This window comes from Lathyrus oleraceus, chromosome 3 (assembly GCF_024323335.1).
Source record: "Lathyrus oleraceus cultivar Zhongwan6 chromosome 3, CAAS_Psat_ZW6_1.0, whole genome shotgun sequence".
In the NCBI taxonomy this organism is placed as follows: domain Eukaryota; kingdom Viridiplantae; phylum Streptophyta; class Magnoliopsida; order Fabales; family Fabaceae; genus Lathyrus; species Lathyrus oleraceus.
In genome coordinates, this window is record NC_066581.1 from 136198177 (window position 1) to 136270265 (window position 72089).

At 37.3% G+C, this 72089-nt stretch overlaps 1 protein-coding gene across 1 annotated transcript; it reads right to left on the reverse strand.

Annotated features, from left to right (window-relative positions):
• Nucleotides 1-28828: 28828 nt before the first annotated feature.
• Nucleotides 28829-31340, reverse strand: LOC127125805 (phenylalanine ammonia-lyase 2). Its single transcript, XM_051054630.1, has 2 exons — nt 30787-31340; nt 28829-30696 (listed from the first exon to the last, which is right to left on the reverse strand). The coding sequence occupies exons 1-2, from the start codon at nt 31212-31214 to the stop codon at nt 28947-28949; spliced, it is 2178 nt and encodes a 725-aa protein (XP_050910587.1). The 5' UTR covers nt 31215-31340; the 3' UTR covers nt 28829-28946.
• Nucleotides 31341-72089: the final 40749 nt, after the last annotated feature.

The following is a 72089-nucleotide window of genomic DNA, read 5'->3' on the forward strand; positions in this document are numbered from 1 at the left end:
ATCGTTCCGGTGGATTAAAAAAGAGGTATGCAACCTGTTTGATGGGTGTTTAGTTCCATTTATGAGTGTTTGTTTACCAGGATAGGTCTGCAACGACCTATGTCTGAATTTAAGGTTGCCATACTTAAGCCCTTAAAAGTTTCCCTCCTCTGAGATTCATCCGGGCTCCTAGGCCTTCATGAAGGTGTTCTAATTTTTGGTTGAGCATAGGTGTTCAAAACCTTCTCTACGACTGTACTTCAACTTGTTCTACATTGAGCACACCTCTCAAAATGACATCCATGATCGGTGGCTTATTGAGATTCGTCGAGACCTTGCTTGGTTTAACCTCTTCACTCATTATTGAGGCAATTTCCTAAGGCGCTTCATGATGGCGAGGCCTCTTACTATGGAGTCTCATAATTCCTTTTGCTCTAGCTCGATTGAGTCCCCTCATTACTACAGAGCGGGTTTATGAAGTACTGATCCTGGCCTCACTTCCGTTATGCATCTTATTCCTACAACATCAAGCTAGATTCTATCTCTCTTGAAAAGGTTGTCATGAGGGAGGATTTAAAATCCATGTATCAGAGACTTGGGTACAAAAAGGGATTCAGTCTTGGTGAAGTGTTTTCTTCCTTGCAGAGGAAGAAGCTAATCAACATCCACAATATTGTTAGTGAGGATGACCGTGTAGAAAGGAAACAGATCCTCGATAAGGGTAGTCTCCTACACTTTTTTTACATACATGAGTGTATTTTGAAGATAACATAAACAAGTTGTAAATGGTTTACGCTGTTGCATCCACTCAGGGTATCAAGTCTGGTTTTTCTAGCCGTGTTATTATACCTCCCTTTTCAACTTATGTACGCTCTTCTGCTATCAAGGTTACTGCAGTTTCCCCGATGTTAAGAAACTTGATACTGCTAGTGTCACCCTTTCTATGGAATATCGCCCACAACCATCTATTACTTCGATGAAGAGATGTTAGGATCATGACCAACATTCCCCTTCAGAGGTAATTCCCCCAAATGGGCCCGACTCTCTGAAGGTGTTGGTTTAGGATCAATTGCTCATTTCCTTCCGACTGACTAAGATTATTCTCCCTAGGATTCCTTGCACTCTCTAGGAAGCTACTAATGTTGTCTTTGCAGAGGATCTATACTTCTTCTAAAATCTTAATGAGGCAGATAATATAGAGCCCCTTTTTAAGGTTACATATCGTACTTACCGGGAAACTACTCTATTCTCTTTAGTTGTTGCTGGTCAAGGTGGCGTCTTGGCAGCGGGTAATCATTTCAAGGAGAGGGATACCTAGAAGGGAAAATACAAAGATATGGAGAAGAAATGCTCTAAATCCATAAGTATTTGGCTGATCTCTAATAGAAAAGTAAACTTGTTTAGACTTTGCAGAAGGAGGTTAAGTTCCATGGCACTCCTTCCATTTTGACTACTCGAATTGCTGAGATGGAATCCTCCCTCGAGGTAGAGAAGAAGCTGAATCAGGAAACATCTAACGTTGTTACTGAGGCGGACCTCCGTATAAAGGAGGCCCAGAAAGCTCTTCAGCAAGAAAAGGAGTCACGTGTTAAGGATCAGAGAGCTTCCACGCCTCGACAAGATAACAATATTTAAATATACGTTTACCTTAATGTTTGTAGTTTTTATTTAGCTTTGTGTACTTGACATATTTTTTCTCTTCTTTATGGTCGTCTAGCCCACCTTATTTGTTGTTAATCCTCGCCTTGGATTATTTAGCGAGTTCTTATTGTGCAAAGACTTGCTCTTTGTTCCTGAAATTTTAATTTTTTTCCATCATAGGCATTGTTGGTCTCAGGTGTGTTTGTTGAACTCCATAGTCCAAACGGGAGTGTCATTATTACTAGCTCCGACTGGGAAGAGTTAGTGCGGTTGTTCAACATCGCTAAAATACGTCCCTGTCCAAAGTTAAGGTTTTTGTCCCTGCCCCCAAGGTTGACTTAGTTGGGGTGGACATCTCCAGGCTCCAGCACCTACACTCTTGGAGTGACTAGTTCCTACAAAGGGGTGTGACAGCTATGTTATGAAGCGTGTTCACCAAGTGCGGAATCTATCTCAGAAGGACAACTTAGGCCATATTGCAAGGGATCACAAGAGACTTTGTTTTCGCAATGTCTCATAGTTAGTATATTAACTATTGAAATTACACGAAAGTTTATGAAATACTTAGCTTGTCGAGAGATTCATAAGGGTGTCATGTTATCCTTCTTCTTCACTTATTCCTCAACTAAATGTGTCGTCAGCTGATATGACCTTCCCTTTATCTTCTAGGTAGAGGCGTTCGACAACCAAAAAAAATTTCCGCTTACCTTTGACTAATATGTGTTATAAGGTGGTTAGAGTCTTCGTAGATGTTGCTTGTTAACAACCTTAGATACTCAACCATTTTTGGTAGTCGCTCTGAGTTGTACCTTTTTTGCATCTTTTTTGTCCCTATACTTTGAGGTAAATGTCATTCTCCATAATCCTTCAAAGTTCAGTCGACAGCGTACTTGCAGAGGATATAGAAGTTCACCCCCTGGAATCTAACTGGATTTTGCTTACTCTAAAGTCGTTGTTGAATGGAGATGAAGTTCTTTAAGGGCTTCTATACTACGTCATTTTCTTGCCAGTGTGGACTGAGACTAGTTTCCTTATCTACAATACTATATCACTACGTATAGGAAAATTCGGGTGTTAAGCTAGATAAGACTGCCATTCAGAGGCATCTTGGGTGGTGCTTCGCTTCGAGGTTATTATGAGCTTGGGGTGTCTTCCTCCCGCGCATTCTTCTTGTTGAGGGTTATTGAAAGTCAAAGGATCTCCTATATTGTGCACCCGGATCCAATCGACAAAGATTTAGTAGTTCGAATGTGTTGGATCGAAAGTTATCATGGGGAATCCATCTTCTGCGAGGTATCTTGTAAGCGCTTTCACCAAGGGTGGAGACTGTCAGAACCATAAGTAATTCCATACTCAAGATTATTCATATTTCCTCCTCTCTAGAATGTCCTCATGCACTTCGATCTTCATTTCTTAAATTTGTACCAATTTGTCACCCAGACTAGGGATCCTTATGACAAATCACCATTTGATATGATAATGTCATGGATCTCAATGGAAACGATCAAATACGGTAGAATGAAATCATAACATCTTAATAATTTGTGTCGTGATAACACATTTGTTATTCCAGATGGTAATCATTTCCATCGTTGATAACTCTGCTTTTAGGTAACTTTCACCTCATCGCGATCTAGAAATCATGATACCTAATCACGATTATTCGCCATACAAAAAAGGTACTCTGGTAGTAGATCTATGTTAGAAGTTGTTATGGTCTAGGTCTCATCAATGATAGATAATTAAGAAGATTTGAAATTGGAAGGTTGATAATGGATTATCTACGCAAAAGGATGAAATTTTATTTAAAAGCATATTACAAAATTAACTTAGATAATTAAAATACTCTCAAATAGTGATTTTCACACAATTTTTCAAAAGGTATGACTACATATGGTTATTGTGACTCCTTATGTTTATGAGCTTATCCTAGTAGCCAACATATAAAGTTAACAAATAGGAAGAGGAACACCATTCCACTGAATTTTTTTCCAAAATAACCAAGTTTTTCAAATAAAATACGAAAATAACCAATTTTTCAAAATAAATACCAAAATAACCAACTTTGTGAGAGGAGGTGCCAGATGCATTGGCGCACATGCATTGGGCCTCTTGAAGAGGCGCCAATGCTTGTGACGCCTGCATGGCCCTCCTAAAGGAGGCGCCCATGCATCTGGCGCCTCCATGGCCCTCCTAAAGGAGGCGCCATTGCCTTTGGCGCCTATGTTCTCTTGTTGTGGTGGGTGTATGCGCCACCACATCTGACGCATACACCCTCTTCTAGTATTTTTTTTAAATTTTTTTTAGTTATTTATTTTTTTAAAATATTTTTGGTTTTTAATATTTAATATTTATTATTTAATACATAAGAAATAAAAATGAAAATAAACATGATTCATTAAAGATGTAATAATTGGTTACATTGGAAATACCAAAAACCTAATGACCCACCCGATTATAATGTCCTCCAGTTCCACATCCCGGTGCGTTAGGTTGTCTCCGAGGTCTACCACGATTTTCTTGAGGTGTTTGTGGTCTTTGGGTGCTAACCTGGTCGAGCGATGGCTGGTTGGAAGGTTCGGCAGAAGTTCCAGCGGTATTTGACAGATGTGTCATCATTTGCTCCCAATATCCGGAGGGGCTCTGGCCAACGACGCTTCCGTAATGGAGTTCGGTGCCCATGTCATCGTAGTTAGGGAGTTTTGCCCAAATTGGCCCATTGAGTCGTTTTGAAACGAAGCAATGGTTCTTGAGGCGTACTATAGTTAAACAGTGGTTGGGTGTTAAATGGTGGGGGGCTACGATGACGTGACCCATATGAATCATCTAGGCTATAGACGGTTGTGGTTGCGGAGTTTGGTTCTTGGTTTTGTGTTTGGGTGGGTGGTATGAATGGATTGCGACGTTGAATGGTTCGTTGTTGGGTGGTTGGCATGAACGGGTTGCGATGTTGGATGTGTGGTTGTTTTGTGTATGTGGTCGGTTGATGACGAAATTATAAGAAGGAAGAAAAAGGGCCGCCCTACCAGCACCCGCATTCGAAATGGATACGGAGAACAAAATGGTTAGACTATGTAGTTCATGCCGTCAACCAGGTCACAATCGTAATAACTGTCCTAGTGTTGGAACGAGCACAACCAGATAAATTCAGATGTACCTCTGTTGCTATATATGGAAACTTAAATTTATTTCAAAGTACCTCTGTTGCAATATAGGGAAAATTAATTTTACTTCATAGTAGACGTCTATGACGAAAAGACAGTTGTTCATAAAAAATAACACAAACAATTAAAACAACTAGAATAAAAAACTATCCGATTACAACCATCAAAACAATTTTGAACATGTAATGCATCATCCTACGAGCATCTTGGTCGGTCTTAATATCCATCCATTCACGCACTTCTTCGTTTTGGTTGAACGTGGACACAAGACATTGTATTCTTCTAATCCGTTCACCCTCTCCAATTTCTCCCTCTAACCAACTATACAACGTCCGATTAAGACGTTCAAACGTATCTGTGTTCCAAAGTCGAACCTGTATCGGAGCCGCAACGGCAGAAAATATTACATTAGCATTTCGTTTCTGAATGTATGCAGACATTGTTGAAACAAAGAAAATTAAAATTGATGGTTGAACTAGACTAGGAGATGAATTTGAGTGAAAATAATTGTAAGCAAGAGAATGATATTTATAGAGACGGAAGGTGAATTGACACCCACATCACATACAGGCGCCACAAACAGCACACAGGCGCCACAAGCAGCACACACACAGGCGCCACAAACAGCACACAGGCGCCACAAGCAGCACACACACAGGCGCCACAAAAATTGACGCTTTGCACACACACACACAGGCGCCCTTGCCTCTGGCGCCTCCTTTTGGAGGGCCATGCAGGCGCCCTAGCCTCTGGCGCCTCCTTTTGGAGGGCCATGCAGGCGCCACAATACCGGTGCCTCTTCATTTATTTTTTTGGGTGTGCGCCAACTGTCCCGACGCATCCTCACCAAAGTTGATTATTTTGATATTTTTTTTAAAAAAATGGTTATTTTCATATTTAATTTGAAAATGTTGGTTATTTTGGAAAAAAATTCCCATTCCACTCGCCTAATCATTTAAGAAGAGGATCAATGATTTTTTAGGCTCTCTTCCAAATGCCTTAAGTCAATTGCTCGACAAAGTGCAATCAAGAATGTGGAAGACATGAGATTAAGAATTTCAATGGCTTCATTTGTTTTTCTAGCAGAAATCAAACCTAGAGAGTTCACATCTTGGGTTTGTGTGTTGGCCAGCACTTTGAACATGGCTTGTAACATGGCTTGTTTATCTTCGGTTTGAGAAAAAACGTCAACCAATATTTAGAAAAGAACTCTTAATAAAAAAGACTAAAAATATAATGTAAAAAACTTCTATTAAAGTAATTAAAAGAAACTTTATAATAATTTTTCAGAATATTTATTTGTACATAATTATATATATCTTCGAATTTCTATAAATACAATTTATATTATTAAATTATTATAAATTATTTTTCAATTCTTCACATCAGCCTACATTTTCATAATTCTTATGTTACTTAACTTAATTAAAAAAGAAGATTTATTCATTCATGTACCCATTGTGCAACATTAGAATGATAAAACTTATTAGTTTACTTTAAAACGTTAATTTTTTTATTTCATGATGTTAATTATTATTTTTAATTAATGATTTAATTACTTACACGCATATTTTTAAATATATACAAAAAAAACTAATTTAATTTTTTATGACATATTTCTTATCTTTTAGTAATATAGTAATATTTTATTTTATTTTGTATTCATTTTTGTGTAAAAAATTCTATACATATATGTAATATTTTATTATTTTTATAAATATGAATCAAAATCATTACTTTACTCGCAAATATTTTACATTTACATAAGTGCAATCATATATCAAATAAAATATTTTTATAGATATATATTAAATATTTTTTATTTAAAATTATTTTTAAAGTTGAAAAAATATAAATAATACTTTAACTTTATTTATAAAATGATTATTTTCAACTTTAACTTAAAAATAACTTTTACCATAAAAAAAAATCGGTTAAAGGATGCCTTAAATATTGTTGTGCCAAATGAATTTTCAACTATTGTAACCATAAAATAATAATCTTTAATTAAAACAATTTTTATTTGACTATTGGCCGATATAGATTGTAACTAAAGTTTAAACATAGGTAAAGTATGAAGAAGAAAAAGTTATGGGTGATTATATCTTTATATATTTTTTTAACGATAAAATAATAACATATAGTAAAATTCACCAAATAACAAATAAAATAATCACAAAGCACAAGAAAGAAATGTAAAAGGACTATCAACTTAATAATATTCAACTAAAGAAGGGTTGGATTTGTTGTTCCTTCTTATTTGGAGAAAAATTCTAATATATGATTAATTCATTTGTCTCATTTATTTAAATAAAGATGATCAATTTATTGTTGAGAGAGATAGAGAAAAAAAATAAGGATTCAAAAGAGAGAAAAGAGAAAAAAAAACATATTCTCATTTTTCTACAATCAGTCTCACTAAATCGACGATCCCGGATTCGTTAATCAGTCAGATCACGCTCAAATTTGGAGGACAGGTGTTAGCAACACCTGTATCTAACTTTTGACTGTTCATAATTTCAAAATCAGGTTTGAGCTGAGAGATATCTGTTTCGCACTAAAGTTGCAGATTTAGATAATTTTTCAGTTTTTTGATTCTTATTTGTAAGTTAGTTTGCTTTGTGATTTGTGGTTGTTAACACTAGTTTGTGAATCACTTTAAGACTCGCTTGTACCCTTAATTGATTATAGTGGAGTTACTTCTTTGGTCTAGACGACTCGTGATTTTTACTCTCATATTAAGAGATTTTCCAAGATAAAAATATTGGTTTTCTTTTGTGCCTTTATTTGTTCGATTTGTCATCTTATATTTATTGTTGAACCTCTAGATTCCTACAAGTGTGAGGAATTTTATATCCGCTTCGTATTGGTCTTGATTAAGGTTATTTTACTTGTTTGAATGATGGAGTCAATACAAAGATGAAGATGGTATTGTTGAATGGTTAATTACCATTTATGGAAGGGAAAGATGAAAGACTTACTATTTTGAAGAAATTATATTTACCGATTTTTAGTTTCGCAAAGCCGGACTTTGTGTCCGATGAAGAATGGGAGTTTGAAAATCAACATGTATGTGGGTTTATTCGACAATATGTAGAAGATGATTTTTATAATCATAATCACATGCAAAAACTTTATGTAAGAAGATAAAGCCCTTGTATGCCTCTAAATTAGGGAATAATAAAGTATTCTTGTTTAATAACTTCATAAGTTTGAAGTACAAGGAGCGGACTTCTATTTCATATCATTTAAGTGAATTTTAAGGACTCTTGATCAGATGTCAGGAATGAGTATCAAATTTGATGATGATGAACTTTTGAGACTATTTTTATTGTTATCTTTACTAGAGTCTTGGGAGACATTTCAGATTTCTATCAATAGTTATGCTTCTAGAGGCGTTGTTTCTGTGGAAACGACTAACGATGGTATTGTTAATGAGAAGATGAGAAGGAGGAACATGATTCTTCATCTCAATACAAGGTACTTGTCACTGAAAATAGGGGGAGAAGTCATAAAAAGGAATCGAAGGGTGGTAGAGAGAATAGCAGAAACAAGTCCAAACCATGATACAAGAATTTGAAGTGTCATTATTGTCACAAAACAAGACACACACTACAAAAAATCCCGCAAAAATTGTGGTGGTTTGATTACAGGAACACACTATTTTACGGTAGATTACGGCGGTTAGTTTAAATGACATGATTTATTATAATAAGTCGGTTTAAATCGCCACTATTCACTTGATAACTTTTTCTAAATTCACACCAGCACTTTTTTTTTACTTTCCCCCTTTCTTTCTAACAAATTCCCGCAACAAGTAAAAAACGTATATTTTTTTCTGATCCAATCTACACATTGTATATTTTATTTTGAATTTCTAATTTATTTGATTTTCCCTTTCCTTAGAGCACACATTCACATCATTCACATCCAATCAATGGAATCCTAACCATAGATGAAACCTTTATTTTCACTCATTTGTTGTAACAACATATCTTAATTGTCCACTCTCTCCTCTATTTCTTCACAATCTCATCCATTTTCCTCTGTTACTTCACTCTCACCATCGTTCTTTCACCTTATCATTCATTTTCCTCCGTTTTGTCTTTGTTGCGTAGTTCCATTACTCTTCATCTCAAGCCAACTTATGATGGTAAAATTAGGGCTTCTTTATGATGTTAATAGTTATTTTCTAGGCTCTTTTATGTCACGCGTTAAACTCAAATAAGCTTTTCCATATACTCCATTAACGTATTGTTATGGATTATTAGGTTGCTAATAAAAGATTTAGCCTCCTATTACATTCCTAGAGGTGTTAAGGTCTGTTTTGTTGGTGCAAAGGTAGAATATATGATGAATGGAAATATTCTTATTCAGAGAATGATGGCTACAAAAAGGATTAAAAGTTACAATGATTGACACCCTATTTATAAGCCTCTAACAAACTTAAATATGAATCAAATCTAATATTTAAATCTAATATCTAACAAACTTAAATATGAATTAAATCTAATAATTAAATCTAATACCATCCCTTAATTCATATTCCATCAAAACTTGTAACACCAATTCCATCCCTTAATCTGAGAAATTGATCAGTCTTGATAGCTTTCGTCAGAACATCTGCCAACTGCTTCTGAGTGCTGCAGTGTACAACTTCTAACACTCCCCTCTGAACTTGATGTCTCAGAAAATGATACTTGGTCTCAATGTGCTTGCTTCTCCCATGCAACACTGGGTTTCTGGCAAGATTGATTGCAGACTTGTTGTCAATCATCAGCTTCAGAGGTTTGTTTACTTTAATCTTCAGATCCTGCAATAGATTCAGAATCCACACAGCTTGGCATGCAGTAACAGCACCTGCAATATATTCAGCTTCACAAGTTGACAACGCCACAACAGGTTGCTTCTTGGAACACCAAGAAATGGGACCTCCCAGAAATTTGAATAAGTACCCAGACGTACTTCTTCTGTCAACTCTGTCTCCACACCAATCAGAATCTGAATAACTCTGAAGTTCTGACTCATCCTTTCTTCCAGAAGGAAATAATACTCCATACTTCAGAGTTCCCTTGATATACCTCAGAATCCTGACTGCAGCTTGGTAATGGGACCACTTAGGTTTACTCATGAACCTACTAACCATCCCAACTGAATAGCAAATATCAGGTCTGGTATTGCACAAATACCTCAGAGAACCAACCAACTGTTTGAAGGTTGTAGCGTCCACATCCTTTCCATCAGAGTCAGAATCCAGTTTCTGATTTGTATCAGAAGGTGTGACAGCAATCTTACAATTCTCCAGTTCAAATCTCTTCAGAAGTTCTAATTCATACTTGAGCTGATGCAAAATAATACCTTTCTCAGAGTATCTGAATTCCATCCCTAGAAAGTATGTCATTTTGCCTAGATCAGTCATTTCGAATTCATTCATCAGAACTTTCTTGAACTTGGCTATCTCCTGTTCAGAACTTCCAGTCAGCAGTATATCATCAACATATAAACATACCAGAGTCATATTTCCTTCAGAAGTATGCTGAACATAGACACCGTACTCCATCTCACATTTCTGAAAGCCTTGCTTCTTGAAAAATGAATCAATCTTCTTATTCCAAGCTCTGGGCGCTTGTTTCAATCCATATAGAGCTTTGTATAATCTGTACACCATCCCTTCCTGATTCTTTTTCACAAATCCAGGAGGTTGTGACACGTAAACTTCTTCTTCTAATGGACCGTTCAGAAATGCAGATTTTACATCTAAATGCATCAGAGGCCAATTCCTGTTAGCAGCTATTGCAATCACCATTCTGATTGTTTCATGTCTTGCTACAGGTGCAAACACTTCAGAGTAATCTAGCCCAGGTTTCTGTAGAAATCCTCTGGCTACCAACCTTGCTTTATGTTTGCCAATTGAACCATCTGGCTTTAATTTCTGCTTGAAAACCCATCTGACGCTGATGACTTTCTTGTCTTTTGGAAGTTCTGTCAGCTTCCAAGTCTTGTTCCTCTCTATAGCATCAAGTTCTTCTTTCATGGCCTTCAGCCAGAGCTTCTGCTTAAGAGCCTCTTCTGTACTTATGAGTTTAGAGTCTACTAACATGGCACACTGAATAACTTCTCCTTCAGAGTCTACTTCAGTGTCTTGCAGCATGTCAAATTCTGCATATCTTCTGGGGATGTTTCTGACTCTTTGTGGTCTCTGAACTTGTTCAGAGTCTTCAACTTCAGAGTTTCTACCTTCAGATGGTTGACTTCCTCCAGAACTTTGACCATCTGAAGGTTCTGGCATATTTCCAAAGTCTGAATTGCCACCAGAATCTGGATTACCATCAGAGTCTGGGTCATCAGAGTCAGGATCATCAGAGTCTGAAACATCAGAGTCTGCAACATCAGAGTCTGGAACATCAGAGTCTGGAACATCAGATTCTGGATCACTATCAGAGTCAGAATCAACGTCAGAATTTACTCCAACCTCAGAAATTCTGAACTCTGACCTTTCTTCAGAAGTTCTAACATCAGAATCAGATTGAGACTTATCCCAATTCCAAACTTCTGATTCCTTCACAATCACATCTCTGCTGAATTCAATTTTATTGGTTTCTGGACAATAGAGCTTGTATGCACCTGTACTGTGGTACCCTATCAGAATCATCACTTTGCTTCTATCATCCAGCTTCTGTCTTCTGGCTTCTGGAACATGTTTATAGCAAACAGAACCAAACACCTTCAGATGACTAACACTTTGCTTATCTCCAGTCCACTTCTGTATTGGAACTATTTCCTTCAACTTCTTCGTAGGACATCGGTTGAGTACATACGTTGCAGTGGCAACAGCTTCTCCCCAGAGCTTCTGAGGAAGCTTCTTCTCCTTTAGCATGCTTCTCACCATATCAAGCAAAGTGCGGTTTCTTCTTTCAGCAAGACCATTGTGTTGAGGGGTATAAGGAGCAGTAACCTCATGCTCAATTCCATTCTCCTCACAGAACTTCTGGAACTCTTTGGAGTTATACTCACCTCCACCGTCAGTTCTAAGAATCTTCAACTTCTGACCACTCTGATTCTCGGCCTTCATTCTGAACTTCTTGAATTCATCATACACCTCGTGTTTAAACTTAATAAGGGATACCCATGTCATTCTTGTGAATTCATCAACAAATAACACAAAGTATTTATTCCCTCCCATCGATGCTACTGGAAATGGACCACACACATCAGAATGTACAACTCCCAAGGCATGTTTTGCTCTTGGAGCAGTTTCTGACGCAAATGGCAATCATGGTTGTTTTCCTTCCATACAAACTTTGCATGACTTTTCAGGCTTCTTAATTGCAGGAATTCCATGTACCAACTTCTTTGAATTCAGATGTTTTAAGCTTCTGAAATTCAAATGACCAAATCTTCTGTGCCACAGCTCACTCTCCTTCTCAGCACTTGTTGCACTAAGACATTCTGAGTCTGCAGTTCTGACATTCACCTTGAATGTTCTATTCCTTCCCTGTTCTGACTCCATAATCAACTTCTGATTACAGTCGTACAGCTTCAGAAGATTGTCCTTCATGGTAACTGAGAAACCTTTCTCAATTAATTGTCCCACACTCATCAGATTGCTTCTGATGCCAGGTACATACCACACGTTCTGAATCAATGCTGTTTTCCCATTGTTCAGAGTCACTCTGACATTTCCCATACCTTCTGCATTAAGATATTTGTCATCAGCACATCTGATCTTTGTCCTCTTTTCAGAGTCAAAGTCAACCAGCCATTTCTTGTTTCCAGTAAGATGATTTGAACAACCAGTGTCCATATACCACCAGTCTATCAGATCCATATCATCAGATTCAGAGGCCATCAATAGCACAGATTCGTCATCAGAACTTCTGGCTATATTTGCTTCTTCTGATTTTCTCTCCTTGTTTGACCAACAGTCTCTAGCAAAGTGACCAAACTTCTTACAGCAGTAACATTGGATTTTCTTCTTGTCATACTTCTCTTTTCCCTTCTGAGCATTTTTTTGTCTATCAGAGGTTGAGCTTTCTGACTTCTGACCACCATCAGATCTTCTCCTGGCTTCTGACTGCTTCTGATACCTCCTATCAGAAGTTGCTTTCAGAGCCTGCTGCTCTACTTCCCTTTCAGAAGTTCTCTCAGTCAAACGCAACTCTTGCGCTTCTAGACTGCTCTGCAGCTCTTCAATTCTCATGGTGCTCAGATCTTTGGAATGTTCTATTGCTACCACAATGTAATCAAATTGAGAGGTAAGGGATCTCAATACCTTCTCCATGATTGTTTCTTCAGAAAGAGTTTCTCCACACGCTTTCATCTCATTAGTGATCAGAATCACTCTGGAGATGTATTCAGAAACTTTCTCATTATTCTTCATGTTGAGATTCTCATATTGCTTTCTCAAGGACTGAAGCTTCACCTTCTTCACTGATGCGTCACCACCATAACATCTAACCAGTGTGTCCCACGCAGCCTTTGCTGTCGTTGAATCTGCAATCTTCTCAAACACATTTACATCAACACATTGATGAATGAAGAACAATGCTTTCTGATCCTTCTTCCTTACTTCCTTCTGCGTGTTTTTCTGTTCATCCGTCGCATCTGCTGCTACCGGAACATAACCATCAGTGACAAGATCTAGAACATCTTGAGCACCGAACAGTACACGCATTTGGATCATCCAACGATTCCAGTTTTTACCGTCAAATACTGGAAGTTTGGTGTTCATGTTGCCGTTTCCGTTCATCTTTCTACCTTGCACAATACACTCAGATTTCTCACACAGTGTTTTCCAACCCACAGAATTAAAATTCTGATCAGATTTTGTTCAAGATTCAACACGAATCTAAGAATCAAAATCAAACACACAAGACCTCACGTTCACTCGTGTTTCCCGTGTTTCCCAATGAATCTGAACCGGAGCTCTAGATACCAATTGTTGGTGCAAAGGTAGAATATATGATGAATGGAAATATTCTTATTCAGAGAATGATGGCTACAAAAAGGATTAAAAGTTACAATGATTGACACCCTATTTATAAGCCTCTAACAAACTTAAATATGAATCAAATCTAATATTTAAATCTAATATCTAACAAACTTAAATATGAATTAAATCTAATAATTAAATCTAATATGTTTCACATTGATTATATATTTGATCCGATCTGTATTTTATTTGCTAACTTTTTCTGTCTTTTGGAGGTACACAGTTGATCCTCTATGCTTGTTGGTCTTGACAATTGTTTTTTCTTAGTTTTCTAAAAACAAATTGTTTGATTATATTGAAAAAGGAAATTAGAAATTTCTATTTTATTTTTTATTGTTATACTTTAATGTATGAACATGATTTATTTTTTATTGTTATACTTTAACGTGTGAACATGATTTATACATCAGATAAATCTTAATCTTTAGTTTGATATTGATACTATTTTAAAAAAAAAGGGTTGTGGTCGCAGTCACGTTAAGATTTTCGCGATTTCGATCGGTACATGTGTCACGTCACTGATTGTAAATCAACTCATACCGTGAAGAAGAAATTGTCGTCAATTGTCGTACACAAAAATAATATGAAATTGGTGTGAGTGGCTTTGATAAAAGCATAGGAATGATTTACTACAGATAGTGTGAAGAGAAAATTGAGTGAGATTGTTTTGAACCAACTGAGGTAGTTCTTAAGTAACTTTTAACACAATATTAATCTCACAAACATGTGCATTCTTTACAACACTACTTTTTTTTTTTGTAAAAGGTCGGTGCATATAGCCCTTATCAAATTGCTGCCACATCAGAAACTAAAATAGGCTATTATAGAGTCTTGAGACACATCAGATATGGCTTCCTGAGTTATTAGTTATAATGATTGATTTGTTATTTGTAGGCTTCATGGGAATCAGATGTATGAAGTGAATCTTCACCTTATGACATAAATTGATCATCGGATGTAAGCTATACAATGAAGCAAATCTCTTAGTCTTTAAAAAGACACGTCATTTTATGATTTTTTTTTTTATGGAACTTTTATATTTCAAAACTTGTTTATTTTTTAGAATAGCTTAAAATAATAGTCACATAAATTGTTAGTCATTTTTATGTTTGAGTATTTTGGATATATATGTTTGGGAACTATATATATATATATATATATATATATATATATATACCTGTCATTTATCTTTTCATTATAACAGTACATTCAATAAGAAACATTGATTAGAATAAAGAAATTTTGAATTAATGGAAATAAATGGTGGTCTAAATAAATTTTTTGGACATCCACTGATAGTAAATTGTGGCGGTTTTAAATTTTGTCATTTGCAGTGTGATACGGAGGTTTAAAGAGACAAATCATTTAGATTTTGTGAATTATGTGATGTTTGAAACTGCCAGTATTCAATCAAACAACCGTCATTTTAATCAATGTTCGGCAGTTAGTGCGGCGTTTATGTTTAGACCGCCATAATTTTCACTGTGCAGACAAATTTAAGGTGATTTAGAAACGCCGTTTTTGTAAATTGTGGCCGTCGAAACCGCCACCATATCGCTATAAGAACCGCCGTAATTCACTCATTTTTTTGTAGTTACGTGTAGAAGCATTGGTATAACAAATTAAATAAGGATAAGTCTAAAAAATATACCATGAATGTCATGATGATGATCGTGTTACTACTGCTACTAGTGATGATCTTGTTGTTCTCCGCGATCATGAGTTTATTAATCTTGTATCACTCGAGAGCATGTGGATAGTTGACAGTGGTACTACATTGCATGTTACGCCAAGGAAGTATTTCTTCATATCTTATATTTTTGGTGATTTTGGAGTGCTCAAGATGGATAATGATGGTGTATATAAGGTTATTGATGTTGGTGATGTTTTCTTGTAAACCAACATGGGGATGCAATTGTTGCTTAGAGGTTTTAAACATGATCCAGATGTCAACTTTAATTTTATCTATATGAGCATGCTTGATGATTATGGTTATGATAATCACTTTGGCTCTAGGAAGTGGAAACTCAATTATTATAAATTGGTTGTGGCTAGATGAGGAAATCTTTCTAAACTGTATTGGAATAAAAGTTTGGTTGCTAGGGATAGTGTGAATTCTATCGACATGTAAGCATATTTGTGGCACCGAAGACTAAGTCGTATTAGTTAAAAGGGGATGAATGTTTTGGCCAAAAAGGATATTCTTCCTGGATTAAAGAATGCAAATTTATAGAAGTGTTCTCATTGCATGGCTGATAAATAGACTAGAGTATCTTTCACGAGACATTCACTCTCAAAGAAGTCAAAGTGCTTCAATTGCTACATTCTCATGTTTGTGGTCCAATAAAGGTAAAATTCTTTAGTGGTCCACTTTTATTTTGTTACCTTTTTTCATGACAGCTCTAGGAAACTATGGGTTTATGCCCTGAAGACAAAAGACCAAGTGTTGAAAAATTTCAAAGAATTCCATGCTTTGGTTGAGAGACAAACAGACGAGAAGCTGAAATGTGTTTGTTCAGACAATGGTGGTATTGTGGACCATTTGATTCCTATTGCAAACAACATGGTATTGTACATGAAATGACTCCTCATAAAACTCCTCAATGGAATGGTTTAGCAAAAAAGATGAATCAAACACTAATTGAGAGAGTAAGGTGTACGCTCTCTGAAGCTAAGTTGCCTAATCATTATTGGGGCGAGGCACTTTATACGACAATACATATTCTTAATCTCACTTCTACGGTTGCTTTGAACAGTGAAGTTCCAGACAAAATTTGGTTTCAAAAGAATGTAAAGTATGATAATTTGAGTGTCTTTGGTTGTAAGGCTTTTATGCATATTCACTACGCCAAAAACTGGAATAGACAGCGCACCTTAGAGGGCGCTTTATTACAAAAGCGCCCTCTAAAGTGAAGCGAAAAATAAGGAGCAATAGACAGCGCACTTTAGAGGGCGCTTTTGTAATAAAGCGCCCTCTAAGGTGAAGCGAAAAAATAAGGAGGAGATAGAGGGACAACAATACATGGCGCTTTTTAGAAAGCGCCCTCTAAGGTTACCCTTAGAGGGCGCTTTTAATAAAGCGCTGTTATAAGTCCATGTGCATTTCCAGCTTATAAAGCGCTTCTGGAAAGCCTTAGAGAGCGCTTTCATAAGCGCCCTCTTAGGCCCCCTTTAGAGGGCGCTTTGTTTCCACAAGCGCCCTCTAAGGTGAAACGAAAAAATAAGGAGGAGATAGAGGGACAACAATACATGGCGCTTTTTAGAAAGCGCCCTCTAAGGTTACCCTTAGAGGGCGCTTTTAATAAAGCGCTGTTATAAGTCCACGTGCATTTCCAGCTTATAAAGCGCTTTTGGAAAGCCTTAGAGAGTGCTTTCATAAGCGCCCTCTTAGGCCCCCTTTAGAGGGCGTTTTTTTTCCACAAGCGCCCTCTAATGTCCCCTTTAGTAAACATTAAAATTATAACATACTGCGCGTTTTGTTATTTCACTATCTGTTATTAGCGTTCTTTTTCACGTTAGGATTCTGAGGCGTTTTCCTTCCACCTCTGTTAGATCTACATGCGCGTTTCCTCCTTCTACCAATCAAAGGTACACGCTTTTCCCAATTTCTGTTTTATGTTATTGCTTTGTTTTAGCTTTGCCCAATTTCTGTTTTACCTTATTACTGCGTGTTTCCTCCTTCTACGTTTGTTTCGACCATGATAGCGGATGCAATAGGAAATTGATGGTTGGTTTTTAGTGACCATGATAGCGGATGCAATGGGTTATACGACCTATGAACATATGATTTTGTGTCAACACCAGTATCATTAGAAACCTAGGTCCGAATGTGTTTGAACTCTTCTGAAAGTGTTTTTTGTTTATTCTAATTAGTAATGGATAATACATGGATGTCTTCCAATCGATTGTCGAGAGAGTACGAGAATGGGGTATCAGAATTCGTTAAGTTTGCCGTTGCGCACGCCGAAGACCCCAGTAGAATGATATGTCCTTGCTTGGGTTGTTGTTATGGGAAACGGGTTGACGCAGTTCAGTTGACATCGCATCTAATGAGGCATGGAATTGATCGAAGTTATACATGTTGGAATTTGCATGGTGAGAAAAGTAACGAGAATGTTGAACCGGGGGATAGTACGACCTATGCCTCAAACTATAGTGGCGCAGATACATACGATTGTGATCGAGTTGAAGAGATTGCAGAAGCACTTGAAGGAGATCTTAAGGATTGTCCCGAAATGTTTGAGAGGTTGGTAAGTGATGCAGAGAAACCTTTGTATGATGGTTGCACTAAATTCACAAGATTGTCTGCGGTATTAAAGTTGTACAACTTAAAGGCGGGCAATGGGTGGTCGGATAAAAGTTTCACAGAGTTATTAGCCCTTTTGAAAGATATGCTTCCTGAGGATAATGTTCTTCCCAATCGAACATATGAGACCAAAAAGATGTTGTGCTCTATTGGCATGAGCTATGATAAGATACATGCATGTCCAAACGATTGCGTTTTGTTTCGAAATGAGTATGCATCGTTAAATGAGTGTCCTAAATGCGGTGTCTCGCGATATAAGAACAAGTTGTCTCCAGCAAAGGTCTTGTGGTATTTTCCTGTTATTCCGAGATTTAGACGCATGTTTCGTAGTGAAACCGATTCAAGACACTTGACCTGGCATGCAGATGAAAGAATTATAGATGGAAAGTATCGACATCCGGCAGATTCACCACAGTGGTTGAAAATTGATAATGATTATCCTGAATTTGGAGAAGAATCAAGAAACCTTCGCTTGGCATTATCTACTGATGGAATGAACCCACACGGTATCCAGAGTATCTCACACAGTACATGGCCTGTGATTATTATGATTTATAACCTACCTCCATGGCTATGTATGAAGCGTAAGTACATGATGTTGTCTATGTTGATTTCTGGACCTAAACAACCAGGGAATGACATAGACGTGTACTTGAAGCCCTTAATCGAAGATTTAAAGATTTTGTGGGAGACCGGTGTGGAGGTTTATGATGGATATAGGAAAGAAAGTTTCAACTTGAGGGCGATGTTGTTTGGCACAATTAATGATTTTCCAGCATACGGAAATCTATCAGGGTATAGCATAAAAGGTCAATGTGCGTGTCCTATTTGTGAAGATAAAACAGATTGGAAGCGCTTGGAGTTTGGTCAGAAGAATGTCTTTCTCGGTCATCGGAGATTCTTAAATTCAAATCATCACTACCGTGGATGGAGAAAGGCGTTCAATGGAGAGACAAAACAAGGCAGAGCTCCACCTATATTGACGGGTGATCAAATTTTTGAAAAGGTGAAAGATTTGGATACTCAGTTTGGCAAGCCTTTTGCCCACACACTTGTCAAAAGTGGGTGGAAGAAGAGGTCAGTTTTTTTGAATTGCCGTATTGGAAGTCCTTGTATGTGAGACATTTTCTTGATGTTATGCATATTGAAAAAAATGTATTTGAAAGTGTTATTGGCACGTTACTCAATATACAAGGAAAGTCTAAGGATGGCCTTAAGGCAAGAAAGGACTTGATAGCGATGGGAATAAGAACTGAATTAGGACCCTTGAAGAAAGGAAAACGAACATATCTACCGCCTGCTGCTTATACTCTATCTAGAAAGGAGAAAAAAACATTGTGTAAGTTTCTAAGTGAAGTTAAAGTTCCAGAAGGGTACTCTTCAGATATTAGAAGACTTGTGTCTATGAAAGACCTCAAGTTAAAGAGTTTAAAGACCCATGATTGCCATGTTATAATGGAACATTTTCTCCCAATAGATATACGTTCTATTCTTCCAGAAAAAGTAAGAAGCTCTATAACTAAGTTGTGTTCTTTCTTCAAGTCAATTTGCAGTAAGGTGATCAATCCTGCGATCTTACCAATGTTGCAAAAAGAAATCGTTATTACTTTGTGTGAGCTTGAAATGTTTTTTCCTCCATCATTTTTTAACATAATGGTACATCTAGTTGTTCATCTTGTGAAAGAGACACAATTGTGTGGACCAGCTTATATGAGATGGATGTACCCTGTTGAACGTTATATGAAAATATTAAAAGGGTACGTGAAGAACCGAAGTCGACCAGAAGGTTGTATGGTTGAAAGATACATTGTTGAAGAAGCGATTGAGTTTTGTACTGAATATTTGTCTAATGTTCAGTCAATCGGACTCCCCAAGTCTCAGCTTGTCGAAAAGAAAGAAGGAAAAAATCTAATTAGAAATAAAATCGTGGCAGTATCAAGGGTCGAACGGGATCAAGTGCATTTGTATGTTCTGCACAATGAGAATGAGGTTGAGCCGTATGTTGAAATTCACAAGGATGTTCTCCGAGGTTTAAATTCCAATAGAAATGAAAATTGGATAGTACGAGAGCACAATCGATGTTTTATACCTTGGTTTAAGGATCATATTTATTCAAAGTATTATTCAGATCCCGCTTCAATAACAGAAAGGTTGAGATGCTTAGCATATGGTCCAAGTTTCCATGTTTTTTCTTATAGCGCATACTGGATACACATTTTATACCAAAGAACAAGATGATAAAAGTACTATGCAGAATAGTGGTGTCACCGTGGTAGCTGAAGCAATGCACATATCAAGTGTGAAGGACTTAAACCCCAAATTTGCAAATCTGTCGTATTTTGGTGTTATCGAGCGCATTTGGGTGTTTGATTATGAGAAGTTTCAGATTCCTATATTTGGTTGCAAGTGGGTTGAAAATAATAACGGCATTCGAATGGATAAGTCAGGATTTTTGCAAGTGGATCTTAATAGGGTGGGATACAAAGATGAGTCTTTTATTCTAGCCTCTCAAGCTAGACAAGTGTTCTATGTCAATGATCCGAAAAGTACGAAATGGTCTATAGTTCTTTTTTCCAACAAAGTAATTGATGAAAACACTGGAGATCAAGGTGATATTGATGTTGAGATTGAATCGTTTACCAGAAATGATCAAGATGAGAATATTATATCAAATGATTCATATATTAGAAATGATCATAATGAGGGTATTTGGATCAATCCAACCGTCCGTGTTGTTAAGAGACATGTAGAACATATTCCAACCAAGAAAAGAAAGAGAACTTAGTGAAAAAGGTACAGGTCAAATGATTTTAATTGTTTTCTTTATTACAGGTAAAATGACTTTTATGATTTTAATTGTTTTTACATTTGTCATCTGATTTTAATTGTTTTCTTTTTTACAGGTAAAATGGCTATTATGAAGTCAATCATTCGTGCAAGGGGCAAAGGATGAAAGATCCAAGTTGGATGCAAAGGCAAAATAATATATATATATATATATATATATATATATATATATATATGAGTTTGGTTACATGTTGTATGATCCTCTATGAAATAAGCTTATTTGAAGTTGCATGTGGTGTTCATGGAAGACCAAACTATTGAAGACATTGATAATGTAAAAAGGCTACACCTAAGAAAGATATTAGTTTTAATAATGTTGATCTAGTTCAGATACCTAGTCATAATCTGAATGCTATTGGTGGTGATGATCAGAATGGTGAGCCATATGATTATATTGATGATTAATAACTTGGAGATGAAGTAAATCATCCAACTAATTATGATGAAGGGGAGAGCGATATGTCACTAGATGAGGATCTTGGTGAAGCTCCAGAATCATCTCAAGTTCAACATAAGAGGTCTAACAGAAAGAGACAACCTTCCTCAAAGTATAATTGTGATGAGTATGTGACCTTGACTGATGAGTGTGAAATGAGTGTTTTTAAGAGGCCATGGAAAGTGATAAAAATTAAAAGTGGTTGGATGCAATGCATTATGAGATGAATCATTGTATGATAATGACATTTATGATTTAGTAAAGTTGCCTAAAGGAAAAAGGGCGTTGGAAAACAAGAAGATTTATAGAGTTAAACATGAGAGTAACTCTAGGTCTCCAAGATATAAAACTAGATTAGTGGTGAAAGGTTTATATCAATGAAGGAGCGTTGATTTTAATGATATTTTCTCACTTTTTATAAAGATGTCATCAATTAGAACCGCGTTGAGTTTTGCTGCTACTCTTGATTTAGAGGTTGAGAAAATGGATGTGAAAACGACTTTCCTTCATGGTGATTTGGAGGGAGAGATCTACATGAAACAACCCGATGATTTTCAAGTTAAAGGCAAAGAAGATCATGTGTGTAGATTGAGAAATATTTTATATGGGTTGAAGCAAGCTCCAAGGAAGTGGTACAAGAAGTTTGAGTTTCTTATGTGTGATCAAGGATGTCATAAGACTACTTTAGATCATTGCGTCTTTGTTAGAAATTTTTCTAAAGACGACTTTATTATCCTGTTATTATATGTTGATGATATGCTTATTGTAGGGATGAGTATTTCTAACATTAACAGGTTAAAGAAGTAATTGGAAGAGTCATTTGTGATGAAAGGCATGAGAGCAACTAAATAGATTCTTCGCATTATAATCATACGTGACAAAAAAAAAAGAAAATTTAGATGTCACAATAACATTATATCGAAAGAGTGTTGCAAAGATTAAAAATGGAAATTTCTAAGGCGGTAAGCACTCCTCTTTCTACTCATCTCAAGTTGAGTTGTATTCGAAGTCCTTCAAGTGAAGATGACACGTTTGATATGAAATGTGATCCTTACGCGTCTATTTTGGATAGTTTGATGTATGTAATGGTGTATACAAGACTAGATATAGCATATGTTGTTGGTATAATTAGTAGATTTTTATCAAATCCAGGTAGAGAGCATTGGAATGATGTAAAATGGATTTTAGGGTATCTTCAAGGTACCACTTCTACTAGGATTTGTTTTGGAGGAGATAAGCCTACTATAGTCAACTACTTTGACTCTAATATGGTTGTAGATATTGATTTCAGAAAATTCACTTCAGGATACATGATTAAATTTGCAGGGGGAGATGTGGCTTGACAGTCCAGATTGCAAAAGTGTGTAGCATTATCTACCACAGAGGCTGAGTTTATTGCCATTACCAAGGCATGCAAAGATTTACTGCGGTTGAAGAAGTTTTTGCAGAAGCTTGGTTTTGTTCAAGATAAATATGTGTTATTTGTTGATAGTCTAATAGCTATTCATCTTGGTAAGCATCTGACTTTTCATAATAGGTCCAAATACATTAACTGAGATATCATTGGATACATGATGTTTTGGATGCTAAGTTGTTGGAGTTAGCTAAAGTTCATACATATGATAATGGTTCTGATATGATGACTAAAATATTACCAAGAGAAAAATTTTAAGCTTATTGTGATATTGTCGGTTTGGTGATTTCCTCCACATAGTTGTGAATGGGAGATTTGTTGGGTTTAGGCTCCCTTCCTATGTGGAGAAAGGCTCAAATATGATTAGTCCATTTGTCTCACTTATTTAAGTGGAGAGATGATGACATTCTTCCATTGTATAAATTTGGATGAAGAAACATATCAAAATAAGTCGAAGAGGAGAAAAAATGAAGAATAAAGACCAAAAAATGAGGAAAAAATAGCTACGTGTGAAGAAATTGGACTTAGTGAAAATTCAGGTGAAAAAGGGAGCAAAAGCGTGCAACCACTGGAATAATCACGCGCAACATTACGCTAAATCATGCAAGTGATAGGGACATAAAGGTTGCATCGCGCGTGCAATTCAGGTCATCATGCGCGCGATGGCTCTTTTTTCTAGGCTTTTCTGACATGTTATGATGCATCTGAAGGCTATAGAAGGGGATTCTCTACACTCTCTCAAGGGTTATGAATTTTGGCATAGAGAGTATGATTTTGCAGCATCATAAGTGACTTTTGAGAGCACTTGGAGTCATTGGAGGCCAATACTTAAAGGGATCTTATATAATATTCTCTTCAATTGTTTTTGGTATTGTATTTTGAATTATGAGTAGCTAAATTCCTCTAGGTTAGGTTGTGTTATGATGAACTTATTTCAATATTGTTGGGCAATATATTGATTTGAAATTACATGAATGCTTTGATCTATAATTATATTCAATTGATTCTCGTTCGTAATGATTTTTATGTGAGATACTCTTTTAATCTAATTTTGGGCACATAGGAAATACTGACCATTAGTTTATATGTTGGACCTAAGGAAATTTTCATGCTTACACTGGTTAACTAGGAATGGGAAATCCCAAGTAGTGGCTAGTGAATTAATGCTCTATTGCATCGCCTAATCATGCTTACGATGGTGGACTAGGGATAGGAAGCTCAGAGTAGTGATTAGGGAGCTATATCGCAAGGGATTGGTTATAGAGGTTTTGTTAATTCGCCGTGTGATTATAGTGATGAGATTTTTCATGTAAGGCATCAAATATCAACAATATAGAAATATGAGATTCTATACACAACTTGACCGCTTTCATAAGTCCATCTTAACTCTTTGTTATTTTCGATTTGAAATATGAACCCCACCACCCCCCATTTACTCTTTTCTACATATTGCACATGTTTTGTCTTGTTAAAAAGAAGTCCTTGTGGATTCGATATTTTATTATTGTGATACTATTGGTACACTTTCCAGGAAGTCATCAAATTTTTGGCATCGTTATCGGAGACTGTTGATATTTCAATAAGGCGACGCTTGTGCAACGTTTTATTTAGTTTTTTTTTTTCTTGTTAATCATATTGCTACTAAGGTATTTCCTATTTGTGCATGCGCAACTCAGGATCGAAATTGACACCGTTTGATTCAGAAATTGAAGGAACTGCACATGCTCTCAGGAGAGCAGTTAGGGAAGCAAATATATCTCAAAGGATCTTAGCAGGAGATCAACCACTAATTTCTTATGCCTCTGAGGAGGAAATATCCATGTCAGCTATACTACCCCAAACTATGGAGGATTACTATTAAAGAACCGATGAAGGACAGGTTTTGAGAGGGTTTGTACCGGAAGAACCCGTTAACTTTAATATTAATAATTATGTGCTTTCAGATTTAAGACACAATATGTTCGTCACGAACGTGATTAGAGACTCGTGGGAGCATCTGGCATGCTTCTACAAAACAACCTCGATATGCAAACCAACTGATGTCACTGAAGACTAAATTAAGTTGAGATTGTTTGACTTCTCACTATTTGGAAGGGCTAAGGACTGGTTACTTTGCCTTCCAAATGGAATAATTCGAACATGAAAGGAGTTGGAAGACAAATTCCTAGAAAGATTCTTCACCACTACTCAGTTTTCCGAGCGACAACCAGAAATTATAAATTTCGAGCAGCATGAAACTGAGTCATTGTATGACTCTTGGGAAAGGTTCAAACTTTTGTTACGTATGTGCCTGAATCATAATATGAATAATATGGAGAAAGTACAAAATTTCATCAAAGGGTTCAAAAGTCAGACACGCATGTTGTTGGATGCTTCAGCGGGAGGCACAATTAGATCAATGACCGAACCATAAGTCAAAGACCTTATTTAGAAAATGTGCTTGAATGAATAAAAAGCTAGTTGAAAGCAGCTTAGGTAAGGCTAACATGAGTTAGATGCAAGCACTTAGGTGTGATTTTTGTGGCGAAGGACATGATAAGGGAAGTTGCTCTTTGGAAGGACCAAGTCAAGAGGCCAAATTTTCTAATTTCTAGAGAAATAACCCTTATTCCAATACCTACAATCTCATATGGCAAGATCGTCAGAATTTCAGAGGGAGCGATAACCAGAATTCAGGTGCAAGCCAAGGGATCCAGCAAAGCCAAGTAGCCTAAATCCAAAGGAAACCTTTACAACTTGAATAAAATCTGCAAAACTTCATCCAAACAACTCAAAATAGCTTTGCACAGGTAAATAAAAACCATGAGACAACAAGTAGAAACCATAATGCGTCTATAAAAGAATTTGGAGATGCACATTGGTTAGTTATCTAGACAAATAATTGTTTTACCTAGCTCGAGCGAAGGATTTACAGGTAACACTGCAGATAATCGTAAAAATGAGTCTTGCAAGGCTGTAGAAATAGGTTTTATGGTGGCCATTAACAAACGTTAAAATGGAATAGTTGAAGAGGATGCGATTGAGAAAAGAGAAACAAGGATTGAAAAAAAAGGAGAGTAACCATCAGGGTAACCAAAGAGGAAAGAGGAGTCACCATTGAGCAACTGATAGATAAAAACTCCTCTTGGAGAAGAACAAAGAAGCAGATCTTGAATGATCCAAATCCAGAACTACCAGATTACATAAAACCATTGTATCACATAATTAAGAAGAAACCGGTTTAGGACGATGAAGCAGGGATGTTTGCAAAGTTCAAGGATATGTTAGCTACAATTCGGGTAAGTATTTTGTTTCAGGTGATTTTAGAACTAATGCCTAAGTTTGTTAAACTTATGAAGGCATTATTAAAGGGGACGAAAGAGAAATTGGTCAATGAACAGGTAGACATGATTGAAAAGGATGATATGGCAGTGCCTCAAGCATTTCCACCAAAGCTAAAAGATCTAGGTAAGTTTACTATTTCTTGTAATATTGGTGGAGTAAAGATCACATATGCTTTTATGTGATTTATGGTCTAGTATAAATGTCATGCCACTGAATAAGGTGAAAGAATTGGGCGTGGGTGAGATCATATCGTGTAACATGACTCTCACTTTAGATTATTCATTTGTTACTCACCCACTTGGTGTCTTACAAGACGTGTTAGTACACGTCGATGGGTTAGCGTTCATGCAGATTTTGTGGTACTTGATACAAAATAAGATTCAAGAGGGTCGATTATTCTCGGACGTCCATTCTTGGAAACTGGGAAAACAAAGATATATGTGTAAACGAGTGAACTTACCTTGAAGTTCATCAAAGGAATAGTGATTTTTAATGTGTATGAATGGAAATGTATATGGAAGACTTGGATACGTGCTACCATTTTGAGGAAAAAGGTAGTAAGGTTGACAAAGGAAAAGAAACAAGTGAGTTAACCGACGTGAGGGTATCCCTTGCGCCTTACGTGTCTTAGGAATGAACCGTCAAGTTAATAACGGGAAATAAGCGCTCGATGAGAGGCAATCCATCAGTAATAATTTATTTTAGTTGCATTGAATTTTAATTTTTAAACATGTCAATTTGGGCGTTATTTTCCTAGAAGAGAAAACAGGTAAAATAAGAGAAGAAAAAGAAAAGAAAAGAAGAAGAAAAGAAGAAAAAAAGATAGAAGAAAAAGTTTCAGCCTTGGAATAATCACGCTGGCTATCACACGTATGATAAGACTCCATCACGCGCGTGATATGTGCATAACACCCGCGATAGAGACGTTGTGGAGATTCTATGTACCACCATCATCGTGCGCGCGATAAGGGCATGACGCGCGTGATATGAACGTTAGAGAGAGACGTTGAAGCTAACCGTTTCCATCACGTGTACGATGGATGTATAATGCGCAGGATGGGAAATGGCTAGTTGGCCTATAAATAGTGATTTCGAAAATCACTTTTTCAACAAATCATTCTCTACTCCTTTTTCTTTTCACATATTCATCTGAGCACTCTCTGCGTAATTATTTTCTTTTTTTCTGTACAATGTTTTTTTGTGTGTGTTGTTTTTATAGGTATAAATGACTTCAAAAAGAGGAAGAGTGTCAAGAGGTTCATCCTAAAGGGTTGCCCCTACTCCTAACGCTCCTACCTTCCCCAATCTCAAATTTCTTTCTGAAGTTCATGAAGAAAAATATCTCAAATTAGTGGATTACCATATTATGAAAAAGAAAGCATTCATTTTGGATGATTTGTAAGGTTTTTATACATGTATGAATTTGGGCTGACCTTTATTTGGCATTCAATGGTCTCAACTATTTGAACGATGTGAAATAAACTTATTTTCTATTAAAAAAAATTGTTAGTGAGTGACTATATGAACTTGATTATTTTCTCGTCTTTGAAGTGGATTCAATCGCTTGCATCAGGAGTTGATTTTTTGTCATTGGATTGGGAGCAGGCCATCTCAAATGCTTAGGTAAATAGGGGTGGACTTGGTGGCCAACTACCATCCTTTCAATTGCTGGTAGTCTTACTTGCTTTCCCTCATTCGGTTCTCTCAGAAAGTTTCGTGATCGATTCTTGGTGTCGTTGATCTTTGTCTGATTCTCTTGTTTTCTTTGCGCGTTGTTCTTTTTTGTTGTGCTTTTGTTGTTTCCTTTAATTTGGAGTACTTCTAATGCTCGTTGATTGTTTATGTAACTGTACTTTAGTTGAGATTTTTACCTTTCCAAATATTTTTAGCGATATATAGTTCCTATGATGAGAATAAACATTTGACATACTTTAACATGTATTAAAGGCTTATACTTATTTTGGTTATTAAGTTTACATATTAGTACTAAACTTAATGATATAATTCTACAACTTTTTAAACTAAATATTTTTTCAACCATTAAACTTGAGGATATTTTTTTATAAGCAAATAATTTCTTACTAGAAATACATGAGATACTATAAAAAAAAATATTATCGAGAGTATAAGAGATATTCCAACCCAATCAACGGAAACTCCACGCAACTTCTATAAAGACTTGTAGAGAGCTCATTGCTCGAAAGTCATGGTAAGATAAAATGCACAAATGAGTTACAACAAGAATAATCCAAAAATCTTAATAATAATGAAAGACTAGATAATTGAATCTGTTAACTAGACCATAATAATAATATAGACCCTGCCCAACATCCTCTCTAATACATAACCTACATAAGATCCCTTCTCTATAGAAAGACTCTGCAACAATAACTGGTATGGAATTAATTCAAATGCTTGTACTAACTCAAATGGATCAGTTGATAGAATACCACCTTTAACAGAATAGGTAGAGAACCAGTCCCAACCACCATTCAACTAGGTACCAGAAATGATCGAATGAGCATGACAACTTAAAATTTATCCCGTCTCAGAACCAATCAGTTGAAGCTCTGCTAGCAGAGGGACTGACTAAAACTGACATTATCTGCCTGTTCAGAGAGTAAAACTGATATTAAAACTATGTATATTAAGCTGTTGCAGTATAAGCTTCAAGAAAGAAAATAAAATTATATTATAAATATAAGTTACAAGTTTTGCTTTGATATTGGAGGAAATTGAAATGAATATTTCTTTTCATATTAATTTGTTAAAGGCATGAAAAATCTAATATTGCTACACTTACATGAATACAGAGAAAATATTCTTAAACGTAATCAATAAAGTTAGCAAATCGGAAGAGGAGAACCGTTCCAGTCTCCCAAGCATTCAAGAAGAGGATCGATGATTTTTCCCTGACAAATAGCTGTGAACAATTTATCACATTCTTCACCGGGTGAAATGACCTTTTCTCCCGTTAGTAAACTAGTTCCCAATTCTTCTCTCACAAACTTGTAAAGTGGATAGGATCGGCATTCTTTGATCTTGTTTGGAACTGTTGGATTTCCATTCTCGTATGCAGCCCTAGTACTTTCCACCTCCTTTGGCAAAAGGGTCTTTAACTCATCCTCAAATGTTGCAATCTTTTGGAAGATTGATGTGTTCAAATTCTTCTCAGATTCACCATTTACTAATGCATGATCCACTAACACCTGCCTCAATTTTTGCATCAATGGATATGTAGCACTACAAGGATCATCAATATAGGCAAACACATGCTCCCTATCAACCACTCTCAACAAGTCCTTTTCACAAAACCTTGAAGGATGAAGTTCTCCATTCACACCTGTTGTAAGGGTCCTTTTAGCAACTTGGCTTACAATGTTCTTAACTGAGTTTTTCAAATTCTCCTCCAAATGTCTTAAGTCAATTGCTTGGCAAAGTGCAATCAAGAATGTGGAAGACATGAGTTGAAGGATCTCAATGGCTTCATATGTTTTCCTAGAAGATATCAAACCCAAAGAGTTCACATCTTGGTTGTGTTGCTCAGCACTTTGAACATGAGTTGTAACTGGGTTTGCAAGATATTGTAACTCAGAACAATAAGAAGCCATGGCAATTTCCGATCCTTTGAAACCATAATCCAAGCTGGGATTTCTACTAGCTGAGAGATTCGAAGGCAACCCGTTGTTGTAAAAATCATTGACGAGTTCAGAGAATTGAGCAAACAAGAGTTTACCAATTGACGCAAGAGCCAAACGTGTATTATCCATGGATACACCAATAGGCGTTCCTTGAAAATTTCCACCATGCAAAGCCTTGTTTCTTGAAACATCAATCAAGGGATTATCATTAACAGAGTTGATCTCTCGCTCAATTGACTTGGTAGAGAATCTAATCACCTCAATTAAAGGACCAAGCCATTGTGGTGAAGTTCTAAGTGCATATCTATCTTGTTTTGGCTTCTGGAGAGGATCCATCTCATGCAACTTCTTAGCTGCTTTGACATAAGCACTTCCATCCAAAATGTGTTCCATAATAGCAGCAGCCTCAATTTGACCAGGATGGTGCTTCAACTTATGTGTCAAATGATCAGTAAACTCAGGTTTCCCTTGCATAACTTCAGCAAAAATAGCGGATAGGACTTCAGACAAGACAGCCAGGATGTTAGCTTCAAATAGAACAATAGAAGCTAAACCGGAACCAACAGCGGTTCCATTAACAAGTGCAAGGCCTTCTTTTGGTTGCAATTCAAAGAATCCGTCATTGATTCCAGCTGATTGAAAAGCTTCTTTTGCGTTAAGAATTTCTCCAGACGGTCCATGAGCTTTGGAATTTGGTCTTCCAGTTAATAAACCAGCAATGTAAGAAAGAGGGACTAAATCTCCAGAAGCTGTGATTGTACCACGAAGCGGTAAACATGGGGTGACGTTGTTGTTAATGAGTTTGGTTATAGCTTCCAAGATTTCAAATCTAATTCCTGAATAACCTTGGAGAAGTGTGTTGATTCTCACAAGCATAGCAGCTCTTGTTGCTGTATGTGGTAGTGTATGGCTTGACTCAGTTCCATTTCCAAATATTCCAGCATTCAAAAATCTGAAAACAAGAGTTCAAAAGAATAAGCATATTTCTTATGAAAGTCCATGAAAGAAAAATGATAGTATAAGGAGATAGAGATGTAATTACCTAATGAGTTCTTTCTGCAAAGCACCGCCTTGTTTGGTTCGACGGTGAGAGGTGGCGCCGAAGCCGGTGGTGACACCGTAACTGTCTGTGCCTTTGTTCATACTCTCCATCACCCAGTCACTGCTCGCCTTAACGCCAGCCCTAGCAGATTCTGACAGCTCCACCTTCACACCATGATCATGTGCAGCAATGGCAGCTACCTGAGAAATTGTGAGCGTCTCACCACCAAGACGGACCACCGGCTTCCGGTACTCATCCACCATACGTTTCACCTCGTCCAAGTGACTACCTTTCATTGCCTCGGCGGCAACACCCCAATTCAAAGGATCAGAGTCATTCACTTTCATGTTATTATTTTTAGCATTGGTCAAACAGAATGAATCGTAACCGCTGTTGTTTTTTGTAATGGCTGCACCTATTGCTTCCATGTTAAGTAATTGATAGTTGTTGATGAATATAGTTAGAATTTTGAGAGAATGGAAAGGAAAGATAAGTGGTTATGAAAAAAGAAAGAATGAAAGAGTGGTATGTAGTGAATTTGTTGAGATGTGAAGGATGAGTAGTTGAGCTTTATATAAGATGTTTGTTTTGGAGGCTCCATTATTATTATTATTATTATTAATTATTTTTCTATCTATCTTGCATTGCATGTGTGGATGTGTGGATGGTAGGTAAAGAGACACAAGTTGCACAAACAAGGAGTAGTAGAAAACAAAAAGTGGTTTGGTTGAGAATTAATTAGGAGCGTTTGATTAATTATCACTTGGTGTTGAGTGGCTATGATATTGCAACGTGGCACTCTAAGATCTTGTTATTCTTTGATTCATGGTTGGTAGATATATATATGTATGGACCAAAACAAAAATGAGGTAGTTGGTGAGAAGCAACCAACGAGAGAGCTGACTAAGATATTACATGCATGATTTGACCATCATTCTTGATCTCATTCAACTCTAAACCTGGTCAATCCTCTCTAATCATTATTTTACTTAAAGAGTGTCTCAATAGAGAAATTACTTATCCTTTTTAAGGTTTTTTTTTTATACTTATTATTTGTCTAATTTCCGTTAAGTGCTTGATAAAATACTCATAATTCTTCCATGTAAAATAATTATCGTATTTGGAAAAAATATTTATTCCAAAATATTTGTTATAATTTTAACTTTTATCTTTTCATTATACTCTATAATTAATATGTTTTGTTTTTTTATTTAACATAAATATTAATTTAAATATATTAATAATTAATAAGGATATTTTGATAAAATTACTATTAATTTTTTTAATTTATTATATTTTTTAATCTATGTGAAAGTGTCTATTATATTTATTTTGAGACAGAGAGAATAATTACTAAAAAAAATAAAATAACAATAGCTAAAAGAAAAAGTATTGTTTCTAGCCAATAATAACAAAGTAACTATAAAAAATCCAACCAAAAATTATGATAAAGTTACTTAAAAAAATAGTGGTTTGTGTTAACTGATTTTTGAATTTTCTTTTATAAAAAGAATTGATTTAAACATATATTTGATTATGGAAAATAAAATACAATAAAATAAAATAAAAGAGTTTTGAAAATGATCACTAGAATTTATGTTAGTCCGACCTTAAATCATGCGATCTATTACAATCTATAATATATATTTCTTAAGAGTTCTACTATCAACTTGAGTTTTTATCACAAGATCAACCCATAACCTTCGTGCACCAAATTTTTATTCAGGTTCAGCTTGCAATCCCTGTTAATGCACAAGAGGAAGAAGATGAAGATGATGAAGATTGAAGATAGAGAAGAGAGAAAATTGTAACTAATTTCTATTGAATGAAAAATCTATTACACTACTTTCTAACTGAACAGAAGTTCAATATTTATACACACACAAAAAACAATTGTCAAACTAAATGCATCTCAAATTAAACTTAAATAACACTTAAATGAAATGCTAATTGAATATTTGATTGGACTCCAATACCATCCCTTAATCCATATTCAAAACTATAATCAACAACACTAATTTCATCCCTCAAGTGGATAAAATGCTCAGTCTTGATAGTCTTAGTCAGAATATCAGCCAGCTACTTCTGGGTACTACAATGCACAATTTCAAGCTGCCCATTCTGAACTTAGTTCCACAAGAAAAATGAAACTTCGTGTCAATGTGTTTGCTTCTTCCATGCAGCAATAGATTTTTGGCAAGACTTATAGCTTATTTGTTATCAATCATCAACTTCACAGACTTGCGCACCTTGATCTTCAGATCCTTCAGCAAGTTCAGAATCCATACAGCTTGACAAGCAGACAAAGCACCTAAAATATACTCAGCTTCACAGTTTGACAATAGAACCAATGGTTGTCTCTTGGAGCACTAAGAAATAGGACCTCCCAGATGCTTGAAAAAATATCCAGAAGTATTTCTTCGGTCAACTCTGTCTCCACACCAATCAGAGTCTGAATAACATATCAACTCTAACTGAGTTTCCACACCAGAAGGGAATAAAACTCCATACTTAAGAATTGCCTTAACATACCTCAGTATCTTGACAACGTCTTGTAATATGACCACTTTGGTTTGTTCATAAACCTACTCATCATTCCAACTGCATATCAAATATCAGGTCTGGTATTCAATGAGCCTACCAACTATTTAAAAATCGTAGCCTCAACATCATCACCCTCATCATCGAAATCCAACTTGTGATTTGTTTCAGCAGGTGTGATTGCAGACTTACAATTTATTAGCTCAAATCTCTTCAGAATATCAAGTTCATACGTCAACAGATGCAAGATTATACCCTTTTTAGAGTACACAATCTCTATTCCTATAAAATATGTCATATTTCCTAGATCAATCATCTCAATATCATTCATAAGCACCTTTTTGAACTTAGTTATCTCATCTAAGCAACTCCCTGTCAATAATATGTCGTCAACATAGAGACAGACCATAATCATATTGCTATCAGGTGTATGTTAAACACAAACGCCATACTCCATCTCACATTTTTTGAATTCTTGAAGATTGAAAAATGAATCAATTTTCAGATTTCAGGCTCTAGGAGCTTGTTTCAACCCATACAAAGCTTTATGTAACTTGTACATTATCCCCTCCTGATTCTTTTTCATAATTCTAAGAGGTTGTAATACATAAACTTCCTCTTGTAAAGGATCCTTCAGAAATGCAGATTTCACATCTAAATGCATCAGATGCCAATTCCTGTTAGCAGCTATAACAATCACAAGTATGATTATTTCATGTCTAGCTATAGGAGAAAACACCTAAAAGTATTCTAGTCCAAATTTCAATAGAAATCCTCTAGCTACTAACCTTGCTTTGTGTTTTCCAATTGAATCATCTGGCTTTAGTTTCACCTTGTAAACACATCTGAAATTGGTGGATTTCTTGTTCTTTGGAAGCTCAGTCAACTCCCAAGTTTTGTTTCTTTCTATAGCCTCAAGTTTTTCTATCATGGCCTTCAGCCACACTGTTTTCTTGAGAGCTTCTTTTGTAATGTCTGGTTCAGAGTCTACCCATACGACACACTGAATGACTTCCCCTCCAGAGTCTATCTAAATATCTTGCAACATGTCAAACTTTGCAAATCTTCTTGGTATTTATCTGATTCTTTGTGCTCTTTGAACTTGTTTAGAATATTCTTCAAATGTTAGAATAATATCAGATACTTGACTACCTTTAGAGGCATGATTACCACCAGATTCTAGACCATCATCAGAATCTGGATCAGAATCAGATTCACCTGCAAATTCGAATTCGCCTTCATACTCTGACTCAACTTGATACCCATAATCTACTTCAGAGTCTGAAATGTCTTTCAGAAGTTAAATCAAGTGTTAAAATTGCACCAGAGATGGATTGAGACTTGTTCCAATCCCACGGTTCTGATTTCTTCACAATCAAATCTCTACTGAATTCAACTTTGTTAGTAACATGATAGTAGAGCTTATAAGCACAAGTACTGTGGTACCCTACAAGCAACATACCTATGCTTATATAATCCAACTTCCTTCTTTTAGCATCTGGTACATGTTTATATCAAACAGAACCAAAAAATTTCAAATGGCTCACACTTTGCTTATCTCCAGTCCACTTCTCAAAAGGAACAATTTCCTTCAGCTTCTTAGTTGGACACATATTAAACACATATGCTGTAGTGACAACAACCTCTTCCCATAAGGTGTGAGCGAGCTTCTTCTCCTTCAGCATGCTCTTTGTCATATCAAGCAAGGTTATGTTTCTTCTTTCAGCAAGAGCATTATGCTAAGAAGTGTACGGATCAGTAACCCCGTGCTTAATTCATTTCTCCTTACAATATCTCTTGAAATTTGTAGAGTTGTACTCACCTCCATCATCAGTTCTGAGGTTTTTTAGCTTCTGAACACTCTTTTTTTCAACCATCACCTTGAACTTCTGAAACTCAACAAACACCACATGCTTAAACTTGGTGAGTGATACCCATGTCATTCTTATGAACTCATCCACAAATGACACAAAATACTTGTTTCCTCCAAGTGAAGGTAGTTCAAATGTTCCATATATATTAGATTGCACTACTCCTAAAGCATGTTTTGCTCTTGGAGCTACTTCTGATGCAAATGATAATATTGGTTGATTACCTTTCACGCATATCTCACATGACTTCTCAGGCTTCACAATCTTAGGATTGCCATATACCAACTTCTTAGAACTCATATGCCCTAAGCTTCTGAAGTTCATATGCCTCAATATCTCTTTCCATAACTCATTGTCACCTTTAGCACCTTCTGCACAAAGTAATTTAGTATCAATTGTCTCCACATTCACCTTGAATGTTCTGTTGCTTCCTTATTTAGTCTGCATAATCAGCTTCTGATCAGAATCATACAACCTCAAGAGATTGTCCTTCATAGTAGCTGAGAAGTCTTTCTCAATTAGCTGACCTACATACCAAACATACCAAACATATTTCTTTTCATGCTAGGAACATACCAAACATCCTTGATCAGAACTGTTTTTCCATTCTTCACTTTGACCTTGACATTTCCCATTCCTTTAGTACTTAGATACTTATCATCAACAAATCTGGTTGTTTTTCCTCTTTCTAGAGTCAAAATTAATCAGCCATTGTTTGTTTCCATTTAGGTGATTTGAGTAACTAGTGTCCATATACACCAATTTACCAAATATCCACCATCAGATTCAAAAGCCATCAATAGCACAGGTTCATCATTAGATTCTCCTTTGTCTATGTTTACTTCTTCTGATTTTCGTTCATTGTTTGACCATCAGTCAGCAGGAAAGTCACCAAAATTCTTACAATAGTAACATTGAACATTCTTCTTGTCAAACTTCTCATTTCCCTTCAGATGTTTCTTCTCATCAGAATTGAAGACTTCCGACTTTTGATAACCACTACCATGTCTCATTTTGGAATTAGACCAAGAATATTTCTAATTCTTCTTACCAGAAGACGCCTCCAGAGCCTGCTCTACCTCTCTTTTAGAGGTTCTCTCAGTTAGACGCAACTCTTGTCCCTCTAGACTACTTTGCAACTCTTCAATTCTCATGGTACTCAGATCCTTAGAATGTCCAATTGCTACAACAATGTAATCAAACTAAGGAGTAAGATATCTTAGTGCCTCCTCAATGATTACTTGCTACAACAATGTAATCAAACTGAGGAATAAATATCTTATTTGTGACCATAATCACTCTGGAAATATAATATGGTATCTTCTCATTGTTCTTCATGTTGAGATTCGATACTGCTTACACAGAGATTGAAGCTTCACCTTCTTCACTAATGCATCAACTCAATAGAAACATACCAGTATGTCCCATGCAGCCTTCATCATCGTCGAATTAGCGACCTTCTCAAACAAATTCACATACGCACACTTATGGATGTAGCATAAATCTCTTCTGATATTTCTTCCTTAACTCTATATACGTTTTCCTTTGTGCCGCAATTGCATATGTTGTAACCTCTGCATAAGCGTCATTGACGAGATCAAGAACATCTTGAGAACCAGATACACATGCATCTGAATCATCCATTGATTCCAGTTATTTCCATCAATTACTATAAGCTTCATATTTAAGATACAATTTCCATCATTCATCTTCGATCTTGTGAAGGCGTTCACTCAGATCTCACCAAACACTCGTGTTTCCCAATCATTCAAAATTAAGAAAAATGATTCTTGTTGTAAGACCCCAATTTTGGCCTTAAAATCCCTCATGGCATCCTAACATTTCATTTGCATAACCTCAAGGATCATAAGCATCTTGGTTCCCTTTACCCTTGGGTGGGACTCCTTGTGAGTGGTGTGAGATCCCCAAGCATGTTTGAATTGTATATCATTGCTTTTCTCATTTTTTTTTACTAACCAAAATCACAAAAATATGTCACTAACATCTTTTGTTTTGTAGCTTGAGCAATCACAAGGTCCAAAGCTTCAAGGAGATCATTAGTACAAAGACATGGTCAAGAGGAGATAATAGCAAGCATGGTAATGGTTCCCAAAGCTCTCATCCATCAAATATACCTCCCTAGTACCTCAATTCATCATTTTGATCAAAGCAAGTCAAAGGGCTTGAGGCCTTGTTCTTCAAAAAAACCTAATTCATCTATGCACCACAATGCCTTGCTCCTGAAGCAACCTCAGCCCATGATCAAATACAATCAAGAGAAGTCCTTTAACTATTCATTTCATGCATATTTGAACTTATTTGAGTGTCCTCAATCATCAATTCCTTAAGATATGAGTCATGGACTTGAGAAGTTGATCAGTCAATTCATCTGACTATTTTGAAATGCACTGAGACCTACCTTTTGATGTGTTGGTCAAATGGAGATGATTCCAAAATCAAAAGTGTTCTTAAGGACAATATGAACAACTTTCATGTTCATCAAAATTTGATTTTAAGCTTGGAAGTTCATCATCCATTCCAAAACATTATAGGTCATTTTGACTGAAACCCTAATTTTTGGTCAACTTCCCAAGGACATAACTCATTCATTTTTTATGATTTTGAGGTGGGATAAAATGCTTTGAAAAGCTTAAGATGTCTAATTCAAATATTATGTTGAACAAATTTTCAAAATCTCAAAGGAAATACATGTGATAATGCAAAACATTATAGGTCCTTTTTGACCAAAGGCATTAAAAGGCAAAAAAGTTCAACTTCAAGTGCCCATAACTCTTTTATCAAAAATCCAAATGATGCTAAACTTAAGTCCATTTTGGTTGTCTTGAAAAGATCTACAACTTTGATGTTGGAGGTTTTTCCATTTGAGGCTTCATTATCAAAACAGAGGGGCTTGAAAATTGGCCAATTTTAGAAACCTTGCCTTGACATGTCATGCACCTTGCACTTTAAACTCAAATTTCATAAATTTCCACACTTCAAATGGATTTTTTCCCAACATAACAATTGTTCCTTACATCAAGACCTTTCCATCCATTACTCTCATGATCATGTTTGGATTTTTTCATTGGGACTTTCGAAGATATGAATGTTTAGGTACAAATGAGGAATTCACTTGAAATCTTGGTACATAAGCAATTACCTTGCAAGTCACACGTCCAATTTCATTTGGCTGATGCTCAAAATTCATTTGGCATTGTTTTTGGGCCTTGTGCATGATCATGCAAGCCCATGCAATGAAGCTCCACATGCCATGCACACGGATTGATCACATTCTCCTTGCCACTTCCTCTATAAATAGAGACCTCATTCCATTCATTTCACACACCTGATTCAACCTGAAACGCTGCAGAATTCTCTCCATAGCCATCACTAAAGAAGCAATTTCATTTTTTCTCAAATTTTTCAGATCTAAAATTCAACTTCATCTGGTTGAATTCTTAGATCTAATGCTTCTAAACCTTCATCATTCATCTCATTGAAGTTCTGGTTTGGTAAAGCAAGCAAAGAATCAAGTCCAATTCTCCAGAAATCAAGCTCACTCTTCAACTGGTATTTTCTTCGAATCTCTCATTTATGTGATCTATTTGCTTGCCCAAAATGTTTTCTGAAGTCTTCACTTGAGAGGCAAGCTAGTGGTAGCTTCAATTTTGCTTTTCCTTGATCTGCATTTTGTATACCTGAATCTTCCACCTCAGATTTCTCCATTTATAGGAATCTTGAGTGTGATTCAAGGTTACAGGGGTGATGTACATCACCCCAGCTTCATTTTGGTATAAGGATCGTGCATTTTCATTAAGGTTTGAAAACCTGCAAAATTGACCGGAATCTGGAGGCTCACCGGAGAAGAAGGTGGCTCCGGTGACCGCCTGTTGCCAGTTTGAATTCTGGCCATTGGATGTGTTTCCCAGATCGAATCCTGACCATTGCTTATTATGACTTTTCTTTGGTTTCCATGTGATTGCATTGACCGTGGATTACCATGAGCGCGCGCCTCTGGATCTTTGGATCTGCCAGCTCAATTAATGAGCTCAGATCCAAGGGCTCTCGTTTTTTCCAATTTCTAATTTCTGTTTTTATTTTCTTAAATTCCATTTTATTTCCAAAATCAACATCTCTTTCATTTTTAATCCGAAAATTATGGGACCAATTGCATTATTTCCCAAATAATTTCTAGTTTCTATTTCTGATTTTTAATATTTTTTATTTCATCATTTGATATTTTTTATGAATTTTCTCCTTTCTGGTTATTTTTAATTCATTTTAAATAGTTTTTGATATTCAAAAAATACAAAAAATATTTTCTCAACCTCTTTGAATGATGATAGATCTATGAAAAATATTCTCATCAATTTTTAAATTGATTTGAGATTTATTTGAGATTTTAGTTCAACTAAGTTATTTTTATTCATTTTTAATTGATTAAAAATAGTTTCTGACTTTTAAAAATGCTGAAATTTTTTGTCAAACTTTGTGTGACCTTGTTGAACTTGGGATAAGTTACTTGGACCTTTAAAGGTTGATTTGAATTAATTTTGAAGTTTGACCTTTCCATTATTTTGATTCAAGTTTAATTTTTAAAAAAAAATGCCAAAAATAGTTTATTCATTTCTTGATTCCCAATCTGAAGGTGAGAAAAACAAGAAAGGGGGGGTTTGAATTGTTTTGAAAAATAAGCGCTTTTCAAACTGAGAATCACACAAGGATTTTATACTGGTTCGCTTATAACACAAAGCTACTCCAGTCCACCCGACCAAGGTGATTTCGCCTTCAACAAGGACTTAATCCACTAATCTTGAAAGATTACAAACAACGCCTAAGAGAAAAATCTCTTAGTCCTCTCAAGTCTACAGACTACACTAAGTCACTTGAGGAAATCAACAAACAATAAAAGAAGGATTTATGTAATCTAGAGTGCTTCTAAGAAAGCAAGTATTACAATATTAAGAACAAGAGTTTTTCACGTAATAAGCAAAAGCTTCGTGAATGCTTGAGAGCAAGAGTGTTTTTCTTGAATGTTGAAGTTTCAGTATAGTTTTGGCTTATTGGCTGTGTCTTACTGAAAGTTGATTTGCAATCCTTTATATAGATCAGTTGAAGTAGTAGTTGAAACTGGTGGATATTGATATGAAGTTACGCCATCACATAATTAGCTAATGCAGGATGACTTTTTCTTCTTGAAATGACTACTTACCACAAGTAGTATTTTCTTTATTGAGATTGGAGATTAACGTCTCTTTCTCAATTAGGAAATTCATTTGAAAAATCTTTACTTGTCTTCAACGTTACTCTTTCATGATTAGCAAAACCATAATCAGAGTATTTGTGTTTCTGGAGAAACTTGGAATCTTGCTTCTGATGTTGATCTAAAGAGATTCTTCAGAAAGCGTTGTTCAGAGTCAGAGGTTCTAGGACTTACTTCTTGTTCAGATGCTTCTGATACTTGTTGTTTAGTTCAGAGTTAGACTTTCTTGAACTTGTTTCAACTTCAGAGCTTCTGATCATTTGATAATATGCTTCTGATCTGGTATTGTATCTGATGATGTTATCAGAGTCCTGCACACTTAGAAACTTTTCGTAAGGTGCCATTTTTGGTTTCATCCTTTGTTATCATCAAAATCAAGGAATCTGTTGTATCACAATTTTTGTTCTTACAATCTCCCCCTTTTTGATGATGACAAAACAACTTTAATTAGCAGATGAAACATGAATAAAATTAGATCAGATAGACAGAAGCTCCCCCTGAGTTAGTGCTAGGGAGTTCAGAGGTTCTGAAGTTCTTACCAGAGTTTCTTAAGTAAAGAGGTTTCTGAGATTTTCTGCAATTTCTTAAGTCCAAGTTAGATAATTTTGTTTATAAAAAAAAATTGTTGCAGAATGCTTAATGGTTTTAGACAATATTTTCATCAGAGCTAATAATTACTTTCTCCCCCTTTTTGTCAGAATCAAAAAGACATAGTAAAAGAAATAAGTAAAGAGAAAATAAATAAAGAGAAAAACTTGAAAAATTCATAGATAGAAGCACAAAGGCAACAAACAAAACATCAGAGTCAAAAGAACAAGAAAAAAAAAAAAACATCAGATCCAAAAGAAGACAGAAGCAAAAAACAATAGGCAAGTAAAAACAAATAACTCCTAAGTGCCTAAGGGTTCGGAGGCGGAGGCATTCTCTGAAGCAGCATAGCAAGCATGTTCTGGATGTTTTCGTTGACAGTATCTTGCTTGTCCATTCTGGCCCGGAGCTCATTCTGATCTTGCTTGAGTTCTTTCAGAGTCTGAAGAACCGTAGGAATCACAGAAGATGACTCCCCCAGAGTCAGAGCTTGCTGAGCTTCAGCTTCAGCAGCAGCTTGAGCTTCTGCATCTGCCAGAGCCTTTGCTTCAGCTTCCTTTTGCCTTAGGAGTTCAGCTTCTTTAGCAAGTCGTTCTTCTTCTAACCTTTTTGCTTCTTCTGCTTCTCTGGCCAACCTCTCTTCCTCCAGCCTTTTGGCTTCAGCCTCTCTGGCAAGTCTCTCCTGGAGTCTTGCCTCAGCATCTCTGATGTAGTCATTTCTGACTTGTTCAGAGACACTCTTCAGCCTAAAAGACTCAGATGTCATCCAGCCAATGACTCTGTTCCAGTGTGTCCTTACAGATTGAGGATCATCACTGATTTCAGAGTTAGCGACCAGAGAATCGACCTTTTGAACTGAAGCCTCTGCAATCATCATAATGGCTTCCTTAAGGGTAGGTTTAGAAAGTTCAGGTTCAGGTTCTGGTTCAGAAGTATGAGGTGGAGGGCTGAGATTCAAGGTTTGAGGTTCAGATTCTGACTCAGGTTGGGGTTCAGATTCTGCTTCTGGTGAAGGTTCAGATGTTTGGGGTGAAGTGTAAAATGGGTTTAAATCTAAAGGTTCGGATTCTGGTTCTGGGACAGCGGGAATGTTTGGTGGGTTGATATCAGAAGTGGGATGGTCAGAGGGTTGGTTTTCAGAAGGTATGGTGGTTGTTTGTTGTAGTGATGAAGTTATTTCAGGTTCTGTGGTTTGTGTTTGTTGTTGTGAAGCAAGTTTCTGAGCATATAGTGTGGCTATGGTAGGGGATTCAGGGTCAGAAAATTCAGGGTCAGATGAGAGGGAAACATAGGGAGGTGATTCAGGTTCAGAGGATGAAGAAGAAGAGGTGCTTTGGTGAGTTTGTGCAGGTTTAGAGGGAGGAATGAAAGTTCTGGCTATGTTTAGAACTGGTGTAGGTTGGGAGGTTCTGGTGATTGAGGGTGAAATGTCAGAAGTGGTATAAATGGTTTGTGAAGAGAGAGGGTTAGAGGAAGCCATCATAAATTCAGAGGTAGCAGGAGGAACAGACTTACCAGTAGAAAATTGCAGAGGAGCTGAAGATCCGCTTCCAGAAGCTCCTTCAAGTCTGGCTTTCTTTGCTGGTGGTGCTATCTTTCTCTCAGAAATACCTCTCTTGTATCTGACTAAATCTTCTTCAGAGTCCAGACAGTCATCGAGGCTGAAATCAGAGACATCAACACCTTCTTCCAGCAGACGATGAAGATAGAGGGCAACAGCGTCTCTGGGCTCATTCTTGAAGAATCTGGCCAGGCCATGAGGCATCTTCCTCTGATCTTTCAAGCTATCCCAGGATGTTTCCAGAGTTGGCTTGACTTGTATTTTCTTGATAATCCCCATACTCTTGAGGTTTCTGGCATTCAGAGGCTTCCCCACATCAATTGCCAGATCATCCATCAACTTGGTCTTTTCCAGCTCATCTACCAGTCCATGCTCAATGAAGACGTCAGAGAGCAATCTTCCCAGAGGAATGTAGGATCTGGGCTTCATGTTATTCCTGGTTTCTCTGACTGAATCTCTCAGATATCTGAAGAGGAGAGCAGGGAGGTTGATCTTCACACCTTTCTGGATGCAGTACATAATGCATTTCTGGTCTGCATTAATGTAATCAGAAGAGTTGGAGGTTGGACGATGGTGGATAGTTCCCAGAATAATCTTCAGCCACACTCTGAGGTTCTGGTGTAGCTCCTTGTTCTTAGATGGGTTTCCTTCAACATTTGGTTTGAAGATTGTTGGGTTGATGACTTCAGTGATGCGCTTAGACCTAGGAGGAATGTTGTAAATCCTTTTTCCTCCACTTTGCTCCATGTTCAACAAGGAAGGAATAGACGCTTCAGTAATAACAATCTTCACTCCCAGAACAAATGAGACGATGAAGTTGTCATCTGCATCAGCATGTCTCCAGAACTCTTTGACCAAAAGAGGGTAGATTGGACCATACAACCTTTGGAAATAGTTCTCCCACCCTTGTTGACGAAGTTCTCCAGTTAGATCAACGCCATTTCTTCTTAGGTTGTCGAAATCAACCAGCGATTCACACAAGACGTCCAAACCTTCAAAGGGAGTTGAAAGGTTTATGTGGCGTTCACGGTCAAGAACGTGAGGTTCTTTGTAGACAGGGGTGACGGTGACGCCGGTAACGGTTGGAGTTTGAGTGTTTGAGGTTTGGGGATTAGAACTTGATTCCATCTGTTGAGAGAAGTTAAAAACTTCTTGTTGTTGAGCATCCATGAAGAAGAAGATGAAGATTGATGAAGAACTTGCAGAGAATGCTTCGAAAGAGGGTTTAGGGTTTTAGAGTGAGTGAGAGTGATAAGTGTGAAAAGTGAGAGAAAGTGTTTATATACTCTAAGTAAAAACATGCAAAACGACACACATTCCAGCGTTAGCACAAAAATCAAAATAGCACGTTTGGGGGGAAAAATGATTACAGCTAATAAATGAATGTCTAATCCCAACAGTACGCACACTGCTCTAGGAGATTTCAAACGTTCTGACCTTTGATTTCTTTTGACAGCTGTCTAGAAGTTCTAGGGTTAGACGCTTGGTACTCCACGTGTTGATGTATCTGATCTTCAGGAATACCAAAGGATTGGTTTCTGAAGATTTCTAACTCAAATATCTTCTTAACTTGGTAGAAGTATCAGAGTCAGAGGCAGAAGTACATTTGTTTACATCAGATTCACATTTTACATTTTTCAGAGCCATTTTTCACTCAGGGCAATTTTTAATGTTCAAATTTTCTAAGATGAAAAGAAATCTATCTTCAGCTAGAGGCTTAGTAAAGATATCTGCCCATTGATGTTCTGTATCAATGAACTTTAATGTTACTATCCCTTTCTGAACATAGTCTCTGATAAAATGATGTTTTATTTCTATGTGTTTGGCTCTGGAATGTAGAATGGGATTCTTACTTAAACAAATAGCAGCAGTATTATCACAAAAGATAGGAATGTTACTCTCAAAGATTTGTAGATCTTCTAGCTGATGCTTCATCCAGAGCATCTGAGTTGTGCACAGTGATGCTGAGATATATTCTGCTTCTGCAGTTGATAGAGCAATAGTTGACTGTCTTTTGCTAGCCCAGGAGATCAGATTGTTTCCCAGAAGCTGGCAATTTCCAGAAGTACTTTTTCGTTCTATTCTATCTCCTGCGTAGTCTGCATCACAATAACCCGAGAGTCTATACTCTGATGTTTTCTCATACATCAGGCCCAGGTTAGGAGTTCCTTTCAGATACTTAAGAATTCTCTTAACAGCTGTTAGATGAGATTCTCTAGGATCTGATTGGAATCTGGCACAAAGACAGACGCTAAAGAGAATATCAGGACGAGTAGCAGTCAGATAGAGAAGAGAGCCTATCATACCTCGATAGAGCTTCTGACAAACCTTGTTGCTTACCTCTTCCTTTTCCAGAATGCAAGTTGGGCGCATGGGAGTTTTTGCAGAGTTGCATTCAGTCATGTCAAACTTCTTCAGAACGTCTTTAATGTACTTGCTTTGATGAACGTACGTGACTTCTGGAGTTTGATTAATTTGAATTCCCAGAAAGAACTTTAGTTCTTGCATCAAACTCATTTCAAATTCTGCCTGCATTAACTTAGAAAATTCTTGGCAAACAGAGATATTAGCAGAACCAAAAATAATATCATCAACATAAATCTGGCATATCATGAGATCATTATTAAGGTTTTTACAAAAGAGTGTAGAATCAACTTTCCCTCTGATAAAATTTTGTTCCAGAAGAAAATTGCTTAAGCGTTCATACCAAGCTCTGGGAGCTTGTTTAAGTCCATATAAGGATTTCTTAAGTTTAAAAACATGTTCTGGAAGGTTTGAATTTTTAAAACCTGGAGGTTGATTGACATACACTTCTTCTGAAATATAACCATTAAGAAATGCACTCTTGACATCCATTTGATATAATTTAATAGAATGATTAATAGCAAAAGATACAAGAAGACGAATAGATTCTAACCTCGCGACTGGAGCAAAAGTTTCATTATAATCAATACCTTCTTGTTGACTATAACCTTGAGCTACCAGTCGTGCTTTGTTTCTGACAACTTCTCCTTTCTCGTTCAGCTTGTTTCTGAAAACCCATCTGGTTCCAATGACGTGAGTGCCTCTGGGTTTAGGAACGAGATCCCAGACATCATTCTTGGAGAATTGATCTAATTCTTCTTGCATAGCTGCCACCCAATCGTTATCTTGAAGAGCTTCATCACAGGACGTAGGCTCAATCAGAGACACTAGTCCCAGAGGAATATCTTCAGAAGTTCTGAAGGTAGATCTGGTTCTAACAGGTTCATCTTTGTTTCCCAAAATCAACTCTTCAGATACGTTAATATGACTTTTAACTTTCCTTGGAATTTCTGGAGATTTAATTTCTTCAGAGTCTTGAGTGACAGTTGCTTCTGGAGTTTTCTCAGATTCTACAAGAGTGATTTCCAAATCTGCAAACTTTTCAACTAGCTTTGACTTTTCAGGGTCAAGCTTATCATCAAATCTGACATGAATTGATTCTTCCACAATTTTGGTTTCTGTGTTGTATACTCTATAGCCTTTAGAGCGTTCTGAGTATCCTAACATAATACCTTTCTGTGCTTTGGAATCAAACTTGTTCAGATGTTCTTTAGTATTTAATATAAAACAAGAGCATCCAAAAGGATGAAAATATGAGATGTTGGGTTTTCTTCCTTTACACAGTTCATAGGGAGTCTTTTCTAGAATAGGTCTTATAGAGATTCTATTCTGAATGTAACACGCTGTATTTACAGCTTCTGCCCAAAAGTGCTTTGCTACATTAGTTTCATTGATCATGGTTCTGGCCATCTCTTGGAGTGTCCTATTCTTCCTCTCTACAACTTCATTTTGTTGTGGAGTTCTAGGGCAGGAGAAATCATGGGATATTCCATTAGAATCAAATAATTCTTCAAAATCTTTGTTTTCAAATTCTCCACCATGATCACTTCTGACTCTAATAATTTTAGAGTCAAATTCTTTTTGCACTTTGGAACAGAAACTTGTGAATACAGAGTGAGACTCACTCTTGTGCTTTAGGAATTTTACCCATGTCCAGCGACTGTAATCATCAACAATGACTAGTCCATACTTCTTTCCATTAACTGATGCTGTTTTCACAGGACCAAATAAGTCAATGTGAAGAAGTTCCAGAGGCTTAGAGGTAGAAACAACATTTTTCTTTTTAAAAGATGTTTTTGAAAATTTTCCTTTCTGACAAGCTTCGCACAGAGCATCTGAAGAAAACTTCAGTTTTGGTAGGCCTCTGACTAACTCAAGCTTAGTTAGCTGAGAAAGTTTCCTCATGCTAATGTGGCCCAAGCGTCTATGCCATACCCATTGCTCTTCGTGAACTGACATTAGACATTTAACATTTTGATCTTTTAAATCAGAAAGATTTATTTTGTAAATGTTGTTTTTCCTCTTGCCTGTGAAAAGGACAGAGCCATCGTTCTGATTAATGGCTTTACATGTTTTTTGATTGAAGATTACATCATAACCGTTATCACTTAATTGACTTATGGATAACAAGTTATGCATTAATCCTTCTACATAAAGAACATCAGATATAGAGGGAAGAGTACCATTACCAATAGTTCCGGAGCCTCTGATCCTTCCTTTCTGATCACCTCCGAAGCCTACAAATCCAGCGTCTTTAAGTTCCAGACTTTGGAACATAGACTTTCTTCCCGTCATGTGTCGCGAGCATCCAGAGTCCAGGTACCATGACTGGTGTCTGAACTTTGCTGCATAGGATATCTGCAACATAGATAATCTTATCTTTCGGTACCCAGAATCTCTTGGGTCCTTTTAGATTAGTTTTCCCAGAGTTTCTGACAACTTTGGGTCTTCTAGCATTTTTAAATTTGTGTTCTTGTGTGTGTGTGTAGTGATATGAAAAAGGAGATTTAATTTTATCACTTGCAGAGGTTTTATCTTCATTAGGATCATACCCAATTCCCCTTTTATTGTTCTGACTTACTCCATAAATCATAGATGCCATAATACTCCTATCTATTCCATTCTTCAGAAATTCTTGAAAGGCTTCTTCATATTTGTAAATAATTTTATTTGAAATTTGTGGTGCTTGAGATAACATTTCTTCTAATTTTATTTTTGCTTCATCTCTTTCTAACATTAAAGATTTGATTGTATCTTCTTGTGATAGAATTGTTATCTCAAGTTCACTACACTCTTCAAATTTTGCTTTAAGACAGCCTTTAACATTTTTAAACTTTTGTTTTAATTTCTGATAAGAAGTAAGAGTTTCTGACAAACATGATTCTAAGTCAGATCTAGAAAGTTCAGAAAATACCTCTTCAGATTCTTCGTCTGAACAGCTGGATGTGGTAGCCATAAGTGCTACGTTGGCTTGTTCATCAGAGTCAGATTCTGATGATCCAGATTCACTGTCATCCCAGGTAGCCATCAGTCCTTTCTTTGTTCTGAAGGTGTTTTTCTTGAAGCTTTCTTTCCTAGGGTTGTCCTTCTTCAACTTGGGGCATTCATTTCTGTAATGACCTGTTTCTTTACATTCATAACAGGTAATATCTTTGTTAGCTTTACCTTTTGAAGTTGACTCTGATCGATCCCCTCTGGGTCTTGGTCTTCTGAAGTTGTTGTTCCTCTTTTTCCAGAGTTGCTTGACTCTTCTGGTTAGTAGGGACAACTCTTCTTCGTCATCAGAGTCTTCTGGTTCAGAATCGTCAGTATCTTCAGTTTCTGCCTGGAGAGCTTTGGTTTTGTCAGGCTTCCGTCTTTCAGATCTGGACTTGAGCGCTACGGACTTGTTCCTTTTCTGAGGCTCATCCTCCTCTAGTTCTATCTCATGGCTTCTGAGAGAACTAACAAGTTCTTCAAGGCTGATATTGTTCAGATCCTTTGACAGCTTTAGAGCAGTAACCATAGGTCTCCATTTCTTTGGCAGACTTCTGACTATCTTCTTAACATGATCTGCAGTCGTGTATCCTTTATCTAACACTTTAAGACCTACAATAAGAGTTTGAAATCTAGAAAACATAGCCTCTATAGCTTCGTCATCTTCCATTTTGAAGGCTTCATATTTCTGGATAAGCGCCAGAGCCTTCGTCTCCTTGACTTGGGAGTTTCCTTCATGGGTCATCTTCAGAGAGTCAAGTATATCTTTGGCTGTCTCTCTGTTGGTGATTTTTTCATATTCGTTGTATGATATAGCATTTAGAAGTATTGTTCTGGCCTTGTGGTGATTTTTGAAGACACGTTTCTGATCTTCTGACATTTTGCTTCTGGGAACTTCAGCTCCATTTAAGACTGGAGGTTTGTATCCATCTGTGACAATGTCCCAGAGGTCAGCATCATAACCCAGAAAGAAACTTTCGATTCTGTCTTTCCAGTAATCAAATTTTTCTCCATCAAAAACAGGAGGCTTGGCATTGTAAGAATCTCTTTCATTTGAGTGGGCCATTGTTTTTCTCGTACTGGATCTCTCTACACGGTTAAGTGTTTGATTAGAAAATCAATAACAGAGCCGGAGCTCTGATACCAATTGAAGGTGAGAAAAACAAGAAAGGGGGGGTTTGAATTGTTTTGAAAAATAAGCGCTTTTCAAACTGAGAATCACACAAGGATTTTATACTGGTTCGCTTATAACACAAAGCTACTCCAGTCCACCCGACCAAGGTGATTTCGCCTTCAACAAGGACTTAATCCACTAATCTTGAAAGATTACAAACAACGCCTAAGAGAAAAATCTCTTAGTCCTCTCAAGTCTACAGACTACACTAAGTCACTTGAGGAAATCAACAAACAATAAAAGAAGGATTTATGTAATCTAGAGTGCTTCTAAGAAAGCAAGTATTACAATATTAAGAACAAGAGTTTTTCACGTAATAAGCAAAAGCTTCGTGAATGTTTGAGAGCAAGAGTGTTTTTCTTGAATGTTGAAGTTTCAGTATAGTTTTGGCTTATTGGCTTGTGTCTTACTGAAAGTTGATTTGCAATCCTTTATATAGATCAGTTGAAGTAGTAGTTGAAACTGGTGGATATTGATATGAAGTTACGCCATCACATAATTAGCTAATGCAGGATGACTTTTTCTTCTTGAAATGACTACTTACCACAAGTAGTATTTTCTTTATTGAGATTGGAGATTAACGTCTCTTTCTCAATTAGGAAATCCATTTGAAAAATCTTTACTTGTCTTCAACGTTACTCTTTCATGATTAGCAAAACCATAATCAGAGTATTTGTGTTTCTGGAGAAACTTGGAATCTTGCTTCTGATGTTGATCTAAAGAGATTCTTCAGAAAGCGTTGTTCAGAGTCAGAGGTTCTAGGACTTACTTCTTGTTCAGATGCTTCTGATACTTGTTGTTTAGTTCAGAGTTAGACTTTCTTGAACTTGTTTCAACTTCAGAGCTTCTGATCATTTGATAATATGCTTCTGATCTGGTATTGTATCTGATGATGTTATCAGAGTCCTGCACACTTAGAAACTTTTCGTTAGGGTGCCATTTTTGGTTTCATCCTTTGTTATCATCAAAATCAAGGAATCTGTTGTATCACAATTTTTGTTCTTACACAATCTTCATCTCACTTCTGTTTTTGATTGTTTGACCTTGACTTTCAATGTTATTGGTCAACATATGAGGATTGGTACATTGTATTTTATTTAATGTACTTTAATTTTTCCATTTCCATTTCTCTTATCCATCTTCTCCTTCTTCTTCTTCTACTTATTTTCTTCTTGACCAATGAGTTGAAGGTTGATACGTTAGCATTGGTTAGGGAGATTTAATCTTCCTTGATTCAAATCTAATTCATCTTGATCAATTGATCAAGTGAATGGCTTTGCATTAAGAATAGGTTGTCTTCTAAATCATGCAAAAGGCTTAAACCAATACAAGATCAATTCTCATTTTCTTTTTGGCATGGCAAGTTGTTGGGACTTGGTTCACTAATCAAGACTCCTAACTTGTGTTTGTTGCCTACATTATTATTGACCGGCCTCAGATAGTTGTGACTTCTACATAAGTCCAATTACGATTGCTTAACATAGCGCTAAATTTGCCTTATGGCACACTAACCACTAACACTAACTATTGACAATTAACATTTACTTTATGCAATTTACTATTCTTGCACATATTATCCATTTGATTTTCTCTTTGCTCACTTGAGCACATGTTTATGTTAATGCCATTTGCTTTTTGCTCACTTGAGCACATAATTGTGTATATATTATTGTGCTTGTGTTTTGTTTTGATTGTTGTGGACCAAATGCAAAGAAATGGACTTAGTTTCTAGGACTTCCCCTATGCAAAGAAATGGAGAATTGGACTTAGATTCTAGGACCTTCCTTGTGCAAAATTGGAGTAAAAAGATCTTAATGATGAAGATGGATTAGAAGACCCAAATCTCTAAACTCACTCTTGTCCATTCTTGTTTTACTTCATGGAACTTTTGATGTGTGTGCTTTTGTGCTAGGAGTTTCCATTTGAGCTTAATTGGAGGACCATTGCCATGTTCATCCAAGTGGAAGATACAAGATACATTGAGGATCTCTTAAGAGACTTATTTGATTGCTTATGCTTTGTGGTTGCTTATTCCAAAGGATGGGAGCTACTTGGATCATCAATATGATCTCAAGAGAGGGACTCCATTGTGGTTTGATTCGTTATCCCTTCTCTTTTTGTTTTACTTAGGATTTAGCCCTTCTTCTTCATCTCTTCACTCTAACCCAAGCCAAAACTTTTTGTGCAAACATTTAACCATTGTTTTCAAACATTAGAAACCTAAGCCTTATGCTTTTGATTTTCAAACTTTCTTTTCATAACACTTATTTTGAATTGAATCTTTAAGTCATCTTTGCCCATTTTTGTATATACTCCTAATTGGTAAATATAACCCATTCAAATGCCTTTTGTGGTTCCAATGGCCACCTTCTTAATCAAATTTTCCATAACCTTTAGCCATTAGGTTTGAGTTATCTTTGTGGTAGATGTAATACTCATCTATATCTTTAGTGATGGACAATGAGTCTTCCATGCTTATTATAGGGTTAACCCCTCAGTAGCATGTTGAAGCTATCCTCACATGGTGGATTTGTGGTTTGGTTGAGTTTTCTCCCTTTGATAACAAAAGACCTTAAGGCTTTTGGATCAATCAATTCACCAACTCATTTTGAGATTTTTACCCCGAACTACGAGGTTTTGATCCTAATCTTTTTTTAAGATGGTACGTAGGCAATGGGTTTATCCATCCAAACACAAAATGTAAATAAACTTGTATATTCTTTCCTCATCTCTTCAATCATGTTTGCACAAACAAAATTTTCACAAAAAAAACAACAACCTTTGCAACAAGTATGAAAAGGGCTCCTTAGGAGTACGTAGGATGTTTTGGGTGCCTAACACCTTCCCATTGCATAACCAACCCCCTTACCCAGATCTCTGTTTCTCTTTTACTAGTTTTTGTTAAAACTTTTAGGTTTTTGTTCGCTTTCTAACCATTCCTTTGGATAAATAGAAGTGCGGTGGCGACTCGACTTGTATGATTTACCTTGGATTTAGTCAATATCTCTAATGGTAACGAATACCCCGCTACAGAAAAATGGCGACTCTGTTGGGGAGAAGAATTTTCCTAGTGGGTTTTTGCCAACTTTTCATGCTTGTTGTATTGTTATGTCTTGTGACATATTTTTTTGTGCAATTTGGGGATTACTGTATTGTATGTAATGATTGATTTGCTTGATATTAATTCCTTGTATTCTTGGTGATCTTTGTGAGATGAGTTCTATACCCGGACTCGAGTGCACTTAGGATAGGAGAATGGCATAATCTTGTTGACTTGTGTGGAGTTATTCCTTAGCAAGTTGACTTGCAAGTCCATTCACTTGGTGGAGGTTTTATTAGGATCAATAATGTCACACAAGTAAGTTGTGGTTAGACATTAATCTTTCCAATATAGACCTTAGAAGCCAAGGACCTTAGTTTACCAAGCCCATCTTGGCCTATTTTTAGGATGTAGTGCGAAAGTCGTTCAAGTGTAAGATTTGATACGATTGTTACGCGATACTACACTCATAAGAGTCTCTCTTGAGAATATTTTTAGAAAACGAGTAGTCGTTTCTCCGATAATATCCAAAAGATGGGATGATGACTATGGGAACCTCTTGTAGAACATGTTTGGCAGGTTTAAACTCTAGTGCACTCCCTTTGGGTGGTTCTTAACCTAAACTCCATGCTCGTGACTTACAACAAACCCTTGATTCATGGTTTTCATGTATCCTTAATATCAATGGAACTTGGGTGTAGATAAGGCGTACACCATAATCCACCAAAATGGATGATTGATATTAAGGATAACATGATCCATCCCATGACCTTTGTTTGGTGTGCTTTGCTTGATCCTTGAGTGTGATTGTTGCATTCATGCATTCATGCACTCATTTTCATCCATATCATCAATAATGAAGAAAAGTTTCAAGGAACTTAAGGGGGTTATTTGCAAAATTTTCAGACATGGAAAGACAAAGAAGCAACACAAAGAAGTACAGCTTCAGACAACTAGATTTGAAAGAGTTAAGGAATCTGACATCCTATGTATTGGATCCTTTGGGCTTCAAAGCTCGTTTTGGGAAGCTTCTTCCTCTTCTGACTACTCAGGTGGATGAGGGGTTGATGAGTGTATTGGTGCAATTTTATGATCCCTTGTACCGTTGCTTCACGTTTCAGGATCTCCAGCTTTTTCCTACGCTTGAGGAGTATGCCTATCTTGTGGCTATACCTATTCTAGACCAGTTGCCGTTCAGTGGCTTGGAGAGTATTCCTACTTCTCAGGAGATAGCTGACATGTTGCACATAGATGAATCTCTGGTTGGTGCTAATATGACTACCAAAGGTGGAATTCAAGGTCTCCCTTTTGAGTTCCTCATTGCTCAAGCTACTATCTATGGGAAAGCCATGAGTGAAGATGCCTTTGAAGCCATTTTCGTACTTCTCATCTATGGGTTAGTGTTGTTCCCCAACATAGACAAGTTTGTGGATGTGAATGCTATTAGGATTTTCTCTACTCTTAATCCCGTTCTGACTCTGTTGGGTGATGCCTATTTCTCTTTGCATATGAGGAATGCAAAGGGTGGTGGTGCCATTGTGTGCTGTTTGCCTCTGTTGTATAAGTGGTTTATTTCTCACTTACCACAGACGGTCGCCTTCAAGGAGAACAAGGGATGTCTACGGTGGTCCACGAGACTTATGTCTCTCACTAATGATGATATCTTTTGGTACAACCGTGTGTATGATGGCGTGCAGATTATCGACTCTTGTAGTGAATTCTCCAATGTACCTCTTCTTGGTACATGTGGTGGGATTAACTACAACCCTGTTTTGGCGCGTCGTCAGCTTGGGTTCCCCCTAAAGGATAAACCTAATAACATTCTGTTAGAGGGTGTGTTCTTTTAGGAGGGTAAAGATCCCCAATGCTTGAAGGGCAGAATGGTCCGCGCTTGGCGCAAGATTCATAGGAAAGGAAGGCAAGAGTTGGGTCCTAAGAATTGTGTTGCTATGGAGCCTTACACTGCTTGGATTAGGAAGAGAGCTTCTGAGTACCTCATGCCTTACGAGTATCTGAGACCTACACCTTTGGTTATGGTTGGGACTTCAACCCTCCCTAACCAAGGAGTAGAGGAGTTGAGAGACGAAGACCGATCACGTGCTTGGATCCGTGAAAGGGAAAAGTTGCTTCAGCAGATCAGAGAGAAGGATGCTTTGATAGAGTTCCTCGAACATCAGGTTATTGATGATCCTGATGATGCATGGATTTCTCTACTTCCTAAGTCTTCCAAGTTTTGGAAGAGGAAGTATGATCGACTCGCCAAGGAGAAGGCGGATATGGAGGCAGCCTACGAGAGGGAGGTGAAGAGGCTTCGTGCATCTTATCTTCCTGTGTCTCGAGCTTTAGATGATTGTTTCTAGGGATCCATAGGATGTTTATTTTCCTTTTCTCTTGTATATGATTGACAATGCCGTACTTCTTTCCGCTGATATTATTTGATGAGATATTTCCATATATAACAAATGTTTAATATTTCCAAAATTTGCAAATAAAACCCTAGAGTTCCTTTGAAATAAAAACAAATCATATGCACAAACATTGCATGTATCATGTGCATAAGCAGGTTTTGTTCCCGGCTTCTTGTCCTGTGGTCTAACTCTATGTTCTTCACTTATTTTGAAGACAAGCTGACTCACCGGTATTACACCAGAGTCAACATTTCGAGACTGATTGATCACCTAGAACAAGAGAACCGTGAGCTGAAAGAGGAAGTGGCCAGATTGAGTGCCTTGATGGAATCATTCTTGGCTGCCCAGAACCAGTCTTCTCCGACGCCCTCAACTCCTCCCCAGAGGACAGTCATCTCTGAGATTGTCTCCTCGATTGTGCCTGCAGCCAGTGCACACTTTGTTCCAACGTCCATGCCATCCGGGTTCCCGTGGGGGATGCCTCCCAATTTTATGCCTGAGGGTCCCGCTCCAACCTTTGCTTCTATGCCGGCATCTAGCCCGGTCCTTGCTGTTCCTCCTCCTGTCGTGCATACTATACCCAGAGTAGATGACAACATCTATCATTCTGAGCCGTCTGAGTGCCCAGATGTCTATGATAAGATGGACGCTATGAACGATCAATTTCTTGAGCTTCGCAAGGAATTGAAAACTCTCAGAGGGAAGAATCTTTTTGGCAAGTCGGCCGCCGAGCTATGTTTGGTTCCCAATGTGAAGATCCCTGTAAAATTCAGGATCCCCGACTTTGAAAAATACAAGGGAAATACTTGTCCTCTCAGCCACCTGGTCACGTATGCCAGGAAGATGTCAACTCAGACCGACAACGATCAATTACTCATCCACTACTTTCAGGACAGTCTGTCTGGTGCCGCCTGCGTTGGTATATGGGTTTAGACATCGCGAACATCCGATCCTTCAACGATCTTGGCAAGGCCTTCGTCAAGCAGTACAAGTACAATGTGGATATGGCTCCCGATAGGGATCAATTGAGGGACATGTCTCAGAAGGACAAGGAAACATTTAAAGAATACGCCTAGAGGTGGCGAGAGTTGGTAGCACAGATCGTGCCTCCGCTAGAAGATAAGGAAATGACCAAGATCTTTCTGAAGACCTTGAGTTCATTCTATTATGAGCGGATGATCGCTAGCGCTCCTTCTGACTTCACCGAGATGGTGAATATGGGGATGCGTCTAGAAGAAGGGGTTAGAGAAGTACGTCTAACTAGAGAAGAAGGCTCTTCTACCAAACGTTATGGGGCGTTTACGAAGAAGAAAGATGGAGAGGCACATGTCGTGACTTCCCATGTGAAACCAAGAAGACCCTCGGTGAGGAGGAAGACCGTGCGTCCCGCCAGTAACCATCACCAGGTGGCTCATATAGCACCTGTTTTCAGAGACAATCAACAGTATCAGCAACACAGCAACAATCAGCAATCACATCAACAGTATCAGCAACAACAGCATCGTCCGCAACAGCAGGCCTACCAGCCTCGAAACAGTAATCAAACCAGCACAAGTTACGAGAAGAAAAGGGTCACTTTCGATCCTATTCTGATGACGTATGCAGAATTATATCCCTTTTTGATAGAGAGGAAGTTGATTACTCCGAAAGACCCACCGGCTATACCTGCTAACCCCCAGTGGTGGTATAAGCCTGAATTACATTGTGTTTATCATTCTGGTGCTCCCGGCCACGACGTGGAGAATTGTTACCCTTTGAAGACCAAGGTTTAAGACCTTGTGAGGTGTGGCATTCTGTGTTTCGAGGATGTAGGTCCTAATGTGAAGAAGAACCCATTGCCTGAGCATGGGAAATCTGTCAACATGGTCCAGGGCTGCCCTGGCAAGGACAAAGTCAAATACGTCAGTCATATTCGACAGTCCCTTGTCGAAATGCATCATCTGCTATGTGATTACAGTCAATATGAGCACGACCATGATAAATGCCAAGTATGCTCTGTTAACCAATTGGGTTGTCGCCAGGTGCGCAAGGACATTCAGGAAATGCTGGATGAAGGAGTCATTGAGATTCTTCAGAAAAGGAATGTTGACGAAGATGAGCCTGAGGTCAACGTAATTTCCCCAGTATTCCGGATGCCCGAGCCTTATGTCATCAAGTATGATGGTAGCAAACAGAAGGCTTCTCCTGTTCTTATCATTAAGCCTGCCGGTCCGGTACCGTACTCTTCCGAAAAAGCAATTCCCTTTCGCTACAACGTTGTTGCTGTAGAAGATGGGAAAGAGGTGTCTTCGCCATCCTCCTCTGTTGTTAATACCGCGGATGTTAGTGGTTTGACTCGCAACGGTCGTGTGTTTTCAGCACCTCCCAAGCCCCAGGCTGATGCTGGTTTTGTTGAACGCCCGATTGGGAATGCTGTGAGCACCCCGAATCCGACACTTGTTATTAAGCCCTCCTCTACATTGATAACTCCTACTTCTGTTGGCCCAAGCGGCAACGTGAAAGAAGACTATGATGAGATGCTGAGGCTCATCAAGAAAAGTGAGTACAATATTGCAGACCAGGTTCTACAAATACCATCCAAGATATCGGTGTTATCTTTGCTATTAAATTCAGAACCATATAGAGAGGCACTGCAGAAGGTATTGGATGTGGCATATGTAGATCATGATGTCACAATAGAATAATTCGATAGCATTGTTGCAAACATTACTGCTTGTCACAACTTGAGTTTCTGTGACTCTGATCTCCTTGAGGAGGGAAGAGACCACAACTTGGCTCTACATATATCTATGAACTGCGGAACTTTTGATGTGTATGCTTTTGTGCTAGGAGTTTCCATTTGAGCTTAATTGGAGGACCATTGCCATGTTCATCCAAGTGGAAGATACAAGATACATTGAGGATCTCTTAAGAGACTTATTTGATTGCTTATGCTTTGTGGTTGCTTATCCCAAAGGATGGGAGCTACTTGGATCATCAATATGATCTCAAGAGAGGGACTCCATTGTGGTTTTGATTCTTTATCCCTTCTCTTTTTGTTTTACTTAGGATTTAGCCCTTCTTCTTCATCTCTTCACTCTAACCCAAGCCAAAACTCTTTGTGCAAACATTTAACCATTGTTTTCAAACATTAGAAACCAAAGCCTTATGCTTTTAATTTTCAAACTTTCTTTTCATAACACTTATTTTGAATTGAATCTTTAAGTCAACTTTGACCATTTTTGTATATACTCCTAATTGGTAAATATAACCCACTCAAATGCCTTTTGTGGTTCCAATGGCCACCTTCTTAATCAAATTTTCCATAACCTTTAGCCATTAGGTTTGAGTTATCTTTGTGGTAGATGTAATACTCACCTATATCCTTTGTGATGGGCAATGAGTCTTCCATGCTTATTATAGGGTTAACCCCTCAGTAGCATGTTGAAGCTATCCTCACATGGTGGATTTGTGGTTTGGTTGAGTTTTCTCCCTTTGATAACAAAATACCTTAAGGCTTTTGGATCAATCAATTCACCAACTCATTTTGAGATTTTTACCCCGAACTACGAGGTTTTGATCCTAATCTTTTTTTAAGATGGTACGTAGGCAATGGGTTTATTCATCCAAACACAAAATGTAAATAAACTTGTATATTCTTTCCTCATCTCTTCAATCATGTTTGCACAAAAAAAATTTTCACAAAAAAAACAACAACCTTTGCAACAAGTATGAAAAGGGCTCCCTAGGAGTACCTAGGATGTTTTGGGTGCCTAACACCTTCCCATTGCATAACCAACCCCCTTACCTAGATCTCTGTTTCTCTTTTACTAGTTTTTGTTAAAACTTTTAGGTTTTTGGTCGTTTTCTAACCATTCCTTTGGATAAATAGAAGTGCGGTGGCGACTCGACTTGTATGATTTACCTTGGAATTAGTCAATATCTCTAATGGTAACGAATACCCCGCTACACTTGTCATACCCAAAAAATTTCCCTCCCTATTTCCTACCTTTTTCTTACTTCATTTTCGTACATAAAATCATATCATACCTCATCATAACTCTAGCATGACCATTTCATTTAGTCATTGCCCCACAAGCATGACCACAATCTTAGTTTTAATCTTTACATTAGGTCTTTTCACTTTTTTCACTTTTGAACTAACCAAAGCATCATAAGACGTGGTACTTGTCTTCTCCTTTGTTCATGTAGGTATTCATTCCTCAATTCATGACAAAACAATGGTCTTTTGGTCAAGGAATATGCAAGCTTTGGTCCATTGATTCAAGGGTGGTTCATGTGTTTATTTCCATCCCAATTCACCTATTCTTTAAGCCACCCTCAAGATTTGTCAAGTCCTAATCAATTTCGATTCAACATATGCTCATTACATCATCATTTTGTCTTGGGGTGCAATAAAACTTCAAGTGGGCACAAGTTTGGTTGACCTAATTTGCAAGTATGGCTCAATTTTGGTCCAAAGCCTATAACTTCCTCAATTTTCAACCAATTGACAGGCTTCTTTGAGAAATGTTTCATAAGGAGTTCCTCTATAACTTTTCTTCAAGTATAAAACACAAATTCAACCTCTAAGAACTTCAATTTGGGAAAGGGCTAAGTGGCCAAACTAGGTCAAGACCTTGTCATGACCTCTACTTGGCAGCCATGTCATTTTCAACTCAAGTACCCTTTTGATCCCATTCTTTTCGCATCTTGTTAAGCTTATGTCAAAGATTAAAAGTTATGGTGTCATGAACTTGGGACCTCAAAATGAACAAAATATGCCCATGCTTCTTGACCAAATACCTAACCTAGAAAGCATGTCACGACCTCAACTTTCAGCACTTGCCATTTTTAACTCAAACCTCCTTTTAATTTGGTTCTTTTTGCATTAGATTCATTTCCATGATATGAAAATTTGGCACAAATAAAATCATAAAACACACGAGTGGATTACATTTGTACTAACTTCAAACATGGCATGTTGACCTTTGTTTTGCCCGATGCCCAAAAGATGCAATTACAAGTCATTTTGCATCTTGGGACCACCTACATATGTGCAAACCTTTTGTGACTCCAAAACACGTGCAAACAAACAAAAAATAACTGGTTTCAAGTGCCAATTCACGCATTTCATGTCTCACTTCACATAGATTGCAAACATAAAATTTCCATCTCCATTCACACGAATTCAAATCCATTTTACACGTATTTGAATCCCAACACATTCCCTATAAATAAAGGAAGCTTTTTTACTTCATTTTCAAGCTTTGAAATACAAATAAACTTTGAAACACTTGGAGCCCAATACCTCAAATAACCAGTCAACCAATTCTTTGATTCAAGCTCTTTCAACTTCAAATCTCCACCCAGAATCCTTCATCGGCACCCTCTGAAGCTACTTGAAGCATTACTTTGGATTGAAAATCCTTGGAACCAGGTCTCAAAATCCATCATTGTTGAACTTCGAAGCTTCAACTGAGAAGGTAGTTACGAGTAAATTCTTGAGCAAACAAGTTACCACACTCTTCCCCTCACTCCACTAATCAAAAACCCTCACTTACTTGAATTTATTTTCAGTATTCATCATTTAATTTTACTTTGAAGAACTAGGGTTCTTCAAGTTCTTGAGAAAATTCTCCCTGCTCAGAGTCAATCGATGGCTCTAATGCAGGGAGACATGAACGATGAAGTGTTATGAAGCTAATTCCGTGCTTGGGTGTTTCTAAAAACACGAGTTCATGTGATATGCAAAATCAACTCAAGGTTGAAGATGAAGTTGCTTCACGCGTAATTCAAATCTCCTATGCAATGGGGAAGCGCCAATGCATTTTTTCAAATCACATAGTTGCTGGCACCCTTTTCTTTTGTTTGTTTTATTTTATTTTATTTTATTCTTTTTCTTTTTCTTCTCAATTTAATTTCTCACTCATTTTGATGCAATTTTTTTACACAAAGTCTTAAAAAATATTTTGAATCACATACATTTTTTCTATTTTTTAAAATCATTTTTGCATTTATTTTTTATTTGTATTGCATTTTATTTTTAATTTTCTTTTCCAATTTATTTTTTAACCATTCTCAAACATTTTTGAATCCAACCTTTGAGATCTATTCATTCATAATATTTGAGACATTGTGTAACTTTTGCAACCATTTTTAATTCATTTTGATCATAGTTTGGGATTTTGTCTTTAATTTCCCTTTTTAATCATTTTTAACTACATTTTTGTTTGACTTTTGATATCCTTGATGCTTTTGTATTGAGTTGTTGACTTTGTGGATCAATGCTTCTACATTTCAAGTTATCCATAGATGGACTTGAGGTTGATTCAATCTTCTTTGTTTCAAACATGTTGATAAATGATCATTGAATCATTTGTGAAACTTCGGAATAATGATAGGTTATCCCTCATTGAGCCATATGTTTGGGTCCCTTGACTTGTGTGATAGTAGATCCTAAGTCAAACATTTTATTCATATCTCATTTTGACTTTGTTCATCTACTCTCTTCTTCTGTTTTGACCATTGTGTTACATGTTTTAGGATATTAACTTGTGTTAATTCTCTAACATGTATGACACATAAGTTATTATTGACCGGCCTCAGATATGTATGACTTCTGTAACACCCCAATTAAAATAAGATAATTATTTAATTTAAATTAATATTTTATTTATTAATTTAATCGAATAATTGGGAGTTTGGATTATTATTATTATTTTGAAATAATAATTATTGGGTTATTATTTATTGGAATAAAATAAGTTGGAATAATAAAAAGTCCCATTTTTGGTAAAAAGGGTTTCACGTGAAAAGGAAACTCAGAGAAGCTGCTGAAAGAGGAAAAGGGCAAAAGGCAGAGCAAGAGAAGAGGAGAAGCTTGGAGCTCGGAAGCTGCCGGATTAACTCAGGTAAGGGGGGTTTATCATCGGTTAAAGGGTATTATATGATAATATGTACTGGGTAGTAATAACCATTGGTTGTATCTCTGATTTGATTGATGCCTGATGAATTTGTGAAATATTGGATGAATGAAATTGGATGATAATTGAAAAGAATTCGTAGGAATTAGAAGAGATAATGTTAGAATTAGTGAAGATGAATAGGATATGATTCGTGTAGATGATATGGACGATTAATTTGTGTAATTTGGACTGTGGAAGGTTGGATCGGATAGGTCTCGTAACAGAGGAAGCCATAGCAGATCTGAGAGTTCTGGTCTCTGGTCATACGCGTATGGCACTAGGCAATACGCGTATGAGATGTTGGTACGCGTATGGGGGGAAGCCTTACGCGTATGGGAGAAGAAGATGATATTTTGAACGTAAATTGGTCTCTGTTGGTACGCGTAAGGGGAGATTGTTACGCGTAGCATACGCGTATGGGATAGGTGATACGCTTATGAGTTGGGCGAGGAAATGCGCAATACGCGTAAGAGAGTGGGCATTACGCGTATGGAGTTGGCCAGGTTTGGGCAATACGCGTATGGCATGGACAGTACGCGTATGGGCAGAATTGTGATTTTTCTGTGCTACTGTTGTGCAGTTTTTGGTTGTTTAGGCTGAGTGATGCGACTTAGCTGAGGTATGATCTGATAGGGATCATTTCCCGTTGTTTTGAGTAGCATAGGTATTAGTAGAGTGTGCTAATACTGTGTTTGATTATGTGGCATGATATAATGTGCTTTTGTGATAAATTGTGTTGACAATGTGTGATGGTATACATGATGTTGTGAATGTATGCATTTGTGAATAGACTATCTTATGGCTTAGAGTGTGAGCATGTGTCTATTCTTGATTATTGTTGATGTTGCATTGCTAGGTGATTAGCATGCATATTGTGGCCTTCGGGTGGTAGCTAATTCCCATGGTGAGGAATTAGTGAGTTTAGTAATTATTGGACTGTTGTTGATTGTTTGCATGCTAGGTGAGTAGCGTGCATTTCATGGCCCATTTGGGGTGGTAGCTAATTCCCATCGTGAGGAATTAGTGAGTGAGTCACTATGTCTCAAATGAGTGGGACTAGTGAGCTTGGTAGCCGTGCCTGGATTTGGACGGTGAGGTTGAACTATATGTTCACAAATAGTTGGTACCGCATGCATAGAGTCTCATTGCATAATGTATGTATGACGTATAATATGAATGGATGTATTCCAATATTATACGTGTGTTTGTGTCTGTGTATGTGTTGAATATGATGTTTGAACGAATACTGCCGTTGCTGAGTGTGTAGTCTGGTTAGGGTGAATTAATGTGTTAATTACTTAGCATTACATGTTGTTCTATAATGCTTATTATATTGATTGAGGAACTCACCCTTACACCTATTTTTCAGGTAACGAGAAATGAGTTGAATAGAAGCTAATGCTTGGAGTTTAGAGTAGTTTCTTATGGGTCATGCTCTGATAGATGTAACATCGGGAGGGAATGTTTTAATTAATTTGATGTTGGTTGTTGAATGATTTACATGTATTGTGTTACATGTTTTACATTGATGTTGAATTTTACTCCGCTGCGAATTATGCAAAGAACCTTATTTTGATTAAATAAATGAGCATGACAGGATATTTTGATAAATTTTGTGAAATGATTGTGTGACACCCTTCGGGGCATAATTACTCTGATGAATATATTGTTATTTTAATTATAATAATTTGGGGTATTTAGAAGGGTGTTACATTAGTGGTATCAGAGCATAGTCGGTCGTGTCGAGTCGTAATTATTCTGTTTCCCCTGTACGGGATAGGTGTTGTGTAACCCTATCAGTACTTATTGTTTAGCTTGTTTGGGTTTCAGAATAGAGATGGCTGGAAGAGGTAGAGATGATGCTGCGATTGCTGAAGCTCTGGGTATGCTGGCTGGAGTACTTGGAGGGAATCCGAATGTTAGGGGAATGGGAGCTGCTCGTCAGTTGAGTGAGTTCCAGAAGAACAATCCTCCAATGTTCAAGGGAGCATACGATCCAGATGGCGCTCAGAAGTGGTTGAAGGAGATAGAGAGAATCTTCCGAGTAACTGAGTGTGCCGATAACCAGAAGGTCAGGTTCGGTACACATATGCTGTCAGAGGAAGCTGATGATTGGTGGGTTGCTACCCGCACTGAGTTGGAGACTGCTGGAAATGCTGAGATTACTTGGGCTGTGTTCAGGGAAAGATTCCTGAGGAAGTACTTTCCAGAGGATGTCAGAGGGAAGAAAGAGATAGAATTCTTGGAACTGAAGCAGGGTAACCGGTCCGTTACGGAGTATGCTGCGAAGTTCACAGAGCTGTCAAAGTACTATACTCCTTATAGTGAGGCTGCTGGAGAATTTTCGAAGTGTGTGAAGTTTGAGAACGGGTTGCGTCCCGAGATCAAGCAGGCGATTGGATATCAGAGGATTAGAGTGTTTTCTGATTTGGTTGACTGTTGCAGGATTTTCGAACAGGATTCCAAGGCTAGAGCAGAGAGCTATCAGCAAAGGGTTGATAGGAAAGGCAAGAGTCAGATTGATCGTGGAAAACCGTATGCAGCTGGTAAAGGTTTCCAGAGGCAGAGTGGAATGAAGAGACCTAGTGGAGGAGATTCTAGTGCTCCTGTTAAGTGTTACAGATGTGGTCAGGCTGGACATCGTATCCATGAGTGTACCAGTAATGAGAAGAAGTGTTTCAAATGTGGAAAAGGTGGTCATTTGGCTGCAGATTGCCGGTTGAAGACCGTGACTTGCTTCAACTGTGGAGAGGTGGGTCATATCAGTCCACAGTGTCCGAAGCCAAAGAAAGAGAATCAGTCAGGAGGCAAGGTTTTTGCTCTATCAGGTTCTGAGACTTCTGCAGATGATCGTTTGATCAGAGGTACGTGTTATATTAATGGCTTTCCTCTTATAGCTATTATTGACACAGGTGCTACTCATTCTTTTATATCTGTGGATTGTGCTGTGAAGCTTAAGTTAGAGATATCTGAGATGCGTGGAAGTATGGTGATTGATACTCCTGCAAAGGGTTCAGTGACTACTACTTCGGTTTGTTTGAGTTGTCCTTTGAATATTTTTGGTAGAGATTTTGGGATAGACCTTGTGTGTCTTCCACTAGTGCAGATTGATGTTATCTTGGGTATGAACTGGTTGGTGTGTAACCGAGTTTATATCAACTGTTTTGATAAGACTGTGATTTTCCCTGAGATTGAGGAAGGAAAGAGTTTGTTTCTATCTGCAAGGCAGGTGAATGAGGAAGTGGCAGATGGGGCAGAGTTGTTTATGCTGTTAGCAACTTTGGAAGATAAAGATAAACTGGTGATTGGCGATCTAGCTGTAGTGTGTGATTTTCCTGATGTGTTTCCGGAAGAAGTGAATGAATTGCCACCAGAACGTGAAGTTGAGTTCTCGATTGATTTGGTACCTGGTACTAGACCGATATCGATGGCTCCGTATCGTATGTCTGCTGTTGAGCTAGCTGAATTGAAGAGTCAGTTGGAAGATTTGTTGGATAAGAAATTTATTCGTCCGAGTGTGTCACCGTGGGGTGCACCAGTGTTGTTGGTTAAGAAGAAGGAAGGTACTATGAGGTTGTGTGTGGACTACAGGCAACTGAATAAAGTGACGATCAAGAATCGGTATCCTTTGCCGAGGATTGATGATTTGATGGATCAGTTGGTTGGTGCGAGTGTGTTCAGCAAGATAGATTTGAGATCTGGGTATCATCAGATACGTGTGAAAACTGAGGATATTCAGAAGACTGCTTTCAGAACGAGGTATGGACATTATGAGTATTCTGTAATGCCTTTTGGTGTGACTAATGCGCCTGGAGTATTTATGGAGTACATGAATAGGATTTTCCATCCGTACTTGGATCAGTTTGTTGTGGTGTTTATTGATGACATTTTGGTGTATTCGAAATCTGAAGAAGAGCATGCTGAGCAATTGAGAGTGGTTTTAGGAGTGCTGCGAGAAAAGCAGTTATTTGCTAAACTGTCTAAGTGTGAATTTTGGTTAGAAGAAGTTAGTTTTCTTGGTCATGTGATTTCAAGAGGTGGTGTTGCTGTTGATCCTTCTAAGATAGAAGCGGTATCTAAGTGGGAAGCTCCGAAGTCTGTTGCTGAGATTCGAAGTTTCCTTGGTTTGGCTGGTTATTATAGGAAGTTCATTGAGGGATTTTCTAAGTTGGCGTTACCGCTGACAATGTTGACTAGAAAGGGGCAAGTGTTTGTTTGGGATTCAAAATGTGAAGAAGGTTTCCAAGAGTTAAAGAAAAGGTTGACTACTGCTCCTATTCTGATATTACCGAGTTCGTCGGAATTATTTGAGGTTTACTGTGATGCTTCATTGTTGGGTTTGGGTGGTGTGTTGATGCAGAATAAGCAGGTTATAGCTTATGCTTCGAGACAACTAAGGGTTCATGAGAGGAACTATCCGACACACGATTTAGAGTTGGCAGCTGTGGTATTTGTTCTGAAGTTGTGGAGGCATTATTTGTATGGATCAAGATTTGAAGTTTTCAGTGACCATAAAAGTTTGAAGTATTTGTTTGATCAGAAAGAGCTGAATATGAGACAGAGAAGATGGTTAGAATTTCTGAAGGATTATGACTTTGGTTTGAATTACCATCCAGGTAAAGCAAACGTAGTGGCTGATGCATTGAGTCGGAAGTCATTACATATGTCTATGTTAATGGTTAAAGAGTTGGATTTAATTGAGCAGTTTAGAGATTTGAGTTTGGTGTGTGAGAGTACCCACAATAGTGTTAAATTTGGAATGTTGAAGTTGACGAGTAATATTCTGGATGAGATCAGAGAGGGTCAGAAATCCGATATGCTTTTGGTTGATAAGTTGACTTTAGTGAATCAAGGTCAAGGTGGTGAATTCAGAGTTGATGAGAATGGTGTTTTGAAATTTGGTGGTCGGGTGTGTATTCCGGATGTTACTAAGCTTAAGAAGAGTATTCTTGAAGAAGGACATCGTAGTGGCTTGAGTATTCATCCTGGAGCTACGAAGATGTATCATGATTTGAAGAAGTTATTTTGGTGGCCGGGAATGAAAAGAGAAATTGCGAGTTTTGTTTATTCCTGTTTGACTTGTCAGAAGTCAAAGATTGAGCATCAGAAGCCGTCTGGGCTAATGCAACCGTTGGCTATTCCAGAGTGGAAGTGGGATAGTATCAGTATGGATTTTGTTTCTGGGTTGCCAAGGACAAGTAAGAATTTTGAGGCTATTTGGGTGATTGTTGATAGATTAACAAAGTCGGCTCATTTCATTCCGATCAGAATGGATTATCCGTTAGAGAGATTAGCTGAGTTGTATATTGAGAAGATTGTAAGTTTGCATGGTATTCCGTCGAGTATTGTTTCAGATAGAGATCCTAGATTTACATCGAAGTTCTGGGAAGGGTTGTAGAGGGCTTTGGGAACTAAGCTGAGATTGAGTTCTGCATATCATCCGCAGACTGATGGTCAGACTGAGAGGACGATTCAGTCGCTAGAGGATCTTTTGAGAGCGTGTGTTTTGGAGAAGGGAGGTGCTTGGGATGGTTATTTGCCTTTGATTGAATTTACCTACAACAATAGTTTTCATTCGAGCATTGGTATGGCACCGTTTGAAGCTTTGTATGGTAGGAGATGTCGGACACCTTTATGTTGGTATGAGTCCGGTGAGAGTGCTGTGGTTGGACCGGAGATTGTTCAACAAACTACGGAAAAGATTAAGATGATTCAGGAGAAGATGAGAATTGCTCAGAGTCGTCAGAAGAGTTATCATGATAAGAGGAGGAAGTCACTTGAGTTTCAAGAGGGAGACCATGTGTTTCTTCGTGTTACTCCGATAACTGGTGTTGGTCGAGCTTTGAAGTCGAAGAAGTTGACACCTCGATTTATTGGTCCTTATCAGATTTTAGAAAGGATAGGAGAGGTAGCCTATCGTATCGCTTTGCCGCCGTCGCTTGCGAATTTGCATGAGGTTTTTCATGTGTCTCAGTTGAGGAGATACATTCATGATCCGTCGCATGTTGTCCAAGTAGATGATGTACAGGTGAGAGATAACCTGACTGTTGAAACATCACCTATGAGGATCGAGGATCGAGAGTTGAAGCAGTTGCGGGGTAAAGAGATTGCCTTAGTGAAGGTAGCTTGGGGAGGACCAGCAGGTGGCAATGTGACTTGGGAACTTGAGAGCCAGATGAAGGAGTCTTATCCGGAGTTGTTCGATTGAGGTATGTTTTCGAGGACGAAAACTCTTTTAGTGGGGGAGAGTTGTAACACCCCAATTAAAATAAGATAATTATTTAATTTAAATTAATATTTTATTTATTAATTTAATCGAATAATTGGGAGTTTGGATTATTATTATTATTTTGAAATAATAATTATTGGGTTATTATTTATTGGAATAAAATAAGTTGGAATAATAAAAAGTCCCATTTTTGGTAAAAAGGGTTTCACGTGAAAAGGAAACTCAGAGAAGCTGCTGAAAGAGGAAAAGGGCAAAAGGCAGAGCAAGAGAAGAGGAGAAGCTTGGAGCTCGGAAGCTGCCGGATTAACTCAGGTAAGGGGGGTTTATCATCGGTTAAAGGGTATTATATGATAATATGTACTGGGTAGTAATAACCATTGGTTGTATCTCTGATTTGATTGATGCCTGATGAATTTGTGAAATATTGGATGAATGAAATTGGATGATAATTGAAAAGAATTCGTAGGAATTAGAAGAGATAATGTTAGAATTAGTGAAGATGAATAGGATATGATTCGTGTAGATGATATGGACGATTAATTTGTGTAATTTGGACTGTGGAAGGTTGGATCGGATAGGTCTCGTAACAGAGGAAGCCATAGCAGATCTGAGAGTTCTGGTCTCTGGTCATACGCGTATGGCACTAGGCAATACGCGTATGAGATGTTGGTACGCGTATGGGGGGAAGCCTTACGCGTATGGGAGAAGAAGATGATATTTTGAACGTAAATTGGTCTCTGTTGGTACGCGTAAGGGGAGATTGTTACGCGTAGCATACGCGTATGGGATAGGTGATACGCTTATGAGTTGGGCGAGGAAATGCGCAATACGCGTAAGAGAGTGGGCATTACGCGTATGGAGTTGGCCAGGTTTGGGCAATACGCGTATGGCATGGACAGTACGCGTATGGGCAGAATTGTGATTTTTCTGTGCTACTGTTGTGCAGTTTTTGGTTGTTTAGGTTGAGTGATGCGACTTAGCTGAGGTATGATGTGATAGGGATCATTTCCCGTTGTTTTGAGTAGCATAGGTATTAGTAGAGTGTGCTAATACTGTGTTTGATTATGTGGCATGATATAATGTGCTTTTGTGATAAATTGTGTTGACAATGTGTGATGGTATACATGATGTTGTGAATGTATGCATTTGTGAATAGACTATCTTATGGCTTAGAGTGTGAGCATGTGTCTATTCTTGATTATTGTTGATGTTGCATTGCTAGGTGATTAGCATGCATATTGTGGCCTTCGGGTGGTAGCTAATTCCCATGGTGAGGAATTAGTGAGTTTAGTAATTATTGGACTGTTGTTGATTGTTTGCAGGCTAGGTGAGTAGCGTGCATTTCATGGCCCATTTGGGGTGGTAGCTAATTCCCATGGTGAGGAATTAGTGAGTGAGTCACTATGTCTCAAATGAGTGGGACTAGTGAGCTTGGTAGCCGTGCCTGGATTTGGACGGTGAGGTTGAACTATATGTTCACAAATAGTCGGTACCGCATGCATAGAGTCTCATTGCATAATGTATGTATGACGTATAATATGAATGGATGTATTCCAATATTATACGTGTGTTTGTGTCTGTGTATGTGTTGAATATGATGTTTGAACGAATACTGCCGTTGCTGAGTGTGTAGTCTGGTTAGGGTGAATTAATGTGTTAATTACTTAGCATTACATGTTGTTCTATAATGCTTATTATATTGATTGAGGAACTCACCCTTACACCTATTTTTCAGGTAACGAGAAATGAGTTGAATAGAAGCTAATGCTTGGAGTTTAGAGTAGTTTCTTATGGGTCATGCTCTGATAGATGTAACATCGGGAGGGAATGTTTTAATTAATTTGATGTTGGTTGTTGAATGATTTACATGTATTGTGTTACATGTTTTACATTGATGTTGAATTTTACTCCGCTGCGAATTATGCAAAGAACCTTATTTTGATTAAATAAATGAGCATGACAGGATATTTTGATAAATTTTGTGAAATGATTGTGTGACACCCTTCGGGGCATAATTACTCTGATGAATATATTGTTATTTTAATTATAATAATTTGGGGTATTTAGAAGGGTGTTACAACTTCTACATAAGCCTACTTACGATTGTTTAACATAGCTCTAAATTGTCCCGACATAATAAATTAACTACTAACTCTCACCATTAACCATTGATGTTACTTTATTGTCATTTAATTCTTGCCATTTAAATTCAATTCATTTACTTTTATGCCTTTATTTTATGCAATTTACCTTTATGTCTCATTCATCATCTTATTTCATACATTGCTCATATTACTTTGAATATCTTGTATTACTCATCTGATGCTTCTTGTATTGTGTTTAATTTGCTTGACAAATTTCAATCAATAAAAACATGATAAAATGAATTGACCTAATAACTTAAGACTTATGCTTGACACAGATTAATGATACCTACACTTAAGACTTTAGAATTTGGACTCAGGCCTTAGACTGTTTTCTTGACTTGGAGTAATCATGGACTCATGAACCTTATGGACACTTTAACTTTGGCTTGGTCCTACTGTTGAACTGTTGAGATCTTGTCTTTGTGACCTTGTTTTGTTTTTTGTTTTCATCTATTTAGGTTATCACACTTGTCACACACATGGATTTCTATTGGGCTACCTAACAATGAGACTAGGCTCAACACGCTTTTCACCCACACAAATTTATCTTGGGTTACCGAACAATGAGATCCTAGGTTAGTATGCATGTGATCATGCATTGTGTTTTTCTATCCATCTTTTTCCCTCTAATTTAGCTTGATAAAATTTCATTTGATCAACTAGATCCCATAACTTTTTACATATTCCCTTTGTCTTTGTCAAGTGACCATAAGTCTCTTGGTCACTTGATGGTACTTGTCTATGTCACTTTGGAGCTTCAGCCTCTTAAAAAGGCCAAGACCTCAAACACCAATCAGACATCAACCATCTGCCTCATCTCTACAAATCATCATCTCTGAGAACCTATTTCAACAATTGTCATACATTGACAAGGATTGCATGTCATGAGCCTTAAGCAATAGAGAAGGGGTGAGAGGAAGCATTCATATCCTTATTCAGAATATTTTTCAATATGGGAAGAATGACTCAATTGCTCAGAGTATTCACATATATTCATAGACTTTAGTTCAATTCCTGTAAATTCACTATCAAGTCTGCAGCAAGCCATGTGGCTCCTCTCTTCAGATCATGTTAGTGTAAATAACATTGAGATTCCTCTTTGGAACACACCTATATGGTTAAACCCCAACTTTCCTTTGGTTTAAACACCACAATTCAGGGACACACCTCAATGGTTAACCCTCTTCTCCTTTTTCTTGGTTTAAACACCACAATTTCAGGTTGACAGTCTTAGTGGTTATACACCTCTTCCTTAGTTTAAACATTATTCCCTTACCATGTTAGTGTCAATGCTTTGGTAAGACCCTTATCATATCAGTCCCTGTGCGTTGACAAGTTCCTACTTTCTTTCCTTACGATATCAGTCTATGTGCTTTGGTAAGCCCTTTTCTTCTTGGGTTGACACCTTCAGGGTTATACACTTATCTCTTGGTTTTGACACCACTTTTATTCTTTTCTTAGTTTAAACACTACAATTTTTTTCCTTTGGTTTAAGTTCCACTTCAGTTAGGTGACCCATTTCAAGGAAGTACATCCATTTTGCCTCTGGTGTCGTACCTTTAAGGCAAGGAACAAGAGACAGATAAACATTATCGAGGTATTCTTTCTTTCCATACAACCGTATGTATGATTCTTTACGCGTCTTTAACTCTTGGATAAGTTGATGGTGGACAAGTTTACGACTATATTCTCCTTTATCGAGTAAAGCTGAAACGTCTCAGTAACCGCAATTACCGCCCCCTTCAATATTGAAGATCCGTTTAATATATTTATGAATAAAAACCGTATCTCGTTGATGAATGGAATCTTTGTCGGAGGTGGTTTGCTAATGTGAGCTCCTTTGATAATATTTTTTAGAGATTTTGGATTTGGTGAGTCGAGATTTTTTTTGTCAACATGTTCAAAATATGAAGAAGACCGTATAGTCGAATTGTCATTCGGTGTGGGCTTCATTTTCTTTGAAGCACCTTTTGTTTTTACTAGTTGAGAGAGAGGTTTCATGCCGGTGGTTTCCGGGTAGGCAGTCTTCCTCAATTTTTCTTTGATGTAGAGTTTTATGTTGTCATCGAATTTCAAAAGTGTCCTTGTATCACTTCCCATTCGTTTAAAATAAATATATTCAATTTACCATCATTCATGACACCATTATTATCAAACCTAAGTCTCTTCCAATGAGTGCAAACGTTGTCAATTT

Bases quoted from the DNA above. Each gene is read 5' to 3' on its own strand.
- LOC127125805 (XM_051054630.1), bottom strand. From the start codon at position 31,214: ATGGAAGCAATAGGTGCAGCCATTACAAAAAACAACAGCGGTTACGAT. The intron at 30,697-30,786 runs GTAATTACATCT...TCTTGTTTTCAG, and splicing joins TTGCAGAAAGAACTCATTAG to ATTTTTGAATGCTGGAATAT.